This window comes from Oncorhynchus gorbuscha, linkage group LG07, assembly GCF_021184085.1.
Source record: "Oncorhynchus gorbuscha isolate QuinsamMale2020 ecotype Even-year linkage group LG07, OgorEven_v1.0, whole genome shotgun sequence".
In the NCBI taxonomy this organism is placed as follows: Eukaryota; Metazoa; Chordata; class Actinopteri; order Salmoniformes; family Salmonidae; genus Oncorhynchus; species Oncorhynchus gorbuscha.
Window position 1 is genome coordinate 55,102,446 of NC_060179.1, and position 55,145 is coordinate 55,157,590.

General features: G+C 44.3%; 3 protein-coding genes across 6 annotated transcripts in view; 2 read left to right on the top strand and 1 right to left on the bottom strand.

Moving 5' to 3' along the window:
• Positions 1 to 6,686, top strand: part of fshr (follicle stimulating hormone receptor) — a 13,629-nt gene extending 6,943 nt beyond the window's left edge. For both annotated transcript variants that reach the window (XM_046356810.1, XM_046356809.1), the window contains exons 3-13: positions 27 to 101; positions 291 to 365; positions 602 to 676; positions 1,150 to 1,230; positions 3,330 to 3,398; positions 3,798 to 3,872; positions 3,961 to 4,146; positions 4,259 to 4,482; positions 4,679 to 4,860; positions 5,003 to 5,194; positions 5,457 to 6,686. In XM_046356810.1, coding sequence (XP_046212766.1) covers positions 46 to 101; positions 291 to 365; positions 602 to 676; positions 1,150 to 1,230; positions 3,330 to 3,398; positions 3,798 to 3,872; positions 3,961 to 4,146; positions 4,259 to 4,482; positions 4,679 to 4,860; positions 5,003 to 5,194; positions 5,457 to 5,957 — 1,716 coding nt within the window. In that variant the 5' untranslated portion in view covers positions 27 to 45 and the 3' untranslated portion in view covers positions 5,958 to 6,686. The remainder of the gene's footprint in view (positions 1 to 26; positions 102 to 290; positions 366 to 601; positions 677 to 1,149; positions 1,231 to 3,329; positions 3,399 to 3,797; positions 3,873 to 3,960; positions 4,147 to 4,258; positions 4,483 to 4,678; positions 4,861 to 5,002; positions 5,195 to 5,456) is intronic.
• A 5,628-nt stretch (positions 6,687 to 12,314) lies between these two features.
• Positions 12,315 to 27,985, top strand: LOC124040050 (F-box only protein 11-like). 3 transcript variants are annotated; one of them, XM_046356811.1, is made up of 20 exons: positions 12,316 to 12,629; positions 13,982 to 14,139; positions 14,370 to 14,451; positions 14,562 to 14,706; positions 14,915 to 15,044; positions 15,117 to 15,200; positions 15,305 to 15,437; positions 15,543 to 15,649; positions 15,734 to 15,845; positions 19,676 to 19,782; positions 19,900 to 20,037; positions 20,544 to 20,761; positions 22,870 to 23,050; positions 23,131 to 23,253; positions 23,381 to 23,466; positions 23,568 to 23,899; positions 24,002 to 24,109; positions 26,267 to 26,375; positions 26,471 to 26,569; positions 26,737 to 27,985. In XM_046356811.1, exons 1-20 carry the CDS (start codon positions 12,542 to 12,544, stop codon positions 26,864 to 26,866), a joined length of 2,670 nt encoding a protein of 889 aa, XP_046212767.1. In that variant the 5' UTR covers positions 12,316 to 12,541; the 3' UTR covers positions 26,867 to 27,985. The 3 variants fall into 3 exon arrangements, with proteins under 3 accessions (XP_046212770.1, XP_046212767.1, XP_046212769.1); XM_046356813.1 differs by having other exon boundaries at positions 13,985 to 14,139; XM_046356814.1 differs by lacking the exon at positions 26,737 to 27,985 and having other exon boundaries at positions 12,315 to 12,629; positions 26,471 to 26,573.
• A 3,627-nt stretch (positions 27,986 to 31,612) lies between these two features.
• On the bottom strand, positions 31,613 to 54,869 carry msh2 (mutS homolog 2 (E. coli)). Its single transcript, XM_046356815.1, has 16 exons — positions 54,621 to 54,869; positions 51,972 to 52,117; positions 51,609 to 51,887; positions 46,202 to 46,348; positions 45,839 to 45,988; positions 40,814 to 40,947; positions 37,237 to 37,436; positions 37,046 to 37,155; positions 36,801 to 36,924; positions 36,562 to 36,712; positions 36,387 to 36,484; positions 36,012 to 36,257; positions 33,331 to 33,535; positions 32,717 to 32,964; positions 32,474 to 32,637; positions 31,613 to 31,912 (listed from the first exon to the last, which is right to left on the bottom strand). The coding sequence occupies exons 1-16, from the start codon at positions 54,826 to 54,828 to the stop codon at positions 31,736 to 31,738; spliced, it is 2,787 nt and encodes a 928-aa protein (XP_046212771.1). The 5' UTR covers positions 54,829 to 54,869; the 3' UTR covers positions 31,613 to 31,735.
• Between the last annotated feature and the right edge of the window lie 276 nt (positions 54,870 to 55,145).

Consider the following 55,145-nt stretch of genomic DNA (forward strand, 5'->3'; position numbering starts at 1 on the left):
TCTCTCTCTCTCTCTCTCTCTCTCAGTGTGCTAACAGAGAATGGTATGTTAGAGAGCATCGGGGCTTTTGCATTTGCTAACCTCCCCAGACTAACTGAGATGTAAGTATTAGTCCTACAGTACCACAACACAACATTCATACCCCGCTCATACACCATTCTAACATATTCATACCCCGCTCATACACCATTCAAACAGCATCAATGCACCATTCATAAACAACTCAAACACCACTCTCACACCATTTCATGTATCATGTGTGTATTTCAAATGTTGCATGTCTGCTCCAGAACCATCACCAAGTCAAAACACCTGGTCATCATCCATCATCAGGCTTTCATGGGACTTCCGAAACTCAGTCACCTGTGAGTTCCATATCCCCTAAGCCCTAACCCCTCATCCCTTATACCTAACATTAACCCCTAAACTCTAACCCTAATTCCTAAGCCCTAACCTAGCCCTAACCACTACCCCTACTTCAACAGGCTTTCATGGGACAGCCCAAACTAATATACATGTGAGTGCCAGTAAACCCTAACCCTTAAACCCTAAGAACTAATCCTAAATCAGTTGGCTTTGACGGGACTGCCCTGTTTTTCAGGACGATCTGCAACACTGGACTGAGGGTCCTACCTAACTTCTCCCGGATCCACTCCGCCGCCCTGACGTTTCTGCTGTATGTCACCATGCTCTCTTACTCTAGTGTTTGTGAGTGTGTATTCACTAGTTCACATGTTACTGTATTGTGTGGGAAACATGAGCTGCTCCTCTTACAGATGCAGGATCTTAATTTAATCACACTTTTGTACATTTGAATGCACAGTAGGAAATGTTATAATCCACATAATAGTTGTACATTTCCTGTTGCTGTAGCAAACTGGCTCAAATTAAGATTTGTTCATCTGTAGCTGTAGGAGTTTGGTTATTTTCTTTTTTGTGAGTGTGTGTACTCTGTATGTGTGTGTACTCTGTGTGTGTGTGTGTGTGTGTGTGTGTGTGTGTGTGTGTGTGTGTGTGTGTGTGTGTGTGTGTGTGTGTGTGTGTGTGTGTGTGTGTGTGTGTGTGTGTGTGTGTGTGTGTGTGTGTGTGTGTGTGTGTGTGTGTGTGTGTGTGTGTGTGTGTGTGTGTGTGTGTGTGTGTGTGGTGCAGGGACCTGCAGGACAATGTACACATAGTGATTATCCCCAGCAACGCTTTCCTCGGCCTCACCACTAATACCATCGATGAACTGTGAGTAGTAACAACCACACACACAGAGTACACTACCCACACACACACACACACACAGACAGGGGATTGGTGGATAAGTGAACAATTTATCAACCCTGTCTCCCAAGGTCTATATTACACTGTGACCACCATCACACACACACACACACACACACACACACACACGCACACGCACACGCACACGCACACGCACACGCACACGCACACACACACACACACACACACACACACACACACACACACACACACACACACACACACACACACACACTACAGGTACATTTAACATTTAACATTTAAGTCATTTAGCAGACGCTCTTATCCAGAGCGACTTACAAATTGGTGCATTCACCTTATGACATCCAGTGGAACAGCCACTTTACAATAGTGCATCTAAATCTTTTAAGGGGGGGGGGGTGAGAAGGATTACTTTACCCTATCCTAGGTATTCCTTAAAGAGGTGGGGTTTCAGGTGTCTCCGGAAGGTGGTGATTGACTCCGCTGTCCTGGCGTCGTGAGGGAGTTTGTTCCACCATTGGGGGGCCAGAGCAGCGAACCGTTTTGACTGGGCTGAGCGGGAACTGTACTTCCTCAGTGGTAGGGAGGCGAGCAGGCCAGAGGTGGATGAACGCAGTGTCCTTGTTTGGGTGTAGGGCCTGATCAAAGCCTGGAGGTACTGAGGTGCCGTTCCCCTCACAGCTCCGTAAGCAAGCACCATGGTCTTGTAGCGGATGCGAGCTTCAACTGGAAGCCAGTGGAGAGAGCGGAGGAGCGGGGTGACGTGAGAGAACTTGGGAAGGTTGAACACCAGACGGGCTGCGGCGTTCTGGATGAGTTGTAGGGGTTTAATGGCACAGGCAGGGAGCCCAGCCAACAGCGAGTTGCAGTAATCCAGACGGGAGATGACAAGTGCCTGGATTAGGACCTGTGCCGCTTCCTGTGTGAGGCAGGGTCGTACTCTGCGGATGTTGTAGAGCATGAACCTACAGGAACGGGCCACCACCTTGATGTTAGTTGAGAACGACAGGGTGTTGTCCAGGATCACGCCAAGGTTCTTAGCGCTCTGGGAGGAGGACACAATGGAGTTGTCAACCGTGATGGAGAGATCATGGAACGGGCAGTCCTTCCCCGGGAGGAAGAGCAGCTCCGTCTTGCCGAGGTTCAGCTTGAGGTGGTGATCCGTCATCCACACTGATATGTCTGCCAGACATGCAGAGATGCGATTCGCCACCTGGTCATCAGAAGGGGAAAGGAGAAGATTAATTGTGTGTCGTCTGCATAGCAATGATAGGAGAGACCATGTGAGGTTATGACAGAGCCAAGTGACTTGGTGTATAGCGAGAATAGGAGGGGGCCTAGAACAGAGCCCTGGGGGACACCAGTGGTGAGAGCGCGTGGTGAGGAGACAGATTCTCGCCACGCCACCTGGTAGGAGCGACCTGTCAGGTAGGACGCAATCCAAGCGTGGGCCGCGCCGGAGATGCCCAACTCGGAGAGGGTGGAGAGGAGGATCTGATGGTTCACAGTATCGAAGGCAGCCGATAGGTCTAGAAGGATGAGAGCAGAGGAGAGAGAGTTAGCTTTAGCGGTGCGGAGCGCCTCCGTGATACAGAGAAGAGCAGTCTCAGTTGAATGACTAGTCTTGAAACCTGACTGATTTGGATCAAGAAGGTCATTCTGAGAGAGATAGCGGGAGAGCTGGCCAAGGACGGCACGTTCAAGAGTTTTGGAGAGAAAAGAAAGAAGAGATACTGGTCTGTAGTTGTTGACATCGGAGGGATCGAGTGTAGGTTTTTTCAGAAGGGGTGCAACTCTCGCTCTCTTGAAGACGGAAGGGACGTAGCCAGCAGTCAGGTGGCTGGCACCATGGTTTGGGAGGCCAGGCTTATAGTAATGGCTGGATGGAATTATTGGAACGGTAGCAAACACATCAAGCACACAGGTTCTACAGTATGTGTTTTAATACCATTCCATTTGTTCCATTTCAGCCACACACACAGAGTACACACACACAGAGTACACACACCCAGAGTAGCCACACATCTCCCTGGAAATAGGACATTTTCATGGAATGACTTTATACATCGTTCCTCTTACAGACGACTGACCAAGAACGGCATCAGTGAGGTGGAGAGTCACGCCTTTAACGGAACCAAGATACACAAACTGTGAGTCCACACGCCCACACACATACACACACACATACACACACACACACACACACACACACACACACATACACACACGCATACACACACGCATACACACACACATACACACACACATACACACACACATACACACACGCATACACACACGCATACACACACACATACACACACACATACACACACGAATACACACACACATACACACACACATACACACACACATACACACACACATACACACACGCATACACACACGCATACACACACACACATACACACACGCATACACACACGCATACACACACGCATACACACACATACACACACGCATACACACACGCATACACACACGCATACATACATACTATAATGGTTTCTCTTTCTCTCTTTGCTCAGGTTTCTCATGGGCAACCTGCAACTTTCTCATATGCATAATAATTCCTTCAAAGGAGCAGAGGGGCCGGGGTTCCTGTAAGCATGGCTCCACAACGACACGTCAGTGACATCATCAGCTGTCATTTGATTTTGTGTCCAAGTGTTGTTGTCTGTGTGTATTTAGAGACATCTCTCATACAGCGCTGAGTTCCCTGCCAGAGTCAGTGCTGGGTGAAGTTGAGCATCTGTCCGCTGTCTCGGTGTTCTCACTCAGAGTGCTGCCTTCCCTGTCCCTATTCACAAAGCTACGACAGGCTAACCTCACCTACCCATCTCACTGCTGCGCCTTCCATAAACAACAGAGGAACAGGTACGAAGACAAACACACACTCCAAGATAGAATATATCTGTGTGTATTATGTCACATATAAATGAGTGTGTGTGTGTGTCTGTATTTTCGCATTCTTGCGTGCATTTGTCAGGACCTTCCGGATGACCTCCGCGTGCTTTAAACCCGGGGCTCAGAACAACCTCCACTTCTTCATGGACTTCTGTTTAAATTGGACGTCTGTGGCCTGTAGTCCCGCCCCCGATGCCTTCAACCCCTGTGAAGACATCATGGGCTCCGCCCCTCTACGTGTCCTCATCTGGATCATCTCTGTGCTCGCACTGTTAGGCAACACCATCGTGCTGCTTGTGTTGCTAGGTCAGTAAAAAAAAAAAAAAAACGTTTTATGTTTATTAGAAACTCTCAAGCCATTTTTATCGCAATAACTGTTTTTATCATGATACAAATGTGTGAATGACGACAAATTTTGTAATGAAAGCAGTTATAGTATTAAAATATGTTCTTGTGATAAAAGTTGTTACTAAACTTCCCCCTCCCCATTCTCCATTGCTAGGCAGCCGAGCGAAGATGACGGTGCCACGCTTCCTGATGTGCCACCTGTCCTTTGCCGACTTGTGTATGGGCGTATACCTGGTGGTCATAGCAACAGTGGACGTGCGTACGAGAGGTCTGTACTACAACCACGCTATTAGCTGGCAGACCGGGGCGGGCTGTGACATCGCCGGGTTCTTCACTGTGGGTATACTGTAGACCTAGAAGGGGTGTGTGTGTGTGTGTGTGTGTGTGTGTGTGTGTGTGCACCCTAGCCTTCGTATACTGAAGTGATCTGAACGCTTAGAACTGATGCTCTAACAGAGGCGCTATATTGAATGTGCAGGTGTTTGCCAGTGAGCTGTCTATGTTTACTCTGACGGCCATCACCCTGGAGCGCTGCCACACCATCACCCACGCCCTCAGACTGGACCGCAAGCTCCGCCTCCGACACGCCTGTGCTGTCATGGCTACCGGCTGGGCCTTCTCCTGTCTGGCGGCTCTGCTACCCACTGTAGGCGTAAGCAGCTACAGCAAGGTGAGGGATGTGTGATTCTACCTGTTTTTCTACACGTATTATATTGCACAGCTTCTATGCTAATTTGGGTATTGTGTGTGTGTGTGTGTGTGTGTGTGTGTGTGTGTGTGTGTGTGTGTGTGTGTGTGTGTGTGTGTGTGTGTGTGTGTGTGTGTGTGTGTGTGTGTGTGTGTGTGTGTGTGTGTGTGTGTGTGTGTGTGTGTGTGTGTGTGTGTGTGTGTGTGTGTACGTGCCTGCATGTGTCGGTGTGTGTGTGTTTCAGGTGAGTATCTGCCTGCCCATGGATGTGGAGTCGCTGCCGTCTCAGGTGTTTGTCATGTTCCTCCTGCTGCTGAACGTGGTGGCCTTCCTGTGCGTGTGTGTGTGCTACCTGAGCATCTACCTGTCCGTCCGTAACTCCTCCTCCCCCCCAGCCAGTGCTGAAACCCGCATGGCTCAGCGGATGGCCATCCTCATCTTCACGGACTTCCTGTGCATGGCGCCTATTTCCTTCTTCGCCCTCTCTGCCGCGCTCAAACTACCCCTCATCACCGTCTCCGACTCCAAGCTGCTATTGGTCCTCTTCTACCCAATAAACTCATGCGCCAACCCCTTCCTGTACGGATTATGCACCCGGACATTCCGCCGGGACTTCTTCCTGCTGGCAGCGCGATATGGCCTGTTCACGACCAAAGCCCAGGTCTACAGGACAGAGAGTTTCTCCGTCCAGCAGGCTGCATGGATCCAAATGTCGCCCAAAGCCTCCCACGGGACGCTGTGTTAATTGGTTCAAAGCCAAGCCACCGGACCTCTACTGAAACCCTGACCTTTAACCCCTCACCCCTGAACCCAAGACCAGGCACGGGACACTGTGGCCGGTTTAAACAACAACAGCTTCTCTGAGAGGGATGGGAAAAACAGAGTACGCACACACACGTACGTACTCATACACACATGCACACAGACACACACAGGACTCCAGGAGGTGTGCGCAGTGACAGGCTGCTGTTTAATAGTAGCAGATGGCTGTTTAGTAGTGCTTTAGCTAGTGTTTGACTTCACAAATTCACCTGATCGCATCAACATACTGAACCCTCTCTCTGCTCTCTACCTCCTCCCTCTTTCTGTCTCTCTTTCCCCTCCCCCTGTCTTCTCAATATAGAGTAAACACAGTTCAAGATTTGTTAAATGTTTTTAAGAGATATGTAAAGATGTTTTTAAGAGATATGTAAAGATGTTTTTTTGTTTGTTGTTGCTTCCAGACCTGGGTCAGATACAGACACAAAGAGGTGCTTTGTGTTTTTGAGGTGTGCCTAATGTAGGTTAGAAAGTTTGCATTCCATTGAGCAGGGCAAACCAAACCAACGGCAGAAGTATTTTAAACGACTTTAAATGGTTTACTTAACCCAGGTCTGGTTCTTTCATGAGTTGCGTTTATTGGTTGTGGAAAAAATGTGTCTATATGATTTGTGCATCTACTGTTGTTGATAAAGCTCTATGATTGTGCATTTTACCAAGAGTGAGAATGTTACTGAGACTTGGAGTTGAGGTATAGTGTGTCCTGGCTGCACATAGAGAAGCCAAAACGAACACATGAACACAGGCACACTCACACACACATTTTTGAGCAGTTTCTTGTGTTATCAGAAACATTCTGTCCTTCAGCACATCCAGTCTGTTCAAGGACAATGACCAATCCCCCAACCCTTCTGTGTGTGTGTGTGTGTGTGTGTGTGTGTGTGTGTGTGTGTGTGTGTGTGTGTGTGTGTGTGTGTGTGTGTGTGTGTGTGTGTGTGTGTGTGTGTGTGTGTGTGTGTGTGTGTGTGTGTGTGTGTGTGTGTGTGTGTGTGTGTGTGTGTGTGTGTGTGTGTGTGTGTGTGTGTGTGCGTGTGTGTGTGCGTGTGTGTGTGTGGGAGGAGAGGTTACACAGCTGCACTCAGCCCGTTCATCAGGAAGAGGGAAATGGCTGGTAGATGGTTTATCAAACACACACACACTCCAAAGATGTTATTTCAAGGTTGCAGGTGCGAGGCAGGTCCATGGGTCCATCTCAATGTGGAAACACTCTCATGCCCAGACCCAAATCAACCCCTGGCCTAGCCCCTGAGCCTAGCCCTTACCACTTACCATGTACTGTTTTGAGCCCCCGACCTGAAGATCAGCAACGTCATCGTGATTCGACCTTGTTTTTTTCCGAGTTCCCAGTTGTCTTGAAAGCACCATAAATCCAGAGAATGCCAGATTTTGTTGACAGTTTGATGACAAAATTTGCCCTTGAAGGACCACTGAGCCACCTTCCTGTTCAAGTGAGCACAGCACAACAAGGTGAGTTAATGTTTCTGCCACAGTCTCTTATGACTGAAAAGAGCTTCTGGATATCAAGACAGTGATTGCTCACCTTGTACTGGAAGAAGATGTTTTCTTTAACGAGTTGGATGCAAAAGAATTGACTTCAGACACCCGACGAGGCCAACATCCCCGTCATTCGCATGAGAAAGAGATGGGGGTATCGGGGATCTAGGTCGGGTGCCTTGTAAGGATCCGACGGAGAGTGGGTAATCTGCCTCTACCATCAGTCCTATTAGCCAACGTACAATCATTGGATAACAAAATAGATGAGCTACGATCACAAATATCCTACCAAAGGAACATTAAAAACTGTCGTGACTGAACGACGACATAGATCAAATACAGCTGGCGGAGTTTACGCTGCATCGGCAAGATAGAACAGCTGCCTCCGGTAAGACAAGGTGGCGGTCTGTGTATATTTGTAAACATCAACTGGTGCATGAAATCTAACATTAAGGAAGTCTCTAGGTTTTGCTCGCCTGAGGTAGAGTATCTCATGATAAGCTGTAGACCACACTATTAACCAAGAGAGTTTTCATCTATATTTAACTGTCTATTTACCTCCACAAACCGATGCTGGCACTAAGTCCACAGTCAATGAGCTGTATACCACCATAAGCAAACAGGAAAACACTTATCCAGAGGCGGCACTCCTAGTGTCCGGAGACTTTGATGCAGGGAAACTTAAATCCGTTTTACCTCATTTCTACCAGCATGTTAAATGTGCAACCAGAGGGGAAAACCTCTAGACCACCTTTACTCCACACACAGAGACACGTACAAAGTTCTCCCTTGCCCTCCATTTGACCATAAGTATATCCTCCTAATTCCTGCTTACGAACAAAAACTAAAGCAGGAAGCACAAGTGACTCGGTCAATAATGAAGTGGATCAGATGACGCAGATTATTTTGCTCGCACAGACTGGAATATGCTCTTCGGGTGGCATTGAGGGTTGCACCACATCAGTCACTGGCTTCATCAATAAGTGCATCGATGATGTCGTCCCCACTGTGACAGTACGTACACACCCCAAACCAGAAGCCATGGTTACAGGCAACATCCACACTGAGCAAAAGAGTAGAGCTGCCGCTTTCAAGGATCGAGACTCTAACCCGACACTGATAAGAAATCCCGCTATCCCGTCAGATGAAACATCAAACAGGCAAAACGTCAACTGGCTCTGACGCTCACCGGATGTGGCAGGGCTTGCAAACTATTACAGACTACAAAGGGAAACACAGCCGCAAGTTGCCCAGTAACATGAGCCTACCAAATGAGCTCAATTACTTTTATGCTCACTTCAAGGCAAACAACACTGAAGCATGCATGAGAGCATCAGCTATTCTGGACGACTGTGTGATCACGCTCTCCATAGCCGATGTGAGTAAGACCTTTAAACAGGTCAACTTTCACAAGGCTGCAGGGCCATGCACTGACCAACTGGCAAGTGTCTTCACTGACATTTTCAACGTGTTCCTGACTGAGTCTGTAATACCAACATGTTATAAGCAGACCACCATAGTCCATGTGCCCAAGAACACTAAGGTAACCTGACGTGATAACTACCGACCCGTAGCACTCACGTCTGTAGCCATGAAGTGCTTTGCTGGAGCACACCCCAGCGCCACTTTTCACAATGGCGCTTGTTTAGTAAAGTTAGATCAAAGCTGAATCACATCTTGGAAGATCACAACAATAGTATAATGTTACTGTTACACCAAAAACACAACCTAATTTCTTCTGAGATTTTAGGATGGTTGGCTGAACAGTCCCCAAAAATGATCATGTTGCCAAAACTCCACAGAGCGCACACACTAGGCAGAATGTGCTTTGATTGAAACAAAATACAGGAAGTATACAGTGCCTTGCGAAAGTATTCGGCCCCCTTGAACTTTGCGACCTTTTGCCACATTAGCGCTTTTAACGGACCTCTGAGACTATCACAGTGCAGGTGCATTTATACAGAGACTTGATTACACACAGGTGGATTGTATTTATCATCATTAGTCATTTAGGTCAACATTGGATCATTCAGAGATCCTCACTGAACTTCTGGAGAGAGTTTGCTGCACTGAAAGTAAAGGGGCTGAATAATTTTGCACGCCCAGTTTGAAATATCCAATAAATGTCGTTCCACTTCATAATTGTGTCCCACTTGTTGTTGATTCTTCACAAAAAAATACAGTTTTATATCTTTATGTTTGAAGCCTGAAATGTGGCAAAAGGTCGCAAAGTTCAAGGGGGCCGAATACTTTCGCAAGGCACTGTATATAGTTTTTTTTAACACAATCTGCTCTAATTTGCTCACGAAACAGTCATTCAAGGATATTAATATGCATATTCCCATGAAAAACTGATTTAGATCAAATGATTGGAATGCAGATGCAGTTTGGACATTTCACTGGTAAAATCATAAGAATCCTCATTCACAACAGACAGTGATGGTGCGATGGCCTATTTTGAAGTTAGGTCTGCCAAATCATCCTGTTGTCCCGCATTTGGGCATTTTAAATGTGGTCATCCTAACCCTGACGCTACACTTAGACACAGGCGGTAGTGCTGACACATAACATTGTTAGTAGAGTACTGTGTTTCTCAACCATTTCTGTGCCAGTGACTAGCGAGACTTGGTCCTCCTCTTTTTTAACCAGCTCATGTTTAAAACAAATACAATATGTAAAAATACACTGGAGATACGACTCACCACTATAACTGTGCCTCTGTTTAAGCCATTTTGTTTGCCTCCTTTCCATTTCCTGTTGTGTTGTCTATCCCAGCATATTTTCTGCTGTCTCTCTGTGCTTCTTTTGGTCTCTGTCTGTATGTCTGTCTGCCTGTTAGCTTAAGCCTTATACTTTATGAAAGCCAAGCTAACGACTTAGGCTAATATTGCAAATGAGTGCCTGTCATGTGTTCCCCTGAATCAACAACTACCCTAAGTGTTAATTACTATTACAGGGCTCCAGACTAACATTTTTCCCTGGTGTCACTGACATTTACAGTTGGTGGCACAGGCACCAGCCAAGAATTGGTCAGACCCATTCACCCAAGTCATGAGTAATGAATCGTATAAATGCATTCATAGTGCTTTATTAAGAAGTGTAATAAATAGACTTCTGAGGTATTCAAGAAATAAGTTGTTTCATCAAACGCATCCAAGCAGGAATGCATGACTCAATATATTTTGTACAACCTAATCCAGTAATTGTGGGCGAATTTTTGGTTGACAATTAAACTACAGTTGCTATATTTTACTGTCAAAATAGGACTCCAGAATTTCCAGATTTGGTTTTATACTATAGAGAGAAATTACAAACATATTTGTGTTCACTAACTAATATCATAGGCGAATTAAGTTGGGGTTCAACGCCCAAGGAACAAATGCTAACTAGGTAGAATGCTAACTCTAAATATACTATCCACTGTTAGTAGCTATGTATTCATCCAACAGTAAATGCAATGTCCTAAAAAAAACATTGCAGTTGTAGGCTACTACCCATTAGACCTATAGGCCATATGCCTCGCAATGGCCAGTGTGCATTTAGCTCATGTGTCAATCCATATCTCAAATCCGTATCAAATATCTTGGTTGTAAAATAGTTGCTATTGAGCTGAATATTGAGAGTTGAGAAATAAAACCTATAGAATGCTTGCCTGTTTTGCATGTTATTTTGGCATTAATACATGTCACATATCAGTTTGCACATGTAAAAAAAATATTTAAAAACATAATGAATTGCGTTAGTAAATTCTCCATACAAACATGGTCTCTTTTTTGCTTTCTTGAGGAAGACAGCTCCAAAATGCAGGTGTTTCAGCCTAGCTCCGTGCTTTCTGTGGTGGTGGGGCAGACAGCAGAAAATATGTGTGTAAGGCTTGGTAATGTTCTCTAGTTGTGTTGTGATTGGCTTAGTGTTCTGTCACTCATGGGGACACTATATCACTGCCAAATCTAAGGGTAGAGCTCAAAAATTCAAGCCATAGAGTTACATTAGAAGTGCCCATCCAAGAAGGCTCCAGGTCATTGGCCACAGATAAAATGACGTCAAATTACATTATATCATTTTTTAAAAATATATTATTTTTTATTTTTTTTACCCCCAATTTCGTGGTATTCAATTGGTAGTAGTTACAGTCTTGTCTCATCGTTGCAACTGCTGTACGGACTCGGGAGAGGCGAAGGTCGAGAGCCATTCATCCTCCGAAACCCAACACAACCAAGGAGCACTGCATCTTGACACAATGCCCATCCAACCCGGAAGCCAGCCGCACCAACGTGTCAGAGGAAACACAGTACACCTGGCCACCATATCAGCGTGCACTGCACCCGGCCCGCCACAGGAGTTGCTAGTGCTAAGACAAGGATATCCCTGCCGGCCAAACCCTCCCTAGCCCGGACGACGCTGGGCCAATTGTGCACCGCCCCATGGGCCTCCCAGTCTCGACAGGGCCTGGACTCAAACCCAGAATCTCTAGTGGCACAGCTTGCACTGCGATGCAGTGCCTTAGACCACTGGAAGGCTTATCTACAGTAGCTTTGATTGGACTCTGTCATGTCAACATCATACTTTCAAAATCTTAGCTAGCAGTCATCATCATGAATCAAGTCGACAATTTACTGGCAAATCCTTTTTAATTCTTGTCATACGAAGACAAATAATGAAGATAAATTATAAACATGAAATACCTCGGACCCCACTTTGAGAACCTATGCTCAAGAGGACCTGTCTATTATTGGCCACAGGAGGTCGCTGTAAGCTCATGATTAGTGGCAGACAGCCTCCGACTGTCCCTGTGTGAGTTAATGGCTCCTCCTGCTTGATATAGAGACAGAGCTGGTAGAGAGCTGTGCAGGAGGGAGCAGTCCGAAAAAACATAAACTACACCTCGGGTAGCTAGCTAGCGCGGTGGGTGGTTTGAGAGAGACCGGCGCACGGGGTTGTAGTCGAGGCCTGGTGTTAAAGCGCAAAGTGGACGGTCGAGGAAAGCGTTTTGTATTTTAACAACCGACTCCCCAAATGAACTCCGTCAGAGCCACCAACCGGAGACCCAGGCGAGTCTCAAGGCCGCGCCCGGTGCAGCCCGACCAGAACGAGGGCGACCGAGGTGAGAGGGACCGTGGTCAGAGTACTGTAGGGACTGTAGTCGTGTCAGGGCGGCAAGGTTCCACTGTGACCCCCAACCTCAGCTGTCTGGGTGTTATTTAGGAAAAGCCGACGCTTGTAGCTTTTTGGCCCGGGCCAGGCCGCGCTTTGTTTGGCTTGAGTGTCTGTGGCTACCAGTGGGGCTCGGGGTAACGACGTTAGTGAGTGCTTTGCCTGTGTAGCTAACGTTACCTCGCTAACTAGTCAGCTAGTAAGGTGACTAGCCAAAGAACTAGCCCACACTACGCAACCATAACGACGACCACGGCGGAACCACAGTGACCACATTTTTATATATATTTGTTCCGACTTTGCCAGGACGTGTCATCATGGTCATGGCAGTAACGTTACTAGCTCACTAAAAGGTTAGCTATTAGCTCTAACGCTTCGGACGAAATTAATCTGCGTTGCGTTTTTGGACTGCCATTTTGGGGTGTGTTAGCCAGTCGCCATCCTCCAGCAACTAAGTTAGTTAACCTTACTAGCCAACTGATATGAATATATCATCCGCAATTTAGACAGGTTAATTTTCCTGCCAACGTTAAGCAGTCCGCAGTTAACGGTAGATAACTGCGTGGATCACATTCATCGGCTACCGTTAGTTATTTAATTTACCTAACTAGCTAGTTAGTGAACAACTAGTTCAAGCTAGCTAAAAATGTGTGTCTGACTGATCGCTAACGTTAGCTGGCTAGCTGTATGTTTGTTTACACGACGGATTTACGAGCTAGTTAGCTACGTAAACTAACGTTAGTTGCGTTTTGACTCTGGTCGCCCGCGGTAAAAATCTGCGGCCAGGTTACCTTCAGGTCAACTGTTCAGGGCTGTGACTTTTAGTATCTGTGACGGGGCAGAGGCCGGTGTCCAGCTAGAGAAGGGAATGGTATTGTAGGGCTCTGTTGGGCGGCAGGGACACATCTGTGGTTGTCAATCACCAACCTTTGTCTGTCAGCCACACACACAGCCCTGCAAAACAACAGCCAGTCCCTGTCATTATATGCAGTCAATCAAACACAACCACGACACCCAGTCTGTGAATGTCCTGAAAGCGTTTTGATGAAAGGCGAACTAGAATGCCAGTGATCAGCTGTCATTATTAACCTGTGTTTTGTAATCAGTCTGTACTCCCCTACCAACTGCAGTACAGTAGATATCTGTGTGGGTGGATGGTGTTTAAATGTCATCTGCCTGACAGTGTTTGTCTGTCGAACTGCAGAGACAGGATGCTGCCAGTCAGTTGAACTGTGCTGAAAGAAGACGTTTCTTTGTGCTGTATCTGTCAGACTGTGTTCTGACTGTGTCCTCTGTGTCCAGCAGATGAGGAGGCTCCAGCTGCAGCAGCGGAGGTGGCTGTGGAGGAGTCCGGGCCTGCAGCTGGGAACAGCCCCTACCAGCTCCGACGCAAGTCTCTATTGCCCAAGAGAACAGCCTCCAGTACTGCAGTGGCTTGTCCCAGCAAGACTGCTATGGAGGTCAGAGAGAGCGAGAGAACCTTTCTGTGCTTGTTCACTTTCCTTAATTGGTTTATAAGGAGAGGACTGGTTTTTGAAACGTGCTAGTGGGAGTATACACCACCAGTGTATATTTCAGGAGAAAGGTAGACAGTGTAGTTGAGTGAGACAATGTGTAAGTGTGTGTGTCTCAGTCACGTCACTGGGGGAGGTAGCAGTGTGTGTTGCTGATGTGTGTTATTCTGACACAGGGAGCATCCACCTCAACAACCGAACCCTTCGGCCACCGAGCCAAACGGGCCAGAGTCTCCGGCAAAAGCCACGACCTGCCAGGTAACAATATGTGTGTAGGTGTACAAGTCACGGATGTGACGTGTCTGCACGGCTCGTTCTACATCTGTGTATGCATCATCTGTTAATGCTAAGTGAAACTGTGTGTGTAGCGGCTCCAGCAGAGCAGTACCTGCAGCAGAAGCTTCCAGATGAGGTGGTTCTGAAGATCTTCTCATACCTCCTGGAGCAGGACCTCTGTCAAACTGCCTGCGTCTGCAAACGCTTCAGCCAGCTAGCCAACGACCCTATACTCTGGTACACACAGACACACTTCTGTGATCCTATACTGAAGGAACACAAACATGCATAAACCTAACCTATATTTTTTGGCCCGTTATAGTTAACTGACATGTCACCAAAAAAAATCTAGTCGCTATCGACCATTACTGGTCCATACTGTTACTTTGTGCAAAACCCTTTATGCCCGGGGTGGTTGACATTTGCCCTCTCTCTGTGTGTCCAGGAAGCGTCTGTACATGGAGGTGTTTGAGTACACACGTCCCATGATGCACCCTGAGCCAGGAAAGTTCTACCAGGTCAGCCCTGAGGAACACGACCACCCCAATCCCTGGAAGGACAGCTTCCAACAACTGGTGGGTAAAGTGTGTGTAGTTAGATAAGCGTTGTGTTAATGTTATTTTAACATTGTTTTAACATTTTCGCAGTATAAAGGAGCCCATGTGAAGCCAGGCTTTGCTGAACATTTTTACAGCAACCCTGGGAGGTACAAAGGCAGGGAGAATATGCTGGTAAGACACGTGCTCGCACACACTCATGGTCCATTTGAAAATACATTTTCAATATGGCTGTCTGTCTGCTCCAATTTTGAGTAACCGTGTTTCTGTGTTTCCAGTACTATGACACAATAGAGGATGCATTAGGAGGGGTGCAGGAGGCTCATTTTGAAGGGCTGATCTTCGTGCACTCTGGGATCTACACTGATGAGTGGATCTACATCGAGTCCCCCATCACCATGATCGGAGCAGGTATTGTGTGTGGTCTGTCTGTGCGTGTGTCTTGCTCTTTCTAGTCTGTGTATGTATGCTCTACTACTTATGGTAGAAACAGACTTTCTTTTTGTGTGTATGTAGCTCCGGGTAAGGTGTCTGATAAGGTGGTGATTGAGAACACCAGAGACTCAACGTTTGTCTTCATGGAAGGATCAGAGGACGCCTACGTGGGATACATGACTATCAGGGTACGCTGCAAACACAGACCCAGCCAACACAGAACCCATTACACACACACACCTCCCCTCTAACCTCCTGTGTTTCCTCTACAGTTTAACCCAGATGATAAGTCGGCTCAGCACCACAATGCCCACCACTGTCTGGAGATCACTGTCAACTGTTCTCCCAACATAGACCACTGTATCATCAGATCTACCTGCACAGGTAATGCAAACAGTCTGCAGTTGGGCATGTTTGTTTCTCCTGTGAATAATGTAGTTCAGGGTTCCCTTTTTATTTATTTATACACTACCGGTCAAAGTTCTAGAAAACCTACTCATTCAAGGGTTTTTCTTTATTTCTGCATTGTGGAATAGTGAAGACATCAACTTTGAAATAACACATGGAATCATGTAGTAACCAAAAAGTGTTAAACATATCAAAATATATTTTATATTTGAGATTCTTCAAATAGCCACCCTTTTGCGTTAATGACAGCTTTGCACAGTCTTGGCACAGTCATGGCATTCTCTCAACCAGCTTCATGAGGTAGTCACCTGGAATGCATTTCAATTAACAGGTGTGCCTTGATAAAAGTTAATTTGTGGAATTTCATTTTTTCTTAATGCATTTGAGCCAGTCAGTTGTGTTGTGACAGGGTAGGGATGGTTTACAGAAGATAGCCCTATTTGGTAAAAGGCCAAGTCCATATTATAGCAAGAACAGCTTAAATAAACAAAAAGAAGCAACAGTCCATCATTACTTTAACACATGCAGGTCAGTCAATATGGAACATTTCAAGAACTTTAAAAGTTTGTTCAAGTGCACTCGCAAAAACCATCAAGCGCTATGATGAAACTGGCTCTCATGAGGACTGCCACAGGAATGGAAGACCCAGAGTTACCTCTGCTGCAGAGGATATGTTCATTTGAGTTACCAGCTTCAGAAATTGCAGCCCAAATAAATGCTTCGCAGAGTTCAAATAACAGACACATCTCAACATCAAATGCTCAGAGGAGACTGTGAATCAGACCTTTTGTGGTCGAATTGCTGCAAAGAAACCCCTACTAAACGACACCAATAAGAGACTTGCTTGGGCCAAAAAACACAAGCAATGGACATTTTGTCCTTTGGTTTGGAGTCCAAATTGGAGGTTTTTGGTACCTGCTGTGTCTTTGTGAAACGCGTTGTGGGTGAACGGATGATCTCTGCATTTGTGGTTCCCACCGTAAAGCATGGAGGAGGTGGTGTGGGGGTGCTTTGCTGGTGACACTGTCGGTGATTTATTTAGAAGGCACACTTAAACAGTATGGCTACCACAGCATTCTGCAGCCATCCCATCTGGTTTGCTTTTAGTGGGACTATCCTTTGTTTTTCAACAGGACAATGAGCCAACACAACTCCAGGCTGTGTAAAGGCTATTTGACCAAGAAGGAGAGTGATGGAGTGCTGCATCAGATGACCTGGCCTCCACAATCACCCGACCACAACCAAATTGAGATGGTTTGGGAAGAGTCAGACCACAGAGTGAAGGAAAAGCAGCCAACAAGTGCTCAGCATACAGTTGAAGTTGGAAGTTTACATACACTCAGGTCATTAAAACTTGTTTTTCAACCACTCAACAAGAAATTTGGGTTTTGGCAAGTTGGTTAGGACATCTACTTTGTGCATGACACAAGTCATTTTTCCAACAATTGTTTACATACAGATTATTTCACTTATAATTCCCTATCACAATTCCAGTGGGTCAGAAGTTTACATACACTAATTTGACTGCCTTTAAACAGCTTGGAAAATTCCAGAAAATGATTTAATGGCTTTAGAGGCTTCTGATAGGCTAATTGACTTCATTTGAGTCAATTGGAGGTGTACCTGTGGATGTATTTCAAGGCCTACCTTCAAACTCAGTGCCTCTTTGCTTGACATTATGGGAAAATCAGAAGAAATCAGCCAAGACCTCAGGGAAAAGCCGCCTCAGGCTAGACCTCAACAATTCTGGTTCATCCTTAGGAGCAATTTCCTCACGCCTGAAGGTACCGCGTTCATCTGTACAAACAATAGTATGCAAGAATAAATGGGACCACACAGCCGTCATATCGCTCAGGAAGGAGACGTGTTCTGTCTCCTAGAGATGAACGCACTTTGGTGCGAAAAGTGCAAATCAATCCCAGAACAACAGCAAAGGACCTTGTGAAGATGTTGGAGGAAACAGGTACAAAAGTATCTATATCCACAGTAAAACGAGTCCTATAACGACATAACCTGAAAGACCGCTCAGCAAGGAAGAAGCCACTGTCCCAAAACCGCCATTAAAAAAAAGCCAGACTACGGTTTGCAACTGCACATGGGGACAAAGGAAAATTGTGGATATATTGAAGCAACATCTCAAGACATCAGTCAAGAAGTTAAAGCTTGGTTGCAAATGGGTCTTCCAAATGGACAATGACCCCAAGCATACTTCAAAGGTTGTGGCAAAATGGCTTAAGGAGAATAATGACAAGGTATAGGAGTGGCCATCACAACGCCCTGACCTCAATCCCATATACATTTTGTGGGCAGAACTGAAAAGGCATGTGTGAGCAAGGAGGCCTACAAAGCTGACTCACTGACTCAAAATTCACCCAACTTATGGGCCAAAATTCACCCAACTTATTGTGGGAAGCTTGTGGAAGGCTACCAGAAATGTTTGACCCAAGTTAAACAATTTAAAGGCAATGCTACCAAATACTAATTGAGTGTATGTTAACTTCTGACCCAATGGGAATGTGATGAAAGAAATATAAAAGCTGAAATAAACATATTGGCTATTATTCTGACATTACCCATTCTTAAAATAAAGTAGGGGGGGCCTCCCGGGTGGCGCAGTGGCTAAGGGCTCTGTGCTGCAGCTGTGCCACCAGAGACCCTGGGTTCGCGCCCAGGCTCTGTCGCAACCGACTGGGAGGTCCGTGGGCGACACACAATTGGCCTAGCGTCGTCCGGGTTAGGGAGGGCTTGGCCGGTAGGGATATCCTTGTCTCATCGCACACCAGCGGCGACTCCTGTGGCGGGACGGGCGCAGTGCACGCTAACCAAGGTTGCCAGGTGCACGTTGTTTCCTCTGACACATTGGTGCGGCTGGCTTCCGGGTTGGATGTGCTCTGTGTTAAGAAGCAACCCAACCAAGCGGCTTGGTTGGGTTGTGTATCGGAGGACGCATGACTTTCAACCTTCGTCTCCCGAGCCCGTACGGGAGTTGTAGCGATGAGACATAGTAGCTACTAAAACAATTGGATACCGTGAAATTGGGGAGAAAAAGGGGTTAAAATAAAATAAAATATATATTTAAAAAAGTGTTGATCCTAACTGACTTAAGACAGGGAATGTCAGGAACTGTGAAATTGAGTTTACATGTATTTGGCTACGGTGCATGTAAACGTCTGACTTCAACTGTATGTGGAAACTCTTTCAAGACTGTTGGAAAAGCATACCAGGTGAAGCTGGTTGAGAGAATGCCAAGAGTGTGCAAAGCTGTCATCTAGGCAAAGGGTGGCTACTTTGAAGAATCTCAAATATAAAATATATTTTGATTTGTTTAACACTTCTTTTTTTTGGCTACTACATGATTCCATTCATGTTATTTCATAGTCTTGATGTCTTCAATATGATTATACAATGTAGAAAATAGTAAAAATAAAAGGCATTGAATGAGTAGGTGTTCTAAAACTTTTAACTGGTAGTGTGTATAACAAAAAATACACTTCTGGACAAGACTTAGCAAAAATGAAAATCATTTGGAACTGATTTCCTCTATCTGTTCTAAAATATTCCCACGCTTAGTGAGATATGGGATTGTATATACATGTAATAAAGGTTTAAAATTATGTTTTAGTCAAATATATCTGTTTGGGCTTATTGCGGGCAATTTGCATTCTACAAAAAAAATTCATTATTTTCTGTCCTCCAGACCAGCTGCTCAAGAAGAATTAGGCCTGTGGCTGAGTCTAGTTGATGATCCCTGATGTAGGTTGTCTCCAGTGGGGCATGTCCGGTAATGTAGTTTGTCCCTATTCTAGTTGGCTCTGCTGTCTGTGTGAGCGGCCAGGGGGCGTGTCCTAGCATCAAACACTGCAACATCAGCGACTGTGAGAACGTTGGACTTTACATCACTGACCATGCGCAGGTAAATGCACACTTCATCACCGACCATGCACACACATCACTAACCACACTTAAACACCCTCTCTGACTGTGTATTCCTGCATGCTATCTATGACAATAATGTGATAATGTATTACAGGGTATCTATGAGGATAATGAGATCAGTAATAATGCATTGGCGGGAATCTGGGTAAAAAACCACGGCAACCCCATCATCAGACGAAACCACATCCACCACGGCCGAGATGTAGGAGTCTTCACCTTCGACCATGGAATGGTATCTCACTTTGACCTTTAACGTCAAACCTCTTACAACTGATTTCCACAGCCACGGTCAAAATTGGCTATATTGTAAAAATGTATGGAAACAAAAAATGTGCTTTTTGATCTCAACGGAAAAATCCACCCAAAAACTCTTGGTATTTGTTTCATTCGTCAATTTCAAAACGCAGCATCATATGATTATTTTGAAAGTAACATATCTTAAACTTGATTGCTGACATGCAAAACATTTTGGGACTATATAAAAAATGGACTAATGAAACAAATGGCAAAATACAGTTTTTGGGTGGTGTTTTCCTTTAAGGTTAGGCGTAAGGTTAGCTGTGTGGTTAAGGTTAGGTTTAAAATACAATTTTAAGATTCATTTCATAAAAATGCATGGTTTATGATTTTGTAGCTGTGGAAGCTAGTGACAGCCTTTACCTCTCACCCATAATTTTTGAGATCTTTACAGTTGTGCTGAACATGATGATAGTATCGCTCTCTCTCCTTCTCCCCCAGGGTTATTTTGAGAGTTGTAACATCCACCGGAATCGCATAGCAGGCTTTGAAGTGAAGGCGTATGCTAACCCTACAGTGGTTCGCTGTGAGATCCACCATGGCCAAACAGGGGGAATCTATGTGCATGAGAAAGGACGGGGACAGTTCATAGAAAACAAGATCTACGCCAACAACTTTGCTGGAGTCTGGATCACCTCCAACAGTGACCCTACGATACGGTACACACACAATCAGTGGTGTAGGGTACTTAAGTAAAAATACTTTAAAGTACTAATAAGTCGTTTTTGGGGGTACTTAACTATTTATATTTTTGACAACATTATTTTTATCTACTACATTCCTAAACAAAATCATGTACTTTTTACTCCATACATTTTCACTGACTCTCAAAAGTTTATTACATTTTGAATGCTTAGCAAAAATTGTAAAATTCACCCACTTATCAAGAGAGCATCCCTGGTCCTAATGATTTGTATTGCTTTCAAATAGGCACATTCTTCTCCTCTCCCCTGCAACTCCACCCCAGATCCTTAGTGTACAAGAGAAAGTATTGCATTATGTTTTCTGTCAGTGTACCTGCTAAAATAACGGTTTATAAACCACTCTAAGGGGGCCCTATAAAACCCCAATTCTGTTGTATATTTTCCTAAAATATGTTTCCTCTGTTTTGTTTTAGATTTGTTTTTTTACTCTCAAAATTACAATTGTTCATAAAGAAAGAACAAAATTGAATGTTCTGAGTTCATGTCAATGCTTAAATCACATCAGAAGACTAGTTTTCCTCTAGACCCCCACAAATATCAAACAGATTTGAGTGTAATTCCCCTTAATTCCGCATCTGGCCCTTTTTTAATTGTGCATCTAGCGAGTGAGGAATGTACCATCTGTGAAGGTTCTGTACTGCTGCCCCTGATTTCGTGGCAAAGTTCGCAAATAATATATACAGATTATATAAACTCAGCACAAAAAAAAAAATGTCCTCTCACCGTTGACAGTGTTTTTCAGCAAACTTAACATGTATGAATATAACAAGATTCAACAACTGAGACAAGTTCCACAGACATGTGACAAACGGGTATGGAATGTGTCCCTGAACGAAGGGGGAGTCTAAATCAAAACTAACAGTCAGAATCTGGTGTGGCCACCAGCTGCATTAAGTATTGCAGTGCATCTCCTCCTCATGGACTGCGCCAGATTTGACAGTTCTTGCTATGAGATGTTAGCCCACTTTTCCACCAAGGCACCTGCAAGTTCCCGGACAGCTCCCTAGCCCTCACCCTCCGATCCAACAGGTCCCAGACGTGCTCAATGGGTTTGAGATCCGGGCTCTTTGCTGGCCATGGCAGAACACTGACATTCCTGTCTTGCAGGAAATCATTCACAGAACGAGCAGTATGGCTGGTGGCATTGTCATGCTGGAGGGTCATGTCAGGATGAGCCTGCAGGAAGGGTACCATATGAGGGAGGAGGATGTCTTCCCTGTAACGCACAGCATTGAGATTGCCTGCAATGACAACAAGCTCAGTCCGATGATGCTGTGACACATTGCCCCAGACCATGACGGACCCTCCACCTCCCTATCGATCCCACTCCAGAGTACAGGCCTCGGTGTAGTGCTCATTTCTTCGACGATAAATGGGAATCTGACCATCACCCCTGGTGAGACAAAACCTTGACTCGTCAGTGAAGAGCACTTTTTGCCAGTCCTCTCTGGTCCAGCGGCGATGGGTTTGTGCCCATAGGCGATGTTGTTGATGGTGATATCTGGTGAGGACCTGCCTTACCACAGGCCTACAAGCCCTTAGTCCAGCCTCTGTCCGCAATAGGCTGAGAATCTGAGCACTGATGGAGGGATTGTGTGTTCCTGGTGTAACTCGGGCAGTTGTTGCCATCCTGTACCTGTCCCGCAGGTGGGATGTTCGGATGTACCGATCCTGTGCAGGTGTTGTTACACGTGGTCTGCCACTTCGAGGACGATCAGCTGTATTTGTCATCAACTGGCTACACACGGAGTAATAGAGCAGTGTGCACACCACACAGTGGCAATTCATTGGCGTAGGTTTAGCTTTTTAAGACGAAAGTGGCTAACCAGGGGTGGGATAATGTCGATGTTGCGTTGATTTAGATAGTAGCTGGGAGCTTGCAGTGTCTAGTACTTGTATGATTGAACACTTAAATTGCATGTGCTTTCAGAATTATTTGGCGAGTTACTCGTAGTTGGCCTGCGAGCTACTGGTAGTTTGCGATCGACCTGTTGGAGACCCCTGCAATAACCCCTCTCAGTATTATGGGCTGTTTGTTGACGTTCCGTTCTGTTATTCTCCAGGGGCAATGCAATCTTTAACGGTAACCAAGGGGGCGTGTACATATTTGGTGATGGGCGTGGCCTGATCGAGGGGAATGATATCCATGGCAACGCTCTGGCTGGAATCCAGATTAGAACCAATAGCTGCCCAATTGTACGCCACAACAAGATCCACGACGGACAGCATGGTGGCATCTACGTGGTAAAGACACATACTGTTTAGATTTTTTTCAGTCCTGTAGATGTTGATTAAACAATCTAATCGTGTGTGTGTGTTTGCAGCATGAGAAGGGCCAGGGTGTGATAGAGGAGAACGAGGTGTACAGCAACACGCTGGCAGGCGTCTGGGTGACCACCGGCAGCACACCTGTCCTCCGCAGGAACCGCATCCACAGCGGCAAACAGGTAAAACACACTCATCTGTTACCGTTGTTTAAAAAAAACAACTTTCTGTGAGAATTGGAGGCCTGTCTCATTGTATCTACATGATATATTCTGCAAAAAGTCAGATTTAACCCTCTTTATCCCTCAGGTAGGGGTGTATTTCTATGACAATGGTCATGGGGTGTTGGAAGACAACGACATCTACAATCACATGTACTCTGGCGTTCAGATACGGTACGTCCTGCCTCTTCTGTCAAATGCAGGACACAGTGGATATGATAACGTTTGGCTAACGTTCGATGAAGGCTTCACTAATATTGTTGGTGGTTTTACAGAACTGGCAGCAACCCCAAGATCCGACGCAACAAGATCTGGGGAGGGCAGAACGGAGGCATACTGGTCTACAACTCGGGTCTGGGTTTCATCGAGGACAATGAGATCTTCGACAACGCCATGGCGGGCGTGTGGATTAAGACTGACAGCAACCCCACGCTGCGGCGCAACAAGATCCACGACGGGAGAGACGGAGGCATATGTATCTTTAACGGAGGGAGAGGTCTTCTGGAAGAGAACGATATTTTCAGGAATGCCCAGGCAGGAGTTCTGATCAGCACCAACAGCCACCCTGTGCTCCGCAAGAACCGTATCTTTGACGGCTTTGCTGCAGGTCAGCTGTCCATGTGTACACTAACTTTACCATGCTGTACTGACTGGTCAGTACTGTTACCTACTCATCCACCTGTGTTGATAATGTAATTTCCTGTCTCAGGTATCGAGATAACCAACCATGCCACGGCGACTCTGGAGGGAAACCAGATCTTCAACAACCGTTTTGGTGGCCTGTTCCTCGCCTCGGGGGTCAACGTCACCATGAAAGGTAACTAGTGCTACTGTAGCGCTAAGGGTCAGAGTTTGTGAGGAGTTGGGACGATTGGAAATCTCGCTCATGGATACAATAGGACACAATAGGCTGGTAGGAACAAAGCACTCAGCATTTAAACGTTTTGTTGTATTAAATCATTTAGTCTATACATTGCACATATAGGCTGTGACTAACTTAGAATAAAGGAAAAATGCCCTTGAATTTATTTTTAGAAACAAGCGTTTGGCCAGTCTGCGGCTTCAGGCTAATCTAGACAATGTGTCAAAAAGCGATGGTGCCTGGAGAGCCAGCCAGCAGTAGAGAATATCCTCTCCACACTTGCAGAGCCACTGGGGATGCTAAATGTCCTTTTGGCCATCCTTGACAGGTTGGGCATGATTGTTTTCTAATCAGGCCTCCCGAGTGGCACAGCATTGCATTGCTTGAGGCATCACTACAGTCACGGTTTCGATCCTGGGCTGTGAAGCAGCGACCGGGACACCCCATGAGACACAATTGACCCAGCGCCGTCCGAGTTCGGGCATCGTTTGGCTTGCCCTGGATGTCCTTGTCCCATCGTGCTCTAGCGACTCCTGTGGCGGGCCGGGCGCATGTACGCTGACACGGTTGCCAGGTGTATGGTGTTTCCTCTGACACGTTAGTGCGGCTGGTTTCCGGGTTAAGTGAGCAGTGTGTCAAGAAGCAGTGCAGGTTTGTGTTTTTGAGAACACATGGCTCTCGACCTTTGCCTCTCCCGAGTCTGTACGGGAGTTGCAGCTATTGGACACGACTAACTACCAATTGGATAACACGAAAATGGGGTAAAAAGTAACACACAAAATGTCCTGATCGAAACGGAAACCTCCTTGACTCAATTATGGCCTAGTATGGATAATACATAAAAAATGAACGAAACGTTTAAGAGATCTGATTTTTACTTGATAACTGTGTCATTGTAGCAAAATATTTATCTACCCACCTCATTCCTTTCTTTTAGCATGTGCAAGTAGTAAGTACACCATGTTTTTGGAATATTTGTCTTTTCATATTTCACTGATTCTTTAGTTGTGGACACTACATCACCACACTCCCTCTCTTGATCCTCATCTTTATAAGTCACCTTGATTTAGCACCTGTGTGTTTTATCAGTTTCTTTATGAAAATATTTAGCGAACTCCATGACGGTAGCTAAAGCAAGAGGCACACAAGTAGACTACAAATCCATGCTGAGCCTGGTATGCCCTGAGCTCGTGACGTTGGCGCTATTGGAGCGGGCAAGAAGGCCAGCACTCCAGTCAAATTGGGATCGCTCCGTTCCAGCTCCCATCCGCTCACATACTCTAAGGGCTAAAAACACTGCTATTACGTTATTGGACATTAGCCTAGCCTGTCAGCGGCACTAATGTAATGTAGCACTTGGGCTAATGCTAATATTATTTCAGTCTTGTCAGTTCTTGAAATAGACCAGTGGTAGTCACTAATATTTCTGAAGGGGTCACTTTTGTGGAACAACCTATATCTCCTACCCTTTGGAGAAGGGGTGTTGGGGGGGGGTTACGAATTCAAACATGATATTTAAGATACATGGCCCATCAAGCTATCTCAATCTCTATTGTAGGACACTTGAGTATCAGAAACCAATGTGTAAAATACATTTGAGGCATCTTTTGAATATGGCTTTATTTCCATTAACTTAAACGTTAATGGCACAAGATCTGACACAGATCTGGCACAAGATTAAACCAGGTAATGGAAGTATAGGCTTTGATCAATTAATTTCCCCAGTCATTCTGTGCAGATTCATCACTCTACCTTCTAATGAGTCCTACACAGCTTGTGTGTGTCAGAGATGGAAACAGAAGACTCGTACGTGTTCCTGAGAGTCTTGGCTTTCAGGAATGGGGTCATATTCGCTAATAGCTTCAACTGTTGAAAAGCTTTAACCACATTCATATTACCGCTTCGTTTGGCCCAGTTACTAATAGTGGATATCGAAGGTTACTTACGTAACCACTGTTCTATGAACTAAATCAGTGGCACATTCAGCTGACTGAGGAAAATAACTTGCACAACACATTCATTCAGATTGTTGCTGAGAGACGCGCAATGACTGTTTGGCTTAGACTATATAAAGTAGGTTCTTGGTCAGAGCAGTCTCTTCCTCTCTTCCAGATAATAAGATATTGAATAATCAGGATGCCATAGAGAAAGCTGTGAGCAGAGGACAGTGTCTCTACAAGATCTCCAGCTACACCTCCTACCCCATGCACGACTTCTACAGGTACACACACTCAACTAGCCAAAGCATGACTTTCAGTTAGTTACACAGCAGTTACACCAGTGCTGATTTTTCTGTGACCTATGTGTGGTGTCAAGGTGTCACACCTGCAATACAACAGACAGGAACGCCATCTGTGTGAACTGCATCAAGAAGTGTCACCAAGGACACGACGTGGAGTTTATACGGCACGATAGGTGAGTAGCCCACACCAACCATTTACTACTGACTAGACGCTCCCATTTGTGGCTTGCCATGACTGTCTTGACTATATAATTTTTTTCTAGAATACCAGGCTGACCATTCAATTATATATTTTCCTTGTTTTGTCCTGTATTGCATGTTAACCCTCGTCTCTCTGTAGGTTTTTCTGTGACTGTGGAGCGGGAACTCTTTCCAACCCCTGTACGCTGGCTGGAGAACCAACGCATGACACAGACACACTCTACGACTCCGCTCCGCCCATAGAGTCCAACACGCTGCAGCACAACTGAACAACACACACCCACACTACATAAACACACACCCTATAGTCTACACACATACCACACTCTGTCACACACCACTCGCAAACACGCAAGAACTGTGGCCATAAGGAGGCAGAATACGGTGTTCTCAGCAGTGACGGTTATAGGGACCCTGAAGCTCAGACACTGCTGCACTGGGGGGGGATCTCTTCTAAAGGGATTTGTCTGGTCTACTGTAATGAGAAATGGACTCGTTAACGGCCACCAAATGGACGGGTAGAGTGAGCTGGAGTGGGTTGGAGTGGGTTATGACTGCTCTGTTGGAGAGTGGCCAATGAGAGACTTCCTTGCCTGTGGCCCTTCACTTCTCTGCGACTCGCCGCGGTCCTGGAAAACAAACTTCCTCCCCTTACAGGAAGAGGATTATATTTAGCCCCGCCCACTGAGAAAGACACTTCTGGTCCCAAGGCATTGTAGTCCTTGTGGCAACTGTTACTCGGCAGCGGATGGCTGATGTACAGTTGTACATGTACAGCTCACAAGAGAGAGACTGATCGAGCACTTCAGCTTTTATATTATTTTAATGCTTTCTCATGTAGTTTTGTATTTTCAAGCAAAAATCTTACTGTACTTGAATGTCTTTATATATTATGTTAATTATTATTTTTGTTAGCCCCAGGCTTGCTGCAGTAGCTCTTCATGTCCCAGTTCTTTCTGTGAAAGAGAATCGCGTTTAACACTAATGAAGACCCTCTCCAGGTTATAGATATATATAGGACCGGTGGAACAAGGTAGGTATGGCTGGCTGTTGTGCATCTGTGTGGATTGTTGTTTAGTGGGTGCATGTGTATGGTTGTGTTCATATTCAGCCACTGGAGAGGGTCAGACATGAGGTATCGGGACATGAGTAATTCTGCAGTCTCCCACCCGCTCCCTACTTCCCTCCCTGTGTATTGTGGTGACTGGCTCTTCAGGCAGCCTGGATTGTAAGCATGTGTACCATAACATCTAGACTTAATATATTGTGAAGTATTAAAAACCATTATGTAGATGCTAGTATGAATTCAAAAAGGGTTTTAATTTCCTAGAAAGAAAAAAAAGAAAGGAAACTGGTCATTTGTAAGAAAATAAAACTATTAGATCAGTGCTGTGTGTCTGATTAACCTCTACGGTTGTTGCTAATGTGACTGGAATGACTTACGGGCAGAACGTTTCTTGTTAATCTAACTGCACTGTCCAATTTAGTGGGGGAAAAATACCATGCTGTTTGATTTGTCATCATGATGGTCCTACAGTTTGAATCCCAGCTGTCTCCCCACCCGGCCATCGAGATGAAGGTTAGTGTTTTCTATGGGGAAGCTAATTATTACCATAGTATTATGTTCTCCAGTACCAACTTAGCAGACTGTCTAGTTTCATGCTTCAATGGATCAGTCTGAGACTTTACGCATATTACCTTTCTCCTGCATTTCAAAGATGGAACAAATTATTTAAATGTGTTATTCTCCTACATTCGTTTCACATTGCCACAAATTTGAAAAGGATTCTGCATTTTTTGCCAGAAGCGCTTAAGACAACCATGGTACCTAGAAATTGTTTTGACAGGTGCTTTCATAAAATATTCAGACCCTTTGACTTTTTCCACATTTTGTGATGTTACAGCCTTGTTGCAAATAAGGTGTTTATTTTTTTTACAAGTATCCAGATGCTAGGAAACTTGAAATTGAGCTCATGTGAATCTTGTTTTAACTTAATTGGGGAAAGGCAGTCTATAATTGCAAGTCAGAGCAAAACCAAAGTCAAAGGCATTGTCTGCAGAGCTCCAAGACAGGATTGAGTCGAAACACAGTTCTGGGGAAGGATACCAAAACATTTATGCAGCATTGAAGGTCTCCATTTTTAAACTAAAGTTTGGAACCACCTAGAGCTGGCCGCACAGAAGGGCGACGAACTCAATGGTTGTTCTTCTGGAAGGTACTCCTATGCAGCACTCCACCACTCAGGCCTTTATGGTAGAGTGGCTAGACATGCCACTCCTCAGGAAAAGGCACCTAGAGGACTCTGACCATACCAATATTGAAATCTGGCCTGAAGGCCAAGTATCACAGTCTGGAGTTAACCTGGCACCATCACAGTTTGAGTAGCAGTGGTCAAGTATTAGCCCTGCGTGTCCTGCAATCAATATGCTAATAGAATTTAGGTAGCCTTGTTCTCATTTGCTTTCTTAATCCCAGCTACAATAAATACAGCCTCCGGATATATACAGTCATGGCCAAAAGTTGAGAATGACAATATTAATTTTCAAAGTCTACTGCCTCTGTTTGTATGATGGCAATTTGCATATACTCCAGAATGTTATGAAAAGTGATGATTAATTGCAAAGTCCCATTTTGCCATGCAAATGAACTGAATCCCTAAAACATTTCCACTGCATTTCAGCCCTGCCACAAGGACCACCTGCATGTCAGTGATTCTCTCGTTAACACAGGCATGAGTGTTGACAAAGACTAGGCTGGAGATCACTCTGGCATGCTGATTGAGTTCGAATAACAGACTGGAAGCTTCAAAAGGAGGGTGGTGCTTGGAATCATTGTTACCTGCAAGGAAACATGTGTTGTCATCATTGCTTTGCACAAAAAGGGCTTCACAGGCAAGGATATTGCTGCCAGTAAGATTGCACCTAAACCATTTATCGGATCATCAAGAACGTCAAGGAGAGCGGTTCAATTGTTGTGAAGGTGGCTTCAGGGCACCCAAGAAAGTCCAGCAAGCGCCAGGACCTCCTAAAGTTGATTCAGCTGTGGGATCGGGGCACCACCAGTACAGAGCTTGCTCAGGAATTGCAGCAGGCAGGTGTGAGTGCATCTGCACGCACAGTGAGAAGACTGAGGATGGCCTGGTGTCAAGAAGGGCAGCAAAGAAGCCACTTCTCTCCAGGAGAAACATCAGGAACAGACTATTCTGCAAAAGTTACAGGGATTGGACTGCTGAGGACTGGGGTAAAGTCATTTTCTCAAGTCATTTTCTCTGATCAATCCCCTTTCCGATTGTTTGGGGCATCCTGAAAAAAGTTTGTCTGGAGAAGACAAGGTGAGCGCTATCATCAGTCCTGTGTCATGTCAACAGTAAAGCATCCTGGAGACCATTCATGTGTGGGGTTGCTTCTCAGCCATCCTCCGAGAGAAACTTCTCCCAACCATCTAGGAACAGTTTGGTGGTGAACAATGCCTTTTCCAGCATGATGGCGCACCTTGCCATAGGGCAAAAGTGGTAACTAAGTGGCTCGGGGAACAAAACATTGATATTTTGGGTCCATGGCCAGGAAACTCCCCAGACCTTAATCCCATTGAGAACTTGTGGTCAATCCTCAAGAGGCAGGTGGACAAACAGAAACCCACAAATTCTGACAAACTCCACGCATTAATTATGCAAGAATAGGCTGCCATCAGTCAGGACGTGGCCCAGAAGTTAATTGACAGCGGATTGCAGAGGTCTTGAAAAAGGGTCAACACTGCAAATATTGACTCTTTGCATCAACTTCATGTAATTGTCAATAAAAGCCGTTGACACTTATGAAATGCTTGTAATTATACTTCAGTATTGCATAGTAATATGACAAAAATATCTTCCGAGGCAGCAGACTTTGAACATTTATATTTGTGTCATTCTCAAAACCTTTGGCCACAACTGTATAGTTTACATAGAGTCCAGTGAAGTTCCTGGAGGGCAGTCTCGGTGTTCGCTTGAGGGGGAATGTCCACAGCTGTGATAACTGAAAAGAACTCTTGGTAGGTAAAACGGCTGGCAACCCTGGCTCGAATTTCGTCTACCTCGCTGTCAAGAAACTGGACATTGGCGATCATTTGTCCTGGGTGGTGGTCCGAACAGAGGATCCACTTAGGGAAAGTTGTATTCCTGGTCGTAATGTTGGTGGTGCTCCTATATCCTAAAATTTCCCAGGGTAGAAAATGTAAGAAATAGTACAACAAAAATACTGCATAGTTTCCTAAGAACTCAATGTGACCTTTTTATTTGTATTTTTCTGTCTGTGTTATTCTTATTATCCAGCACAAAGAGTGAAAAAAAAAACTTAGTTGCCAAAGTTTTAGGCCATGTCTTTTTTTCTGTCAGGCATCCGGAGCTAATCTGGTTGAAGCCAAATTCAGTATTTCTGACTTCAGAGTCTGGAAATGCTCCTTGATGTAGGTATGAAGCATCTAATGAAGGGACCTGAGCTTTCTTACTAATTGTTTTGCCCTCCCCCCTCGGTCTCTCACTCGAGTGCTGCCCTATACCAATCCAAAGCATGATAGGTCTCAACCCCACCCCCAGAAAGAAAAACAAGTTTAGAGAAACAAGCTGTGTGTCGCTGGTCATGGCTAGGAGGGTCCAGGTCGTCAAACTATGGGCAAAATTCTACTTTTGCCGTTAATTTGACAAAAGCTGTGTACCACGAGTCATGTCAGCCAGGCTAAATAAAATAAAGTCTCACTCAGATTTGATGCGTGTCAAAACCCACAAACATTATTTATAGCTTAATTGATCTGAAAAAATATTTATTCTGTTAATGATTTGTCTGTATGATTTACCCCAATGTATTTATGCATAGACATTCAATAAATAGTTTCTTCAAACTTTTACTGAAATGCAGTATGCCTATAAAACTGGAGGGACCTACCCGAATTAGTCCAATAGAAACTAATGATTTCAGCTACGAGGGATGGGGTTTATTCATGCAACCATCATTACTTTCAAGAAAACACAATGATTTGCACTTGTTTAAAGAGGTTTATTTTATTGGTAACCTGGTAAAATAACGAGAAAAATGTTAAGGGAAAATTGACCAAACTACTGTAGATGACACCTCACTAGGGTGTGTGTACCGTACGACCGGTCTCAGGTTGTGTGGATAGGGGCGGAGCGTGCCAGGAGCTCAGTGATGTAAGCGTTGTTATGGGCAACAAGCTCCTGCTTCATGGCTCTAAGCTCCGCCTTCACCTCCTGGTCAGTCATGGTGACTGCCGGAAGAGATTTCACCTTCTCCAGAAACGACTGGATCAATAGCTCTCCCTCCTGGAAAGAGATGGTATTAGAAGGTTGGAGTAATTATGAAGCCAAGTCATTCTACACCCAACAAATCCATAAAAGCAACATGTCGTATTGGTCCCATGTTTAATGAGCTGAAATAAAAGATCCCTGAAGTTTTCCATTGGCTTATTTCTCTCTTTGTGCAAACATGTGTTTACATCACTTTTAGTGAGCGTTTTTCCTTTGCCAAGATAATCCATTCAGCTGACATGCATGGCCTCAACCACTAACCACGCCAGCCCAGGACCTCTACGTCCGGCTTCTTCCCCTGTGGGATTGTCTGAGGGGGGTGGTGGTGCTGAGGAGTATTTCTGTCTGTAATAAAGCCGAAGACTAACATGGATTGGCTGGGCCTATGCCCTCAAACTACACGCCTGCCCAGTCATGTGAAATCCATATATTAGGACCTAATTGAATAGATTTCCTTATGAACTGTAACTCAGTGAACTCTGTTGCATGTATGAAAATTGATGTAAATTTTTGTTCTGTATAGTTCTACATGCCAAAACGACCTTGTCTTAACCTTGTAGTAGTGTGTGCGTATACCCGTTTATCGCTGCGTCGTTTCTTGGCCTCTGGCCCCTCCTCCCCACTTGGCTCCTCCTGAAACTCCTCCAGTTCTGCAGCTTTCTGCTTTGCCATGGCAACCACCGCAGGCGGGAAACACGCCAACTCCGCCACATGGATCCCAAAACTCTGGTCACACACACCTAAACATACACGTACTTTGTCAACCGCTGTTCTGATGTTTGTGTGTATATACTGGATACTACAGTGTAGTGTGTGTACCTGGTTTGACCCTGTAGAGCATGGTAAGTGTGTGTTGAGTGGTCAGAGCGGTGACGTGCAGGTTGCGGACGGTGGGGTGGTGTGTGGCCAACGCCGTAAGCTCATGGAAGTGAGTGGCAAACAGACAGAAGCAGCCAATCTTCGAGGCGATGTGTTCACTGATGGCCCAGGCCAGACCAAAGCCATCGAATGTAGATGTTCCGCGACCCAACTCATCGATTATTATTAGAGAGTTCTTCGTGGCAGCGCTAGGGAGAGAAAACAGTATAACAGTTGAGTCAACGTACAGGCAACTGCCAAAAATAATGGATACAAAGTACATTGAAAACAGGTGTTTCCACACAGGTGTGTTTGCTGAGTTAAGCAATTAACATCCCATCATGGTTAGGGTCATGTATAAAAAAAAACTTGTAGAATCTATGCCTAGGTACAGTGAAGCTGTTCTGGCTCGTGGTGCCCCAAAGCCCTATTAATACCCTTTATGTTGCAGTTTCCTGTACATGTTCATTATCAATGATGCACAACAAAGCACTTTGATCATGAAATCAGGGAGAGCAAAGGATGACTACACTAAAAGACAAAAGAGATGGTGGCGTGTGCGTGCGTGCTCTCACCGGAGAATAGCTGCAGTCTCCAGCATCTCGGACATAAATGTAGACACGCCCTTGAGCTGGCTATCCCCCGCCCCCACACGGCACAGACAGCTGTCAATCATGCTTAGCTCCGCCTTCTCACAGGGGACAAAGCAGCCAATCTGAGCCATCAGAGAGATCACGCCCACCTGCCTGATGAAGGTAGACTTCCCGCCCATATTTGGACCTGTGGAGGGGAGGGTTAGTGTATGTAAATCTGTACGTCAGGCCAGAGGGGTGTGTGTTTGTACTAAAATGAACGTAGCACATACAGTACAGAAGAGCATTGTGCATTTCTCAGGCTAAATGTATCAAGACAAATGTACACGTCTCCATGGTGTGCTCAGTTTATGGGTATTGACCCTTATAAAGTCTATGGTATGGACACTAGTGTTGTCCTGATACCATAAATTTGACTTCGATACCAGGTTAACTATTGGATTTTGAATTTTAAGACTCCTTAAGATAAAATTTTTACAAAATGATTGGATGAAACATTGAATTTGGCATTACTGCCATTAGCCAATACAAACGCAATGAATACAGATTCACTTAATGGAACAGAGGTCAGTCCAAAACAAAGTTTGTTCTGAAGTGTCTGTCCTATATCTGAGATAAGATCAGGAAACCATGTGTTTATTTTCATTTACATGTACTTATTTTAGGCACACAACGTTCATTTTTAAAAATCTGGTACCGGGGATCTTAAGACGAGTCTTGTTTGCATCCTAGAGCAAAACGGAGAACACCATCGTGTCCGTGAGGGTCATCTTTCAATAGAGTGGTCATAATAGTTTTATAAGCCAAACCGTTCGGACGACACAGACGTTTTCGTGAGGGTCATCTTTCAATAGAGTGGTCATAATAGTTTTATAAGCCAAACCGTTCGGACGACAGACGTTTTCGTGAGGGTCATCTTTCAATAGAGTGGTCATAATAGTTTTATAAACCAAACCGTTCGGACGACACAGACGATAGAGTGGTCATAGTTTTATAAGCCAAACCGTTCGGACGACACAGACATTTTCGTGAGGGTCATCTTTCAATAGAGTGGTCATAATAGTTTTATAAACCAAACCGTTCGGACGACACAGACGATAGAGTGGTCATAGTTTTATAAGCCAAACCGTTCGGACGACACAGACGTTTTCATGAGGGTCATCTTTCAATAGAGTGGTGATAATAGTTTTATAAACCAAACCGTTCGGACGACACAGACGATAGTGGTCATAGTTTTATAAGCCAAACCGTTCGGACGACACAGACATTTTCGTGAGGGTCATCTTTCAATAGAGTGGTCATAATAGTTTTATAAGCCAAACCGTTCGGACGAAACATTTTCGTGAGGGTCATCTTTCAATAGAGTGGTCATAATAGTTTTATAAGCCAAACCGTTCGGACGACACAGATGTTTTCGTGAGGGTCATCTTTCAATAGAGTGGTCATAATAGTTTTATAAGCCAAACCGTTCGGGCGACACAGACGTTTTCGTGAGAAGAACAACTTTTCGCTATGTCTCACGGTCGGACAAACACTGCTCTAGCTCTGCCACCTTTCACCACAGATGCGGAAGGGTAATATCGGCAGATTGAGACGCAGCCATGCAACAACAAAAAAAGAAGATCTCCATCTTAAACAGATTTTGATGCAGAATTTTTTTTATGATGTTACTTTGATTTCCGATTGTAGGCCAAGGGTTAATTCATCAATTATCCAGTCAATTGACTTTTTACCAATCTAACTCCCAAAACATAACGATAATCAATTATTTGAATGGTACATCTCTTGATGAACTGGGTAAATCAAGATGTAGCCTAGGTCTACTCACAATACAGGTGAAGGCATATTATTGAGTTTGTTTTAGCTCATTTCACGAGGCTACAGATGACAAAGTCCCTTCCATTTAGGATTTATTTAATTGGCAACTGCCAGGAGAACTTATTGTGTTGTCCTGACCAACAACATTTGCATAGAAGAAGCACCGTGATAAAAGTGTGCGCCGGCTCTAAGAAAGTAATGAGACATGAGGAGAGGAAGTGGAATCTGACTTTGTGGGAACCAGAAGGCGAGGAAGATTAAGCAAATTTGTTTTTGTTGGCGAGGGAGACGAAGTGAATTAATAACGCTTTTGGTGGCAAACAGCTTTGAAATCTGCATATTTTGCATTATGGTTTCACAAACAAAGTACGAGGGTAGTGAATTCAGCTGTAAATTAGCAGAGAAAGTTAGCCTACAATTAAAGCTGGAAGCTACCAGTATCTTTTGGATTGTGAAAGTGTTTTAGCCAGTGTGGACATTGTTTTGCGAACAGTAATTAACAGTTTCTACATGCCGTGTTGCATTATTCAAGTGTGCTAACTTGTGTGCAGCAGGAGTTGGGAGTTAACAATGCAGCCCAGACAGCTCTAGCAATGAATAAGTGTAGCGGGATCTTACCTTTTCGCGCTATAGACTTGATCCTCTCAATCATGTGAGAGACGCGTGACAGAAGTACCGAACGCAACAAAAATTATAGTACCAAACCGGAGATCGCGAATGGAACTTAGCCCTTGTTTTTAATGTCCTCCGACTTGGTGCTCAATCAAATCCCATTTAAACGGGTGAATGAACGGCTGCAGCCTCCTCTGAAATCCTCTCAAAATAAAACAGCTGTGCATGTGTACCTGTGATGATATAGAAGCTCTGCTCCCCCTGTATGAAGGATATATCATTAGGTATGAAGGCTGTGTCTGCGTCCGACTCCAGGCAGGGGTGTCTGGCCTGTTGGAGCTCCAGGCGCCTGCGGTCCGCAGCCAGGAGGCGTGGCCTGACATAGGGGATGGGGGCAGAGACTGACGCCACAGAGAAGCTGACCACCGCATCCAGCTGGGCGATGACGTCACTCAACGACTGCAGGGGGTCCACGTAACCTGGGGACGGACGTCCAAGGGTATATTTAAGACACAAAAAAGGAGACTCTGTTCCAACATTAATTTCTACCAAAAATGCTACATCAAACCTGATAGGAAGTTGCAGTGTGTGTGTGTGTGTGTCCTCACCCGCGGCGATGCTGATGATCTCCTTAACGATGGCATTCTGAGCCTCCTCATACTCCTCTCTGTTCCTGGTGTAGTCTTCATTCAAAGAACTCAGCTTACTACACACACACACACAAAGAAAAAGTTAGCTCACCGCGGGGCAAATTGTGTGTATGTGTGTGTGAGCGCGCCAAACCTGTTGGTGAACCGGACTCCATTCTTCTGGACGTCCAGCGTTGTGAACGTTTTGTTGTTCCTCAGACTCTTCTCCTCTTTACAGGTCACCCTCAGGTAATACCCCAACACACTGTTACACTCCAACTTCACTGTCTTACCAGCATCCAGACCTATACACACACACACACATACACACACAATGAAATACACTGGTGTGCGTCTATTCTGTGTGTGTCTGTCTGTGTCTGTGTGGTGTACCCAGTTCCCGTGCTGCACTGTTCAGTACACTCTGCATGCTGTTCTCCAGTGTGTCCATCTTCTCCCTCAGCTCAGAGAGCATCGGGTCAAACGACGCCTTCACCAGGAACTCATGGTGCTCCACCTACAAAAACACACACGGTTCACATCTAGTGTATTCTACCACGGAATACACACACACACACACACACACACACACACACCCACCCACCCGCCCACCCACCCACCACACACACCCACCCTACCTGGTTCATATCCAGTGTAGTTTCTATCATCTCCTGGTACTTGATAAAGTCAGCCTGCAGGTCTCTGAGAGGAGAGATGAACACGGCCTCCAACAGCATCTGGTGACTTCCTACAACACAGGATGGTGCTAGGGAGTTAGTGTGCGCGCGCATCTTAGTATGTGTGTGTGCGCGTGCGTGCACGTGTGTACCTTGGTGTTTCTCGAGAGCCAACAGAAGTGCAGGGATCTGGCCCACGGCCTGGTAACCACGGTAACAGTCCTGCAGTGTTGCCGAGAGCCGGTGAAACTTTTTGGACAAGCGGTGGAGATCTGGGAACCGCCGCAACAGATCGTCCTGAAGAGTCTGTCTGGCCTCACCGTCATTCACGAGGCACTCTACCAGGTCCAGTCTACACACACACACACACACACACACACACACTGAGAATTCACAGGTAGGGTCTGCAGTACTAGGTAAGACCAGAAGGTGGCAGCAGAACAGAGGGCTACAGGAAACACTGCTAATACTTACAGACCAGGGGGTTGGGAAGTCAATGGGAGAAGTGAAAAATGTATCCTTAGTTGTTTTTCTCTCAAATCTAAAAAGGCACAACCCACAGTCGAGCCAGTAGCTAAGTTTCCATTAACTTGTCCAGTGATTTTTTTGTTGACATTTAGAAAGTTTGCATAAGGAAGTAGATGCGACAATTGCCTGTCATGGTGCGTTTCCATTGAACTGTTGTCAAAACTTTTTATTTATTTACCTAGAATGTTTAATAAAATTAAAGTGGTTTAAGTGTTTCCATTTCAGCAAATTGTGCACGAATAAAGTGGCGACACGCTGTATGCCCTGCCCACCCATCGCAAAAGCCAGCACCTTGCACTCATGAAGGCCTAGTAAAAATCTAACAATTTGATGGTGAAACTGAATTGCAGTATAAAGCAATTCAGGCATTCTTCAAAGTCAAGACCAGCCGTGTCTCGCAAATAAATATTTTTAGAGTTGAATGACTGGATTTTGCAAGCAGTAGGCATTTGGAATTAAATGTGGAGCTTCATAGTTACAGTTGAAGTCGGAGGTTTACATACACCTTAGCCAAATACATTTAAACTCAATTTTCACAATTCCTGACATTTAGTAATAATCCCATTTTAGGTCAGTTTAGGATCACCACTTTATTTTAAGAATGTGACATGTCAGAATAATAGTAGATAGAATGAGTGGGTCAGACGTTTACATACACTCAATTAGTATTTGGTAGCATTGCCTTAAAATTGTTTAACTTGGGTCAAAAAAACTAAAACAAACAATAAAACATTTCTGGCAGCCTTCCACAAGCTTCCGACAATAAATTGGGTGAATTTAGTCCCATTAAATCCTGACAGAGCTGGTGTAACGGAGTCAGGTTCCTGACTGATGTTTGGAGATGTTGCTTCAATATATCCACATAATTTTCCTTGCTCATGATGCCATCTATTTTGTGAAGTGCACCAGTCCATCCTGCAGCAAAGCAACCCCACAACATGATGCTGCCACCCCGTGCTTCACGGTTGGGATGGTGTTCTTCGGCTTGCAAGCCTCACCCTTTTTCTTCCAAACATAACGATGGTCATTATGGCAAACAGTTATTTTTTTTGTTTCATCAGACCAGAGGACATTTCTCCAAAAAGTACAATCTTTGTCCCCATCTGCAGTTGCAAACCTTAGTCTGGCTTTTTTATGGCGGTTTTGGAGCAGTGGCTTCTTCCTTGCTGAGCGGCCTTTCAGGTTAGGCCGATATAGGACTCGTTTTACTGTGGATATAGATACTTTTCTACCAGTTTCCTCCAGCATCTTCACATGGTCCTTTGCTGTTGTACTGGGATTGATTTGCACTTTACCCACTAAAGTACGTTCATCTCGAGGAGACAGAACACACCTCCTTCCTGAACAGTAATGATGGCTGCGTGGTCCCATGGTGTTTATATTTGCGTACTATTGTTTGTACAGATGAACATGGTACCTTCAGGCGTAAGGAAATTGCTCCCAAGGATGAACCAGACTTGTGGAGGTCTACAATTTTTTTTCTTGGCTGATTTCCCTATGATGTCAAGCAAAGAGGCACTGAGTCTGAAGGTAGGCCTTGAAATACCTCCACAGGTACACCTCCAATTGACTCAAATTATTTCAATTAGCCTATCAGAATCTTCTAAAGCCATGACATAATTGTCTGGAATTTTCGAAGCTGTTTAAAGGCACAGTCAACTTAGTGTATGTAAACTTCTTACCCACTGGAATTGTGATAGTGAATTATAAGTGAAATAATCTGCTTGTAAACAATTGTTGGAAAAAATGTATTGTGTGATGCACAAAGTATATGTCCTAACCAACTTGCCAAAACTATAGCTTGTTAACAAGAAATTTGTGGAGTGGTTGAAAAACAAGTTTTAATGACTCCAACCTAAGTGTATGTAATAACATTGCGTGCCCCGCCCGCGTACCTTACCAATTGATTTGTCAATCATCAGTCGCAGGGTAGCCTAGTGGTTAGAGCGTTGGACTAGTAACCGGAAGGTTGCAAGTTCAAACCCCCGACCTGACAAGGTACAACTCTGTCGTACTGCCCCTGAACAGGCAGTTAACCCACTGTTCCTAGGCAGTCATTGAAAATAAGAATTTGTTCTTAACTGACTTGCCTAGTAAAATAAAGGTAATAATGTTTTTAAAGTTTGACGATAGAATCCACCGGTCGAATGGATAACAATGTATTCTAGCTTTAGAAAATGTATCCTACATCTGTGGCTTCCATTACAATTGACGCAATGATATTTTGTGACATTGCTTTTGTTGAATAAAACGTGTCAATGTACTAATGTTGACGTCCACTCACAGCAGGGCGACATGACTTGCTTTGAAGATGTCATATTGAAGGACATGTTAGCAAAAGAGGTCAAAGTCAGATGATCGCATATTCAAATCCTGCAGTTGACTTGATTTTCCTGTTTTTGATATATTCCACACTATGGAGGTTGGAAGAACGCTGTGAAATGGCGAAAATGCCCTTTTCGTTTAAGAGCCGTTTGAAGAGACAGCCTGAAATGTCAGCCTGTTCAGATGAGATGGAGTATTGACCTGCCTGGTGACATTAGTTAATAGATCAATAATGCCAAAACAACTGGGCACTCGGAAACTCTCAGACTTTGGTGCTTTCAAGACAACTTGGGAACTTAAAACAATTAACTCTAGGGGGGGAAATCACTTTGAACTGTCATCCAACTCGGAAATTCAAGCATCTTTCTAGAGCTCAGACTTTGCGACCTGAAGATCACTGACGTCATAACTTGAGATAGCACACACCCCTGCATTCGTCCTTAAAAAAAGATTAACCCATTTTGAATGTTATATCATATGTGAATCTCTGAGCGGTGTTCTATCGATTCCAGGGGTCATTTCATGTGTATTGGAGCTATTCACCATTCAAGCAGGCAGTAATAGTTGGTATGATACATTTTTTATCATATGATTAGTCATTACTACAACCTTGACAAAACGGACTCTTCCATTTGTCAAAAACAACTTCATATCGAAGGAGTGCCTTTTATTTGATGGCTTGCACAACACAACCGTTAGACCTGATGACGCATGAGCTTAGCGAGCTAAAGTCGCCATGACGCTGCCTACAAACCTGATCAGGGATTTCTATTGTCGAAGCAGTTTCTGGAGTTGTTCATGGACATTCTCTTTGGTAGAGTACTGAGATGAGTGAAAGAGAAAGGGAGAGAGGGTTGAAGAGATGTTGGACCTCACCTCTCCTCAATCCTGTTCTTGTCCATGAGCGGCTGTTTGATCCACTGGTTGACCAATCGCTGGCCCTGAGGGGTGCGGCACTTATTCAGAAGCCCGGCCAATGAGTGGGCTCCACTGGTGTCATCGGGAGAACCCTGGGGGAGAACGAGCCTATCAGGACAGACTCAGACTGCTCGGAATCAAGACAAATACCAGGAGCACAATGTTTGGGGTTACCCGCACACTGAACTGCAACGTATACTCACTAAGTCGATTAAATAGTATGTAGTAACCATGGCTCGAGACAAACATATTTTTTCCTCACCGTTCCGGTCCCAAAGTGCAATTTCAACTGTCCCAAAATTCAAATACTTGATTTTTAAATGTTGATATTCCAACATGAGTCTATGTCCTTGGCAGTGCTTTTAAAGTAATTGGTGTATTTCTGAGACATCTATATTACATAAACTTAATTTGTTACGAAAAATACAACTTTTTGCATCTTAACAAAAACATACATTACATTAATAATTATAATGTACTCATTGAACATGCTGACAACATGTACGTCTAAGAGAGAACAATGTTATTGTGAACTGGTTACTGAAGGAAATTCATTTAGAGACATTAAATTCCACCACCAGCTGCCCCTTTAAAACATAACAATATACCATAAAGAACAGGTGTGCGTGTTCCACAGCTTTCAATTTCTCTGCTTCACCCTCCTTCAGTCACTGAAGAATGGTCGCCTTGACCTTTTTGAGCACCACCGCTTGCTAACGGCCAGGGCTTAAAATGGACTTTTTGGTAGACCAGCCACCATGGCAGATAGATTTTTGAATCTACCAGCCACTCAGATTTTTATCAGTCAAAAAAAACAAACATTTTACAAAAATTAAAACACAAAAAAAGTTGAGCTTTGTAATGTTTCTAAAACAATAAATGTATTACTAGTAAGGAGTAATGTTGTATTTTTTTTCTTTTTATATCAGATGAGACAAATGCTCACCGGGGTTGCGAAACTTGTCATGTTTGTGCCCGTGGGATTGAGAATCTGACTAGCATCCGTGTTGCTTCGCTTCTGGAGGTCGACCGATTATGATTTTTCAACGCCGATACTGATTATTGGAGGACAAAAAAGGCCGATAAATGTATTTGGACAATTACAACAATACTGAATGAACACTTATTTTAACTTATTATAATGCATCAATAAAATCAATTTAGCCTCAAATAAATAATGAAACATGTTCAATTTGGTTTAAATAATGCAAAAACAAAGTGTTGGAGAAGAAAGTAAAAGTGCAGTATCTGTCATGTAAAATACTAATGTTTAAGTTCCTTGCTCAGAACATGAGAACATATGAAAGCTGGTGATTCCTTTTAACATGAGTCTTCAATATTCCCAGGTATGAAGTTTTAGGTTGTAGTTATTATAGGACTATTTCTCTTTATACCATTTGTATTAACTATACAGTGGGGCAGAAGAGTATTTAGTCAGCCACCAATTGTGCAAGTTCTCCCACTTAAAAAGATGAGGCCTGTAATTTTCACCATAGGTACACTTCAACTATGACAGACAAAATGAGAAGAAAAAAATCCAGAAAATCACATTGTAGGATTTTTAATTAATTTATTTGCAAATTATGGTGGACAATAAGTATTTGGTCAATAACAAAAGTTTCTCAATACTTTGTTATATACCCTTTGTTGGCAATGACAGAGGTCAAACGTTTTCTGTAAGTCTTCACAAGGTTTTCACACATTGTTGCTGGTATTTTGGCCCATTCCTCCATGCAGATCTCCTCTAGAGCAGTGATGTTTTGGGGCTGTTGCTGGGCAACACGGACTTTCAACTCCCTCCAAAGATTTTCTATGGGGTTGAGATCTGGAGACTGGCTAGGCCACTCCAGGATCTTGAAATGCTTCTTACGAAGCCACTCCTTCGTTGCCCGGGCGGTGTGTTTGAGATCATTGTCATGCTGAAAGACCCAGCCACGTTTCATCTTCAATGGCCTTGCTGATGGGAGGTTTTCACTCAAAATCTCACGATACATGACCCCATTCATTCTTTCCTTTACACGGACCAGTCGTCCTGGTCCCTTTGCAGAAAAACAGCCCCAAAGCATGATGTTTCCACCCCCATGCTTCACAGTAGGTATGGCGTTCTTTGGATGCAACTCAGCATTCTTTGTCCTCCAAACACGACGAGTTGAGTTTTTACTAAAATAATAAATAATTGCTCCCGCAGTTGATTTCTTCAAACCAAGCTGCTTACCTATTGTAGATTCAGTCTTCCCAGCCTGGTGCAGGTCTACAATTTTGTTTCTGGTGTCCTTTGACAGCTCTTTGGTCTTGGCCATAGTGGAGTTTGGAGTGTGACTGTTTGAGGTTGTGGACAGGTGTCTTTTGTACTGATAACAAGTTCAAACAGGTGCCATTAATACAGGTAACGAGTGGAGGACAGAGGAGCCTCTTAAAGAAGAAGTTACAGGTCTGTGAGAGCCAGAAATCTTGCTTGTTTGTAGGTGACCAAATACTTATTTTCCACCATAATTTGCAAATAAATTCATTATAAATCCTACAATGTGATTTTCTGGATTTTTTTCTTCTCATTTTGTCTGTCATAGTTGAAGTGTACCTATGATGAAAATTACAGGCCTCATCTTTTTAAGTGGGAGAACTTGCACAATTGGTGGCTGACTAAATACTTTTTTGCCCCACTGTACCTTTGACTATTGGATGTTCTTATAGGCACTTTAGTATTGCCAGTGTAACAGTATAGCTTCCGTCCCTCTCCTCCCTGGGCTCGAACCAGTAACACAACGACAACAGCCACCCTCGAAGCAGCGTTACCCATGCAGAGCAAGGGGAACAACGACTCCAAGTCTCAGAGTGAGTGACATTTGAAACGCTATTAGCACGCACCCCATCGTTACATCAGCCTAATAATATAAAATAATAATATATGCCATTTAGCAGACGCTTTTATCCAAAGCGACTTACAGTCATGTGTGCATACATTCTACGTATGGGTGGTCCCGGGGATCGAACCCACTACCCTGGCGTTACAGGCGCCATGCTCTACCAACTGAGCTACACAGGACCAATCTCGGGACTAGATAGGCTTGAAGTCATAAACAGCAGAGCTGCTTGCAAAACGCACAAATGTGCTGTTTGAATTAATGCTTGAGCCTGCTGGTGCCTACCATCGCTCAGTCAGACTGTTCTATCAAATCATAGACTTAATTATAACATAATAACACACAGAAATGCGAGTCTTAGGTCATTAATATGGTCGAATCCGGAAACGTATCATTTCGAAAAACAGACTTATTTTTTCAGTGAAATACGGAACAGTTTATTTTATCTAACGGGTGGCAAGTCTAAATATTGCTCTTACATTGCATAACCTTCAATGTTATGTCATAATTACGTAAAATTCTGGCAAATTAGTTCGCAATGAGCCAGGCGGCCCAAACTGTTGCATATACCCTGACTCTGCATGCAATGAACGCAAGAGAAGTGACAATTTCACCTGGCTAATATTGCCTGCTAACCTGGATTTATTTTAGCTAAATATGCATGTTTAAAAATATACTTCTGTGTATTGATTTTAAGAAAGGCATTGGTGTTTATGGTTAGGTACACGTTGGAGCAACGACGGTCCTTTTTCGCGAATGCGCACAGCATCGATTATATGCAACACAGGACACTAGATAAACTAGTAATATCATCAACTAAGTTATAACTAGTGATTATGATTGATTAAGTTTAATGCTATCTAGCAACTTACCTTGGCTTCTTACTGCATTCGCGTAACAGACGGGCTCCTCGTGAGGCAGGTGGTTAGAGCGTTGGACTAGTTAACCATAAGGTTGCAAGATTGAATCCCTGAGCTGACAAGGTAAAAATCTGTTGTTCTGGCACTGAACAAGGCAGTTAAACCCCACCTCCCGTTCCTAGGCAGTCATTGAAAATAAGAATGTGTTAACTGCCTTGCCTAGTTAAATAAAGATTAAAAGGTGTAAAAAATAATAATAAAAATAACATTTTTTAAATCGGCTTGTTGGGAAAACTTGAAATCGGCCCTAATTAAAATCGGCCATTCCGATTAAATCGGTCGACCTCTATTCTCTTACCTAGCAGTTGAAACTCAACCTAGCTTGTGAACAAAACATTGTAAATAGCCAAGAATCACAAGGACAAAGTCTCACTTCAGTATATTAAAAACTTTATGCCTGTGCACAGCGCTTCTAAAAATGAATCCATCGCTCAGCTCTTCAAGTGTGCACGCACAGCCCCCAGCTAGGCAATGTTGCAGCGTGATGCAGAAATACTTAGCACATTTTACAGTGTGAATTCAGTTCAGGGAGATACAACCATATTTTCTACAATAACCTAGTAGCTAGCCACAGCCTACAGCTAATGCAAATGCCATAGCAACACCAGGCACAAAACCTCAATTCTGGGCCTGTTGGAGGCAGGTAGCCTAGTGGTTAGAGTCGAATCCCCGAGCTGACAACATAAAAATCTGTCCTTCTGCCTCTGAACAAGGAAGTTTACCCACTGTTCCTAGGCCGTCATTGAAAATAAGAAATTGTTATTAACTGACTTGCCTAGTTGAATAAAGGTAAAATAAAATAAAGAAATACAGGCTGGGAGAGAGTCAAAAGTGCATTCTAATAGGCCTATTTGCTTAACATTAGAATGATATTTTTCCATAACCTAAATAATTACATATGCCATGACTAACCAGCCATATCATTGATGGAAACCTGGACATTTTACATAGCCTATAGCTTATTCTGTCAGTAAGGCAAAATTCTATTGTTGCATCTTCAGATATTCCCTCCAAGTTTCTACTATTATGCTGTACATCCATCTCTGTCGCATTATTTTTAAAAACATGCGCATCAGGTGCATGTTTGAGAACGGTGTTCTCCGGTAATAGCATTTTGGAACATTGACGCATTTGGCCCGTGCTTGTGATGTGAATTATTCATACTCTATCAACTTAAATGCTAAATGTTACCTGAAATGTACCTGAAATAGGTTGAGGGCTTGTACAGCAGCGTTGTCCAGCCTCATATACTGGCTCAGGTCAAGGGTCGTCAAGCTGAAGGAGCTGAAGTTTGATTGGTCAGACAGCAACTCCAGGTAACGAACCACTGCTGCCAAGCATGACATAGCTACCTGGAACACACAGACATGTCATTTTACTACTAACGGAGTGGGTTGTGTTTGGAAACAGTCATATTATCCCATGTGCGACGCGGTTATAGAAATAACTTTACTAATGACAATGCACGCTGGCATAACAAACTGCTGCAACCCAGACCGACCCACAGCGTTAACAACAACTGTTTATTAAGACTCATCCTATACGAGTAGGTTTGTGTGGGTTACCTGTTTGTCTAGTTCAGGCAGAACGTTGCAGGCGTTGGCCTCCCCTTTCCTGGTCCGTAGCAGTCGGTTGAGGTCCTGGGTCATGTCTTTACTACTGAACTCTGTTCTCTTTCTGTCTGACAGCAACACACCGCCACGCTGCACCACCTACACACGTTATATACACAGTGCCATCAGAAAGTATTCAAGACCCCTTGACTTTTTCCACATTTTGTTTGGTTACAGCCATCTCCTCTACAATGGCTCCGAAGGAGATGGCTGTCATTTCACGGTCTCCTAGCCAATTGTGCTTGTGTGTTTTCACATTATTTGTAACTTGTTTTTAGATAATGTTTCTGCCACTATCTCTTATGATCAAAAAGAGCTTCTAGATATCAGGACAGCGATTACTCACCTCATACTGGAAGACATTTGTTTTCCTTAAAAAGAGTGACACGAAGGATTTACTTCAGACAAAGGCCCTCATCCCCGTGATTCGCAGGAGAAAGAGAGATATCGGGACATAGGTCGGGGTGCCTTGGAAGGATCCGACGGCGAGTGGGTAATCTGCCTTCACCATCCGTCCTATTAGCCAACGTACAATCATTGGATAACAAAATAGACGAACTACGATCACGTATATACATCCCATCAACGGGACATTAAAAACGGATATCTTATTCTGAACGACGACATGGATAACATACAGTTGGCGGGTTTTTTACGCTGCATCGGCAAGATAGAACAGCTGCCTCCGATAAGACAAGGGGTGGCGGTCTGTGTAAACAACAACTGGTGCACAACATCTAATAGTAAGGAAGTCTCAAGGTTTTGCTAGCCCAAGGTGGAGTATCTCATAAGCTGCAGACCACACTTTTTATCAAGAGAGTTTTCATTTATATTCTTCATAGCTGTCTATTTACCACCACAAACCGATGCTGGCACTAAGACCCCACTCAAGAAGCTGTATAAGGACAGAAGGAAACAGGAAAACTCAGAGGCAGCACTCCTAGTGGCCGGGGACTTTAATGCAGGCACACAAACCAGTTTTACGTCATTTCTATCAGCATGTTAAATGTGCAACCAGAGGGAAGAAAAACTCTAGACCACCTTTACTCCACACACAGAGGCGCGTACAAATCCTCAGGTGGAAAGGGTGGGCATCAACACATACGCCACACTGATCCTCAACACAGGGGTCCCTCAGGGGTACGTGCTCAGTCCCCTCCTGTACTCCTTGTTCACTTATGACTGCATGGCCAGGAACAACTCCAACACCATAATTAAGTTAGCCGACGACAACAGTGGTAGGCCTGATCACCGACAATGGTGAGACAGCCTATAGGGAGGTCAGAGACCTGGCCGCGTGGTGCCAGGATAACCTCTCCCTCAACGTGATCAAGAAGATGATTGTAGACTACAGGAAAAGGAGGACCGAGCACGCCCATACTCTCATGGACGGGGCTGTAGAGGAGCAGGTTGAGAGCTTCAAGTTTTTCGGTGTCCACATCACCAACAACCTATCATAGTCCAAACACACCAAGACAGTCGTGAAGATGGCAGGACAAAGCCTATGCCCCCTCAGGAGACTGAAAAGATTTGGCAGGGGTCCTCAGAAGCCTCAAAAGGTTCTACAACTGCACCATTGAGATTATCCTGACTAGTTGCCTCCTACCTATAGGCACTACACAGGTAGTACGTACAGCCCAGTACATCACTGCGGCCAAGCGTCCTGCCATCCAGGACCTCTATACCAGGCGGTGTCAGAGGAAGGCCTTAAAATTGTCATAGACTCCTGCCACCCTAGTCAAAGACTTCTCTCTGCTACAGCACGGCAAGCGGTACCGGAGCACCAAGTCTAGGTCAAAAAGGCTTCTCAACAGCTTCTGCCCCCAAGCCATAAGACTCCTGAACATCCAATTGCTACCCAGACTATTTGCATTGTAACCCCTCTTTTACGCCGCTGATACGCTGGTTATCATCGTTGTACAATCAATTTAACCCTACCTACATATAATTGAAGTAATATGTACCTTGACTAACCTGTGCCCTCGCATATTGAATCTGTACCAGGAACCCTGTATATAGTCTCACTACTTTTTATTTTATTTTTACTGGTGCTCCTTAAATTACTTTTAAAATGTTTTACTAATCTATTTTTCAATCATTTTTTCTTAAAATTGGTTAAGAGCTTGTAGGTAAGCATTTCACTGTTTGGGCGGCAGGGTAGCCTAGTGGTTAGAGTGTTGGACTAGTAACAGGAAGGTTGCAAGTTCAAACCCCCGAGCTGACAAGGCACAAATCTGTCGTTCTGCCCCTGAACAGGCAGTTAACCCACTGTTCCCAGGCCGTCATTGAAAATAAGAATTTGTTCTTAACTGACTTGCCTGGTTAACTAAAGGTAAAATAAATGAATAAATAAAAGAGTACACCTGTTATATAGCATTTGACAGATAAAACTTCTTATATTAACTTATTTATAATTGTCCCCCACCCTCTCAATCTACACACAATACCCATTAATGACAAAGCAAAAACTTGTTTAGAAATGTTAGCGAATTTAGTCAAAATAAACTGAAATCACATGTACATAAGTATTCAGACCCTTCATTCAGCACTTTGTTGAAGCACCTTTGGCAGCGATTACAAGCCTCAAGTCTTCTTGGGTATGACGCTGCAAGCATGGCACACCTGTATTTGGGGAGTTTCTCCCAATCTTCCCTGCAGATCCTCTCAAGCTCTGTCAGGTTGGATGGGGTGCGTTGCTGCACAGCTATTTTCAGGTCCCTCCAGAGATGTTCGATCGGTTTCAAGTCCGGGCTCTGGCTGGGCCACTCAAGGACATTCCCAAAGCCACTCATGCGTCGTCTTGGCTGTGTGCTTCGGGTCGTTGTCCTCATGGAAGGGGAACCTTCGCCCCAGTCTGAGGCCCTGAGCATGTTTTAATTAAGTATCTCTGTACTTTGTTCCGTGCATCTTTGCCTCAATGCTGACTAGTCTCCCAGTCCCTCCCGCTGACAAACATCCCCACAGCATGACGCTGCCACTACCATGCTTCACCGTAGGGATGGTGCCAGGACTCCTCCAGATGTGACGCATGGCATTCAGGCCAAAGAGTTCAATCTTTGTTTCATCAGACCAGAGAATCTTGTTTCTCATGGTCTGAAAGTCCTTTAGGTGCCTTTTGGCAAACTCCACGCATGCTCTCATGTGCCTTTTACTGAGGAGTGGCTTCAGTCTGGCCACTCTTCCATAAAGGCCTGATTGTTGGAGTGCTGCAGAGATGTTCTTCTGGAAGGTTCTTCTATCTCCACAGAGGAACTCTGTCAGAGTGACCATCGGGTTCTTGGTAACCTCCCTGACCAAGGCCCTTCTCCCCCGATTGCTCAGTTTGGCTGGGCAGCTAGCTCTACGAAGAGTCTCGGTGGTTCCAAACTTCTTCCATTTAAGAATGATGAAGGCCACTGTGTTCTTGGGGACCTTCAATGCTGCAGAAATGGTTTGGTACCCTTCCCCAGATCTGTGCCGACGCAATCCTGTCCCGGAGCTCCACAAACAATTCCTTTGACCTTATTGCTTGGTTTTTGTTCTGACATGCACTGTCAATTGTGGGACCTTATATGAAACAGGTGTGCCTATCCAAATCATGTCCAATCAATTGAATTTACCACAGGTGGATTCCAATCCAGTTGTAGAAACATCTCAGGGATGATCAATGGAAACAGGATTCATCCGAGCTCAATTTTGAGTCTTATAGCAAAAGAGTCTGTAAATAACATACACAAAAAAAAATGCTTTCTGATTATGGGGTAGTGTGTGTAGATTTCGGAGTTGGTTTTATTATCCATTTTAGAATAAGGCTCTAACGTAACAAAATGGGGGAAAAGTCAACTTCGTCTGAATACTTTCCGAAGGAAGGACGAACACACAGGTATATACAGTTCCAGTGAAAAGTTTAGACACCTACTCATTCCAGGGTTTTTCTTTATTTACACTATTTTCCACATTGTAGAATGAATAGTGATTACATCAAAATGATTAAATAACAATGGAATCATGTCGTAACCAAAAAAATAAAAAGTGCTAAACCATTCTAAATATATTTTATATTTGAGATTCTTCAAAGTACCCACCCTGTGCCTTGATGACAGCTTTGCACACTCTTGGCATTCTCTCAACCAGCTTCATGAGGTAGTCACCTGGAATGCATTTCAATTAACAGGTGTGCCTTCTTAAAAAGTTAATTTGTGGAATTTCCTTCTTAATGCATTTGAGTCTATCAGTTGTGTTTAGACAAGGTCCCTAAGCCCCATTTGGTAAAATATCAAGTCCATATTATGGCAAGAACAGCTCAAATATGCAAAGAGAAATGACAGTCCATCATTACTTTAAGACATGGTCAGTCAATGTGGAAAACTTCAACAACTTCCTTCAAGTGCAGTCGCAAAAACCATCAAGCGCAATGATGAAACTGTCTCTCATGTTACCTCTGCTGCAGAGGATAAGTTCATTAGAGGTAACTGCACCTCAGACTGCAGTGCAAACAAATGCTTCACAGAGTTCACGTAACAGACATCTCAACATCAACTGTTCAGAGGAGACTGCGTGAATCAGGCCTTCACGGTTTAATTGTTGCAAATAAATCACTACTAAAGGACACCAATAAGAAGAAGAGACTTGCTTGGTGCCAAGAAACATGAACAGTGGACATTAGACTGGTGGAAATCCGTCCATTGGTCTGATGAGTCCAAATTTGATATTTTTGGTTCCAACCACAGTGACTTTGTGAGACACAAAGTAGGTTAACGGATGATCTCCGCATGTTTGGTTCCCACCGTGAAGCATGGAGGTGGTGGTGTTTTGCTTGTGACACTGTCAGTCATTTGTTTAGAATTCAAGGCACACGTAACCAGCATGGCTACCACAGCATTCTGCTGCAATATGCCATCCCATCTGGTTTGTGCTTAGTGGGACGATCATTTGTTTTTCAACAGGAGAATGACCAAAAACAAACCTCCAGGCTGTGTAAGGGATATTTTACCAAGGAGATTGATGGAGTGCTGCATCAGATGATCTGGCCTACACAATCATCCGTCCAAGAGTGTGCAAAGTTGTCATCAAGGCAAAAGGTAACTACTTTGAAATAACTAAAATATAAAATAGATTGATTTGTTTCACACTTTTTTTGGTTACTACATGATTCCATGTGTGTTATTTCATCGTTTTGATGTCTTCACTATTAATCTACAATGTAGAAAATAGTAAAAATAAAGAAAAACCCTTTAATGAGTAGGTGTCCAAACTTTTGACTGGTACTTTAAATAGACACACACACACTCACCTCACAGAGTCAGTCCCTTTCTCACAGACTTCATTCACCTCCCACAAAGACATTATCTCTCTGTTGCATAGACACACGCACACCTACCTGTCGTATGTTATCAGTGTTGTCACCCTGTGGTAGCAGACATTCCTTAGGGCTCAGCTGCACAAGCAGAGCCTCCAGGTTACAGAAAGTCTCTCCATCAAGGAACTCACACACTCCCATGGTCCTTAGGGACGCGTCCACATAGCCCACGCCCACCACGCGCTGTCCGTCACCCCCGACAGCCAACCGTACGGCCACAACCCCCGCTGAACCAGCCCCTCTTCCCTCAGCCCCACCAAATAGAACCTCCTCAAACTGGCTCAGATTCCCTGGAGATGCCTGAAGAGAGAAGTAGTGAAAGAGAGAACTATTACAAGACTTGTAAATGTAACCTTCAGATTGTGTCTATGGCTGTGTTTGTACCTTGTACTCCAGTTGCCAGCTGTGATCCTTGGATTTGCTTTGGTTCCTGTAGACTTCCACTCTGTATTGTTTCACCAGCAGCAGGTCTCTGACCAGAGCCTCAAAGTTTGTCTTGCTGAGAACCACACTCTCCAGCTTGCGGCTACCTACACACACACACACACACACACACACACACACACACACACACACACACACACACACACACACACACACACACACACACACACACACACACACACACACACACACACACACACACACACACACACACACACACAATAAATACAGGTCTAAAGTCTTCAAAAGCCAAGTTAAACAGATTACTGACCATGTTGAATCACATCGTACCTTCTCCGCTATGCAATCTGGTTTCCGAGCTGGTCATGGGTGCACCCCAGCCACGCTCAAGGTCCTTAACGATATCATAACCGCCATCGATAAGAGACACTACTGTGCAGCTGTATTCATCGACCTGGCCAAGGCTTTCAACTCTGTCAATCACCACATTTTTATTGGCAGACTCAACAGCCTTGGTTCCTCAAATGATTGCCTCGCCTGGTTCACCAACTACTTATCTGATAGAGCTCAGTGTGTCAAATCGGAGGGCCTGTTGTCCGGACCTCTGGCAGTCTCTATGGAGGTGCCACAGGGTTCAATTCTCGGACCGACTCTCTTCTCTGTATACATCAATGATGTTGCTCTTGCTGCTGGTGATTTTCTAATCAACCTCTACACAGACGACACCATTCTGTATACTTCTGGCCCTTCTTTGGACACTGTTAACTAACCTCCAGACGAGCTTCAATGCCATACAACTCTCCTTCAGTGGCATCCAACTGCTCTTAAAAGCAAATAAATCTAAATGCATGCTATTCAACCGATCATTGCCCGCACCTGCCCGCCCATCCAGCATCACTACTCTGGACGGCTCGGACTTAGAATACGTGGATAACTACAAATACCTAGGTGTCTGGCTAGACTGTAAACTCTCCTTCCAGACTCACATTAAGCATCTCCAATCAAAAATTAAATCTAGAATTGGCTTCCTATTTCACAACAAAGCTTCCTTCACTTATGCTGCCAAACATACCCTCGTAAAACTGACCATCCTATCGATCCTTAACTTCGGCGATGTCATCTATAAAATAGCCTTCAACACTCTACTCAGCAAACTGGATGTAGTCTATCACAGTGCCATCCGTTTTTCACACCAAAGCCCCATATACTACCCACCACTGCGACCTGTATGCTCTCGTTGGCTGGCCCTCACTTCATAATCGTCGCCAAACCAACTGGCTACAGGTTATCTACAAGTCTCTGCTAGGTAAAGCCTCGCCCTATCTCAGCTCGCTGGTCACCATAGCAGCATCCACTCGTAGCACACGCTCCAGCAGGTATCTCTCTGGTCACCCCCAAAGCCAATTCCTCATTTGGTCGCCTTTCCTTCCAGTTCTCTGCTGCTACTGACTGGAACGAACTGCAAAAATCACTGAATCTGGAGATTCCATCTCCCTCACTAGCTTTAAGAACCATCTGTCAGAGCAGCTCACAGATCACTGCACCTGTTCATAGCCCATCTGTATACAGCCCATCTATCTACCTCATTCCCATACTGTATTTATTTATTTTGCTCCTTTTGCACCACAGTATCTCTATTTGCACATCCATCTTTTGCACATCTACCATTCCAGTGTTTAATTGCCATATTGTAATTACTTTGCCTATTTATTGCCTTAACTCCCTTATTTGCACTCACTGTATATAGACTTTTTTTTCCTACTGTATTATTGACTGTATGTTTTGTTCTTTCCATGTGTAACTCTGTGTTGTTGTATGTGTCGAACTGCTATGCTTTTACATTTACATTTAAGTCATTTAGCAGACGCTCTTATCCAGTGCTTTATATTGGCCAGGTCGCAGTTGCAAATGAGAACTTGACCTCAACTAGCCTACCTGGTTAAATAAAGGTGAAATAAAAATTTTAATACTAGAGGAAGCACACTGGCTGGCAGAAGATGGAACTAGAGATTTTGGTCGACAATCTTCAAATTCTCTCAACGATTAAACATTTGATCTCGATACAGTTCCGGTCTCAAAAGTGGTTTGTTGACTTTAGCAAAAAAAAAAAAAAATATATATATATATATTTTTTTTTAACGCTTTGTTTAGAAGTGTAACGGCGAATTCGTGCTTCGCTCTGCCCCCCAAGGCTCATTTGTTCCCATTGGAAACGACAGACTGTGGTCCATCTTGGTTTAGTTATATAAATCTTTGGCTGAAGCACATTTTTTGTAGTGATTTTCACCGAAACGGGAATAACGTCTGACGTTACATGACTTTTTTTTTTTTTTTTAAAGCGTCCCAACAATTGTCAGGCATGTTCCTTGACAAATACTTTGATAAACGAGGCCCCTCCTGTGTAAATTCTCATAACATACTACGAAAAGCTCTATTCCGGTCGTAAAAGTATCGAAGTGGCGTGATTTTAGGTTAGCTCAAATTGCGATTTAGCTAGCGTCATATGTATCAAGCTAACAATAGCCCACGCAAATATTGAAGTAGTTAAGCATCTAGCTATCAGGATTAGCTAATCTAAAGTGAAAAACCATGCAGATGGCTAGCTTTGAGCTAAATAAGTGTAGCTACCTGAGCCTAGGGTCTTGATGACTCCGTTGGTCTTGAAAATCTCCTTGGCGGCGAACAGCGCTTCGGTCCCGTGCACCGTGTAGTAGTCACCCCGGTCGAAGACCCTGAAAGTGGTGTCTGGCTTCTCCGGCATGGAAAAGTAGTAGGTAAGGAAGCCATGTTCGGCAACAGCATCCATGGACAAGCTCTGTTTAGGTTGCACCGCCATGCTGGAATCTCCCGCCACAGACTGGAGAAACGGGAAGTTACGTCAGGGCACAGATAGAACGATGAGACAGATATTTCACCGGATGTATAAATGTGAAGCATCCGGTTGGCGTTTCAACGCAGTACCTAATATGGTAGTGAGAGGAAGCTCAGGCAGTGGGAAAAGATGGAACAAAATATATTTGGGCCGACATTCTGTTAATTTTTTTATTTTTTATTTTTTAACCTTTACCTAGACAAGTTAGTTAAGAACAAATTCTTATTTACAATGACGCTAACCCGGACGACGCTGGGCCAATTGTGCCTCCCAATCACGGC

Bases quoted from the DNA above. Each gene is read 5' to 3' on its own strand.
- LOC124040050 (XM_046356811.1), top strand. From the start codon at position 12,542: ATGAACTCCGTCAGAGCCACCAACCGGAGACCCAGGCGAGTCTCAAGG. The intron at 26,376-26,470 runs GTACACACACTC...TGTGGTGTCAAG, and splicing joins CCCATGCACGACTTCTACAG to GTGTCACACCTGCAATACAA. The intron at 26,570-26,736 runs GTGAGTAGCCCA...GTCTCTCTGTAG, and splicing joins GAGTTTATACGGCACGATAG to GTTTTTCTGTGACTGTGGAG.
- msh2 (XM_046356815.1), bottom strand. From the start codon at position 54,828: ATGGCGGTGCAACCTAAACAGAGCTTGTCCATGGATGCTGTTGCCGAA. The intron at 33,536-36,011 runs GTACACATGCAC...TCCCCTCCACAG, and splicing joins GAGCTTCTATATCATCACAG to GTCCAAATATGGGCGGGAAG. The intron at 32,638-32,716 runs GTACACACACTA...GTGTATGTTTAG, and splicing joins GCTCTACAGGGTCAAACCAG to GTGTGTGTGACCAGAGTTTT.